Genomic DNA, 72,089 nt, shown 5'->3' on the forward strand with positions numbered 1-72,089 from the left:
CTTTTTTGGTTCAAATCGCGGACTAGCAGTTTTTTTCATAGGCTTCAGCTATGCCTACTATAACAGGACAAACTAACTCAACTAAGTTAGTGATCACGTGTAAGAATTTCGTATTAAGCTCAAGTGGCTTCCAATACTAATTCGACGGAACGCTCTCATACTCTCCTTGCTATACAATATTCTACTTCACTTTACGTTGTTTGGTTGTGATACACATTCAAGGTCATTCAAGATCACTCAGGTCATCAGAAAACATAAAACTTAAGATGAAATTGCATTCTAAGTACGTCGTTTTATGACAGATTGTTTACTGATTAATCCATTTGTCTAGAATACGCGCATAGTCACTCGTAGTTTTAAAAAATGGTGCAGGATTAGCTCATTGATTAGGATTACTGTCGTTGTACTGTAATTGTTTATATATTTTTTTAGTTTGTTGTTTATTTATTTATATCTTTAGTATTTATACGTATACATATCACTTATATTATAATCTAGATGTGTGTAGGTACATTATAAACTGCCTATCATCAATATCTTGTACAGGTAAACTCCATCCAAAGGTCTGAAAGAAATTGCTTTTTAGCGATAAGACCACCAATTGCACTTTTCTTTGTTTGGGATTTCCAGTGTTGTTAATAATTATGGTGTACAACGAAGAATAGGTAATCTATCCATCTTATTACCATAAGTAATTACATAACTACGTATTTCTACGAACACTCCACCATTATCAACTCATTTTTTTAGAATTTTGCATTAAAAATAATGCGCAAAACAACATATCTAACTCACAAACAAATCCCAGCTACCCTGTACTGAATAATCAAACTCATTATCACTAACGTCATGTACTCGTAACAATTTATTGTGTATCTAGCTTGATCACCCGGTACACGCACTATCTGTTACAACAATATGTATTATTAAATTATATTTAAGTCATTTAAAATAATAATACAATAATAATAGTGTATTTATTGTTTTAATTGCTATTTTTAATAGTAAAAGTGAGAATGTGTTATAAGTCGCTGTTGCGTGGATTTAGTGCCGCGAAAGTTATTGGCTTTCAGAGGAGATGCTTTTCTGTTCATGGAGTTACTTTGAGTGTGAGTACCTATTTTAAAATACTTAAGTTTTTCTACCTGTCTACTATATTTTTTGGATATTATTGTTTTTCCCGTTTATTTATTTATAGACACATTTTTCAAGGTAGGTATTTATTAAAACGCTGAAAAGTCTGTATGTTCGTTTGCTTGAACACGCTAACCTCAGGAACTACTGTAACGGTTTGAAAAATTAAGTGTTAGATAGCCCATTTATCGAGGAAGTCTTACTTCGTACGTCGTACTTTTTATGCGGGTATATTCAGAAGTTAGTGTTATATAAAATACATTAAAAATATATATTGACGACCATGTGCAAGCTCTTTATTTCTTAGTAAAATCTCCACATTTTCTCGTACATCAAACTCAATCAAACACGTGCTTTAGGTATTATCAACAAGACATTTGACCTATCTCTCTCTGACCCTAAGTCTTATACCAACCTATGTTGCTATATGAAAACCGATTAGGTATATTTAGACTTTTTGCACACTTTTCTTTTAGACCCTAAATAAGTATCTACCTCTTACACTTATTTAAACTTTTTTATTTTACTTTCCTAGAAGAGTCAACCCAAAGAAAAATATTAAAAAGATACAATTTATTTTTCGTCAAATAAAACCACGTTCTTAAAATATAATTTTCAAAGAAATAAATGCTCTATTTTATTCACGTGCCAATTCCATTCTCATAAATTAAATTCTGAATCAACCGAACGCAACGCAGAATTGAAAAAAATAAAGCGTTCTAATTTCAAACAGCAAAGCAAACATGGCCGCTACCATTTAATATTTAAGCGCAATAAACACTGTTGCTGCGGCTTGGAGCACCTTGCATTGACATCAACTTTAACAATACAAGTTTGCATCGGGGACCGTTTTGCAAACTGAATTACATTTTGTCTACCGCAGAAGTCCGTTTGCGGGGAATTTATTTAAATGTTTTAATTTGTTAAAAGTTAGTGCAGGTTGTTTTTGCAAAGTAAATAAACTCTTTTGTTCTAATTAGAGACTATGCTGAATAGTTAATGCTGCCTTTACCTAAGTATACATTTGAGGTAAAGCGTGTTGCATTACATGTTACAACTATGAATTTTACGTGCAATTTTCAAAGTAAACCGTTTTTTTTTTAAGAAAAACGGATGTTTATGTAGTCAGTGAACTTGGACTTATGGGGCAGTTGCATCATCTTACATTGAACTGATTGTAGCTAATTAAACTCCGTGGCTTGTATGTAAACGTTCAATGAGACCAAAATATATTATACTACGCATAAAACAATAACAAGGTATTAACGAATAACAGTTTTTTTTCGAGTTCTTCTCGAATTGTTGGCTATTTCTTCCAAGGTTTCAGTCGGCAAACGCCCATCTAGATTTGACTCTGACGTCTACTTCAAACATTTTCGTATTAATTTTATTCTGAGGATTAAACTAAGATTAAGTTTAAAGTCCTTAAAGATATGTGTACGTAATTTATTAATAAACAATGTTTACCTACCTTTAGACCGTATTGATAATATGGCATTGACTTTTGTAGTGATGCGTCTTATCTCCGGTTATAAGTTTTATTGCAGAGGAGAATCGGCTATAAATGTTCGGGTACAAAGGTAGGAAAGACAATTTTCAATGATTTTTAGTCAAATTCTTCTACAATTTTAAAGATGCTTTCACACTAGCGGATTTTGTCGCGAGAACAGGTCCGGGTTCCACTTTACGGACTGCAAAAAATTGGTCGCGCGATTTCAGGTGTTGTCATTTCTAACTTTGGTCGTCAATTGTTTGTTGTCGCTCGGATACGCATGGCGTGAGAGCGCCGTAACGCTTATCTATATTGCATTCATTCTGACTTTTGAAGAAAAATAATATAAATAAATACATAAATAATATACTACATACTACTATATTACATTAAACGCCTTCCTCTCTTCTAACTATTTTTCTGTGCCCATCAGGGTCCATAATTGTGACTACCTCTATTATTTTATATTTTCCACCAAATGTACATTATGGAATGCAATAAATGATATGATATGGTATGATAGTATAATAGGTTCATAAACATCCATGTGAAATTCTTATTAAAGTCACGTGTTAGGCTTGATTAGACGCACTTCACGACATAAAAACATAACAGGATTTACTCAAATATTTCTAGCTAAACTCAATATTAACAAAAATTATCTTCAGAACTTGATAATACGTTGTCTATAAAAATACTAGTATTAATTGCAACACAAATATAATGTAAACATTGGAACCAATTTCACAATGAGATCAGAGTACGTGCGCTTATCTTGTACCTAATCGTTATTAATTTGGGTAGACAGGGGGTCATAAAAAGGTTAGGTAAGAAGGATTTAACTTTTTAACAAAAAGAGGTTTATCTTTTGTTTTACGTAAAGCTGACAGACTTTTTGGATTTTGGACTTGATTCTGTCCTACGCATTTTTTTTTCATGTAAATCCTTTTTTCTTTGCTTTGGGTTCCATGTTGTTATTTTTTATCATCTGCCAATCTGATGTTCTCACATAGAATGCAACAAAAGGATGAAGAAATAGTATTGGTACTGCCAATCTATGTAGTTACTGAAAACAGTGATTTCAGGACTGTTTATCAAAATAACGTACACTTTTTAGAACGTTGTTAGTGGTAGGTTTTATTTTTGACTACAATAAATCAAAGAAGGTTTCCCTTTACATCAAACAATACCTACATGGTTACTTTGGATTCTTAGGTACATACACATATTTGATAGGTGGGTAATAAATAGGGAAAATTGCAATTTTCTGCCTTACCGTTTACTACGATTAAATTCAAAAAAATCTTAGGTACCTCTAAAAAGGTTCAAGCAATTCAAACAAATGATTTTTATTTAAGCCCTTGAAATATTTAATGGGTCCGAGGCTTTGCGGTAACCCAGTGGCTTGCCAAGCTGACAACGGCTTATTCCTTAGCCGTGAAATCCCGGTGAATTAGTTAATTAATAAAGGAAAGATTTGGGAGAGATAGAAAACGATGGCCGCAATAATTTCTGAGCCAACATTTTAAAATGTACCTAAGTATTTGAAGACCATTTCATTTCAAGGGTTATATTTCAAATACACTGCAAGAGAACCAATAAAGTACCTATGTACTTTTAAAAGAAAAATGATTTAGTCACCGAAACGAAGAAATTGGTATACTTACGAGGAAAAGTAAAAGACAGAAATGGAATTCGTCACAATAAAATTAGTCAAATGGTCAATGACAAAAAAGGTCATTATGAGGAGTATTGGTCTTAATTGTTCAGGTAAACTAACGCTATTGTTATTGTTTTCCTTAAGTTACAGTAATTAATAGTACACGCACATACACACAAATATTATTAGTGTGATAAGTCATTAGTATATCTATTTTAATATTTGGATTCATTCTTGGAACTTATCAATATTGTTAAAGGGCTCATTATCAAAATAGATTTGGTGCATTGGAAAAGATGCATCACCGATTAGCACTTGATAAATCTTTGATATGATGTAATTTTGTTCCCAAAATTTGGCCTGACTAAGTATGAGAATAACCTGGAATTTGTTAGTTGATGCACCAAATCTTCCTCATTTCGATCACGATGACGCCGAGTGACAGGATATTCGTCACACAAACCTAAGTAAATAAAGATGATATAAACCATACATAGAGGTATTATTACGCAAACTGTACCTACATTAATTACCACCAAGACCACAGTGCAACCTCATTTATCAATCACAAACAAAACGACATCGACGCTTCAATAATTCCAATAAAAAAAATCGATACATTTTTAATCGATAAAGTTCAAAAAGATATCGATACTCAAATACCGAGTTACAAGTCATTATCTTAATCTGTTGTTTGATCAACAATTAAGTGTATATTATTGACAAACATTAAGATGTTCTAGTTTATCAGCATTACGTTTTGAAGTGCAGAGCGGGATGGTATTGTGTTTTTAAAGTAATATTGTTTTTTATATTGAATATTAAATAAAGTGTGTCGATAAAATGTTGCAACTATGTAACAGTGTGATAAGGAAAGTGAATGGTAGGAGGTTTTATACGGTTATCGGTTGGGATAGGTCAACGGCCTTACGGGCTAAAGTTTTGGAGGTAAGCACACATATTTTTTTATTGCAAGATTAATTCTTGAAACATTGAGAAATGTTGGTAAACACAGATTAATTTTGATAGAACAGATTAATAATTAGGTAGAGATACCTACTAAGGCTATCTATAATATTTTAACAGTTAACAAACCTCTGTACATGTAGTTATAACTTTTAATAATGTGTCATGCTTCCACTCCATGACATTAATTAAACAAGGAAATTAAATTAAACAAGTAGGTGTATTATCTATTTGTATATTACATAATTGAGTTTTCCTTATCACCAGTTGTCCCGGATGAAAATAAGACCTACTTATGAATATGTTTGTGTAACGTTAATTTATTTTATCTATGACAGACTTTGTTTAGTTTTAGAATCAAGGACTTGTACTTGAAATACTGAGATTGGATAAGTACCTACGTCATTTATTTACACTTGAACAGCAGGAAATTCAGGTCACACCGTCGAACACAAGCTTCTATTTTTTTATGTAATAAGGTTTAATTTTAATAAATAACTTCGTTTTTGAAGTAATTACCTAACAGTTCAAAAACAATAATTTTGACTTACCTCTTTTCATACATCTTTAAATCGTTTTGGTTGTCCCATATTAATTGTCATCGAGTGTACATAGACCTGCATACTGTTAAACAAGACACAGTACTTCATTATACAAGACACGTTTTATTTACTTATCTGCTTATTTACGAGTCCTATGCTAACTGCTTACATTACAAAGGTAAGCTTGTAATCCTTGAAGGATGAATAACGTCATTCATTAAGTTGTTGAATGTTCTTATGTATTGTAGAAAGGTCTGTTAACCTTTCTACATTATCAAGTGTATCGAGTACCAACTCGCTCCCGCGGTTTTCAGGAGATCCCGGGAACTTCTGTCCATACAAAATAATTCCCAAAGTACCTACGGTCATTCGAGTATGTACTCTTACTGTAGCTTTCTAACAGTGAAATATTTTTTCAAATCGTTAATCGTATATGTAGATATTTGTATCTCGCTGTATAAAAAAGTAATGAATCTCTGCTCGGCGCTACATAGCAACAGAACAAAGATTTACAAAACTGTAAATTAAATAAAGAATGTAGGCATACACTATTATTTGTTCTGCTTAATAATGTGGAGGCCTTCTCTAACAAACATCTTTCTTATCTCTATTTGTTCAAGTATAATTGTACCAAATTATAACAAAATTATGTAAGGCCACACAGATATTTTGAGAGGCCATAAACTACTTGAGATAAATGACTTACAGATAAATAATTTACAAAGCACATTAACAATTCGAAATACAGATTAATTAAGACAAATGACTTCCATATAAATGATTAACATGTAAAACAATAAATATTATTCGGTTACCTTTTCCGTGGAAAGTAGTGTAATGAAGCTGACTATGAAAATATGACTTAAAATTACAGATATTTAATTAAAAAATAATAATAATGTGGGCAGGCCGACTGAATAAAACACAGTGATGAACCAATCACGTGTTAAATGTTTTGTAATTAAATAAGAACTTCAGAACTTAGTCCTCTGCAGACTAAACAGTCGGCCATAGTTGACCCGATCGAAGTCAACTTTTTTTAAATATCTGTCATACCTATTCATCTTCTGATTTGAGAGCCCAAACAAACTATCGGCCGACTAAAAGTTTGCAGTGTGCTCTATAGGAATTGACGATCTGCTTATTTGCTGGCAAGTTTATTGCCCAGCTTTTTCATTAAAACCGAAACTAGAACAAATAATACTTATTATTGATAAATAGTAGCGGACAATGTAGCGTGTGCATCACAATTGTTTCAATTGCCTATCAAGGTACATTCAAGGAAAATCATATGTTTGTAATTGCCTATTTGTTGCCAATGAAGACAATTTGTTTATATAAATAGAAGTATGACGTAGTGTCTGGCTGATTATAGTTATTAAGTTTAATGCATTAATAAAAAAATAAGCAAAAATCGTGGACTCCTTTTTGTGGCCACTTGTGTATTAGAGTGGGTTACATTATTAAGAACTAATTGAATTATTGCTGTTATTTCGCTTACGTGAAATGTTTTTTTTTTATAAAAAAAGGGCGTGGCTTGGTTAGGGATTTGCATTTTTGTTAAAATAAAAAAATAAAAAAAGAGCGTGGCTTGCTTAGGAATAGGTAGGTAATCAATCATGTTAAAATGTAATGTAATTAAACTATTTGGACGCAAGTTTAGTTCCAAGTGTCCAAAACTAAGTTGAAACTTGTCTGAATGTCTGAGATTTACTTGCATTCAACTCGTCGTTTCAGTTTGTAGGATTTGCACGATTAACAAGTCAAAAGTTATGGATAAACGGCATTTGCAGCTTGAGTTTAGCTGCATAGCCTGCATAACAGCTAAATCAATTGTCAAATATTGTTAGCTGGCCTATTGGGGGAAGTTGTCGTAACTATGCTTAGTTAGTGATGTTATTGCAGTTCTAGATTTTATGGACTTGTAAATAATCGTTTGCCAAATATGAAAGTAACAAGCTTGCGCCATCATTTTTAACCAAATCGCGTGGGAACTACTTAGTGTATCCGTAAAAATAATTTCTTAAAGTTTTCCTCAATAAATGGATATTTAACACTGAAAGATTTTTCAAATCAAACCATTAGTTCCTAAGTTGAGTTACAAACAACTTATCTTATCCTTAATTTCCTTGGATTATTTTTCCGACCCAAATATCGACCAATAGAATTGCACCATTCGACGTCACGTGGTACAACCTACATGGTATTATACTGAAAATTTTTTGAATATTTTCTCTGGTCGTTGCTACGTCAAACTGACAGGTTGTGGCCGACATTTGGGACGGAAAAATAATCTCCCGAATACCACACGAGCTTCATAATTATCTGGCATTTCCCTCAAGGTTCCCTGCAAACAAATAAAGTCGTCAAGTTTTTCAGGAAAAATCACTCGCGCTTCGCGCTCGTTATTTTTTAACCTGAAAAACTTGACTCCTTCATTTGTTTGCAACGAACCTATCGGAAAATACCCGATAATTTTGAAGCTCTTGTGGTATTATAAGTGATAGGTACTTTTTTATGCACCTAGATGTTGGATTTAATCAGAATTCTGAAGACCATAATATCAACGCGTCTTTCAGATAGAAGAATTTCATAAACGTGCTTTTATTGCAACTATCTGATAAATTAATACTGGCATACGAGGTATACATGTGTATACTCTGTGGTCGCGATACAAGGTCCATGTTGTATCAATTACAAATAGGTAGGTACTCGTTCTAGTGCAGATGACAGTAAGTAGGTACCTACTAGGTATTTAAATACTGGTCCAAGGAGTATTGAACATGAAGTGATGGAAATAATGGGCGGTGGAAAATTGCTTCTAAATGTCTTTGTTTTCCTTGAACAGTAACTAGGTATTATGTAAAGTAGGTATAGGTTGAAGGATGATTAAGAAATTCCATTTGTCATGTGGTAGAAAAGTTATATTTAAATCTTAATGTTGTTAAATGTTAGTATCATAGACAATATTGGGCCATGTAAAAGTACATACATGGCATTGTCAGTCTATCAGCGTTTTCACACCAGTGGATGTTCACTATGGTTTTTTTACTCGCGACACATCCCGACCGACAAAAAAACGAGGTTTTTTGAACCAGTGGTTGACTTTTTTTGCAGAAATACAAATTAATGTATTAGGTATATGATGCTTATTAAATGCAAATCCTATTTTCGAAATAACGAAGAAATGTTGAGTCAGATAAAAATATTCTATTTGAATAAAAACAAAACATTTTACAACTTGTTTGTTGGTAAACTTGTGGGATAGTGGAACAATCTGCAAACCTGACCTTTCAAATTGTATTCAAATATGAATATCGTTAGTAAACCCATTCTGTAATCTGCGGTACAGCTGACATGGGCAAAATTTCGTGTAAGTACTTATTGGGCTTTACTTATCGTTTGAAAACATCGACATAACGCATTTTTTTAATAAAATTATTTGTAGTTGCAAAGGGTAAAAATCATGGTTTCTATTTTTCTATCAATATACATAAGTATACTTAATTAAGTTTTTTAACAATATTTACGTCGTAAAAGATCCCTTTCAACAGGTACATAATCTCTTTTGTTTTTCGTTTAGAAACTTTTTAACGGTGCTCCAAAAGTTTGTAAACAACTTTATATTACAAAGGGTCCTAAAGCTATAAATAATACTTTTCAAAGAAATACGGAAGAAAAGTTAATTGCTATTTAAATACATCGTTAAAGATTTTGAATTTAAATGAAATACATTTTTCCTGCTATTTTTAGAAAAAGTAATTTTTCGATTCTGATATCTTTTGTGTAATATAAAATCGTTAAAACCTTTTTGTAACAAAGTCCAAACTAATTCGTGTTTAGTCCATTGATTCCAAAGAATCTACTTTGTTCTCAAAAATAATTCATAATTTCTCACTAATACCTAAGCTATTTTTTCAGCGTTCATTATAACCATGTTCCTTCCAATTAAAATTACCAACTTTCCATCCTAAAATGTGTATGCACTTTCATAGAAAAGCTATTTTCGCTGATTCTCGACATAAAATCCCTCCCTCATTGGTTGTTCCTGCTTACTCAGTGGTCATTTTCATTGGAGTTTTAATTATATCCCTAAAAGGGTTTTATAAGTACGGAAATCATTTTCGGAGAAATAATTTAACATAAAACGTTTTTAATTGTTTATATTAATGACTTATGTTATGCATGTTTAGGGGTTTTTGGAGTAATAGGGTGTTTAATACGGCTATAATACAAAAAAATGTGTGCAGGAGTCCACAGAATGTTTGCGCACAAAGGTTGCAGTTTCGCGGACATTTTAGAAATGTTCATAAGGGTTCGTACATCATTTGTTATTGTTTGCTAAACGAGGATAAACAATGCCACATACTGGTATGGAATGCTGGATTAGTAAATATGTCTACCGATTAAGTCACTCTTGAGCATCTACAACTTGCTTTTTTCCTTGGTCTAAGACTTACTTGAAAAAAAATTTTTCGATTTGATACTACGAAATCAAAAGTTAAAGATTTGCTGAACATTTTTATTTTTTTTAAGGCAATAAAAAAATGTGAACTGCTGTGCAACCACATAATTTTATGACTGCAAAAAAGTACACTAAAAAAGTTTAGGTTCTTGAACGTTATGTCTGCTTTGGGAGCAATAAATACCCACTGCAATCGTAAATATTATGATATCTAAAGTTTTTAGAAAAATTATACTAAAAAAAACACACTTAAATTCTTTATATAGTTCTTAGAATTTGTAAATTTGTCCCAGGGAAACTAAGCTTTGGAAGTCGTAAAACAATTTTATATCGTCGGTGAGTTTGTTAGAAAAAACTGTCTTGTTGCCTTTTTGACGTGAAAATGAGATCAGTGATATAATGTTTCCAGTACATAATAATATAATGTCATTTTCCCCTTGAAATAGAAGTTGATTATGTATTTTTAGTACATAACTCAATATTCTCTCTGAAATACTAACTGGTTTAGTTTCTTTTGGGATTCATTAGTTTATTTCATGGAAATCAGGACTCTGATTAAATATTACTTTATTTAAGCTTTCAGAGGGTGAAGGTGCAGTTTTTATATTTTAAGGACAATGTTTGTATCAATAACTTTTTTTCTGTTCATCTACCTACTGCCTAAAATCCCAGGGCCGCCAGATATGAAATAATAAGTCTTCTATAAACCAAAATTAGCGATTGAGCAAACATTTATTTTACAGCATAAGTTTCATTAGTGAGAAAATACTAGCTTTCCGATATTTTAAGCATTTTCTCATGTTCCTAGCAATATTAACGTGAAACTTGTAACAAGTTTGAACCGACTTGAACCAGTACAAATATTGGATAAATAAGTACCAAGTATTCTCAGTAGAGATGCTGTTTTCTTTATCTTTTTGGAACTTTGGTGAAGAAATTATAAGGGATCATAATTTTGTGAAAGGTGTTTCAAAGAAGTTATAATATTCGAGAATATACTTCACGAAATTGAATTTTGTTTGGCGTATCTAATGTATCAGACCTAAAGGGGGTTGGTGGAATATTTTAGCTGAGAGCATTTGAACTACTGGAGCCGTCATGATCACAAAACCGTGCGATAAAGTGTGCCTTTTCACACAGGGGGACGGAAGCAACCAATACTTAGTGATGGCCCATGCACTTTCCATTACATCGATATGTCCTCAAAACACAAAACTGATAAACAAAAGCATTAATTGTTATATGATAAACAAAAGCAAATAAAATTATGAGTGACACTCTCGTACCTTTGAGCCCCGGTAGAGGAAAAGGTATAGCGCGAATAGCAACAGCTAGGTAATATTTACGTAGTTTTTTGAAAAACTAATGGGAGTGTTCAGGTTTAGCAGAAATGATTGTGTTTTGTTGTATTCTCACAATTACCTGCAATTACCTTTCTTCCCAGGGTTTGAACGTCGACAAGAGAACATTGGCAAGTGCTGAACGAAAACAAAGGACGTTCACAGACAGATCTCAGCTGAAGTATGCGAGGCGACTGGTGGTCAAGCTCGGCAGTGCTGTCATCACTAGAGAAGATGGCAACGGACTAGCTTTGGGAAGACTTGCGTCTATTGTTGAACAGGTAATTCATAATTCAATATTATAAATGCTATAGTAATTGAGTCTACTGAACCGATTTCGGCCGTTCCTAATATTCCTATCTGTTGATTTGCTTATCAGAGACAGAAGTTTGCCATTAGCCCTATACAAGTTATGTCAAATTTCTATCTCTAGTAAGCAATTTTGCGGATAGATAGAATATTGGAAATAGCCGTTAGATAATTGAAGAAGGGACATGAAAAAGAGGTAGGCTACTTTTAATCTGGGCTACGAGAGGGTTTTTAGCTAGTTATTGGCATAAATGATCAATGATTGAGAATTACTTGACAAAAGCATATTTTTCTTCCGATTCGTATATTATTTAACGCTCTTCAATGTAAATGGTTTTAATTATTACCACAAAATAAGAGCGGTAATCAGAATAAAAACCACATACATGATTGCATAAAGCATGTTTTGCTTCGAGCTACCAAGTTCGGTAACGTTCACTGATTTAAATAAAACCAAATACCTATTTTGCAGGCAAATTAATTTTCAGAATTTCCGCCATTTTATGGCAGTATTTCAATAAAATTCTTTGAATTTTTTCGTCATGTTTGTTCACGTTCCAATTTTAAAGTTTTTGCTCATTGTAATGCTAATTTTCGGCCAGAACTATTCTCATAAATCAAAGACTTACTAATAATGTTTTGCGGACTTTTAGAATAATGCCAAAAGACCATAAGCACTGACTTCATAAACAGTTAGTGCTTTTGTAATTAAATCTCTTGAAACCTCTTTAGAGTTTTGGCGGCCATATTGGCTATTCTTCTATTTCAAATAACTTTTTGTTGGGTCTCTTTCAAAGCCACTTATTGAATTTTGAATTTGGAACCGTAATATTTTTTTTTGTATTTAATATTTTCACACAATCTTTTTATGAATATTACTTGACGAAGTCCTCTATGTCCCACGAATCATAAATTCAACCTTGCGTGTTTGAAAATAAGGTGTATTTTTGCTCGCAGGTAGCAGAATGCCACCACGAAGGTCGAGAATGCATCATGGTGACGAGCGGAGCCGTGGCGTTTGGAAGACAGAAGCTAACACAGGAACTCCTTATGTCCCTCTCTATGAGAGAAACGTTATCCCCCAGTGATCATACCAGAGAGGTCAGTGAACTCTATATCAACTACATACTTACTTACATTTAAAGATATTGCAACTGTGCGCAGTTTCACCGGTTACTGATAAAGAGTCTGATAGCCTATCAGGAACTTATCTGACAGATCAATTATAAATTTTGCTTTAACACGTCTCGGATAGAATTATCTGGCGGGCTAAAATCTTTATCGGTAACCAGTGTAAACATATTTTTTAACGAGGAAGCTTGTATTTCAGATTGAATGTATGTATTAATTGTAGGCACTTAAGTAAAATAATCATTAATTCGCTAGATTAGTAATAGTTAATGTCCTTGTATGCATCTTTTTCAACTTATTATTACCGGTGTTTTACGAGATAAGTTCATGATTGCAATTTAAAATTATTGGAAAATTCAATTAAAATTCCTAAAAAATATATGGCGCAGAACACATGATTCAATTTGTACGCATAGGAACACAATGGAATCAGGTTAACACCTGCTCCATCAAATGAATTAAAACGATTGCCATATGGATTTTTAAGTGGCTTTAGTTTTTCTAGTTTTCAGTGCAATCCATTAAATATACAGAGTGCTCTAATTCACACAATCGATCGATCGGCTGAATTATCTATCTATACTAATACTTCTTATTAAATAGCTATAAGAATCGATGTAATATTGGGACATATTTCAATTTTGGAATAATTCACTCTATTTTCAAATAATGTATTCATAGCCTTATAATATCAACATTATGGGGACACAATTTCATTACGAATAATAAAGGGAATTATATTGTAATATTACAAATAGGGAAATTTAGTCCATGTTACACAAACATTTCATGTTGTGTTGTAATTATGCTTTATTATGTTACATAGACTAGGTACCTTCATAATAGCGTACTGTAAATACATACAGATGCCTTAGGCACCCTGTACTAAGGCCTATTTGACACTATACATTGTAAAATATGAGGTAAATAGACTAAACTATATAACAAGACAGACATAGGTAAAATCCGTTGGATCTACACTAATAACCTAATTCAAATGCAGAGCATAAGACCATCTCTTTTAATCATAAAATACTCACAACTTACCTATGTAAAGGTCAAAGACGTGGCTTTTCAATAGGTACATATATAGGTATAGATATAATATGTGTTTTGCGATATTATATAGAAAATAAGAAATGCATTTCCAAGGTTTTTACTCTAATTTTCCTTCCTTCCTTCAGGATGCCGGCAGTATCCTGGACCCCAGAGCTGCCGCTGCCGTGGGCCAGTCGGAGCTGATGTCCATGTATGACGCCATGTTCTCACAGTACAACGTCAAGATTGCTCAGGTAAGTACAATAGAAAGATACTAGGAACGTATGTAAAACAGCTGATGCAAAAGTCAGTAACGGTCCGCAGCTAAATTCTGTGCATAAGTGTGTTCATGACTGTGGCCCATAGCTCGATTGATACCTACCTAAAATTAGTCTGTCAATGAAGTTTCGGGTTGTCAGATGACCCCTCCTGTTGTGAGAGCGGTGAGAAGGAGTATCAGACTTTTGCTGGCTTAAATCTACCTTTGTTCTTTTTGGAGCCCTTTGTGTACCAGGGCCGCGATAACTTTTTGGACCCAACATGCTTCTGCATTTTGACCACACCGAGATTGCTATTCAAGATGCAGTGTTTATTAATCGTGTACTCCTTCATTAGAGTCAAGCATTTATACTAAACTATATTTCAAGCAGCACGTTCCGCAATATGGACGGAACGTTTCAATTTTAGTTACCCTTGCCCTTTCAAAGGTTATCATCTGCTTCATATTTACGATGAAATCACAATGCTACACTACAGTTACATTGCTGTAAAGGTCATTCCCTACTTTGTACCTAAGTTACACTCATGTGCCTTTGAGCGAAAGGATTGGTACTATATTTGAACATTTGATGCCCACGCTTCATATTTCAAACAAAGGACAGATGGTCCCACGCGAAATTGTACGTATGGGTACCACGAATGATGCTTTACGGTTGAATGCCTGATTTATATTTTGCATTGTATGTTATGTTAGTATTACTATAATGTGTAAAATATATCAAAAATAGAAGTAACCCTTCGAGAAAAGGTTAGTAGTGCTCTTGCGCTTCGGTTTGCTGGCAGATAAAGCATCGTGGACTTATAAGTGAATTTCTGAAGATCATAAGGCGGAATTATTTAAGCTGAGATTTATAGTAAGACAAGCATACTCACATGAGCTATTTGTTATTTCGAAGGTACAATATATGAAAAAAAAACGTTATTTATTTTTCTATTGTTTCACACAATTCGTTCTCAAACAGACGCACACAAATTACGTTTTCAAAAAAAGAACTTGTCAACTGTGTTACCAAAAAGTTTCGATTGTGTATTCGAAATTCAAAACTTACACATTCTATTTGATGTCAAAAAAAAAGCATTATTAAAATCCTTTGTTGAAATAATAAGTTCTTTGTAGTCAAGGTTTGTTTAAAAACAAAATCAATCGTACGAACTTTATCAAAGTTATCAACTTCTAATATTCAGCTTGCATGTAACAAACAACAATGTAACTTTATATTATTGTGTTATTAAAATGGCGTCTAGACAGACCATGTTAATTAACTTTTAAAGTAAATATAAATAGATGTAAAATGCATTTTTTTTAATGGAATAATAATAAACAAGAATTAACAAATATTGTTCATGTAATTAAAAATAATCGAGCCCTTAGTCCAAAATTATTAATTATGATCCATTACAAATATTTAGTTTCAAAATAATGTCTGTAATTAAAGAATTTATTAATTTTACCTCGTGAAACTATCAATCATCTTGAAATTGAAATAATTATTTTATTGCATAGAAAATAGTGGCTTTTATGCTTTTAATTAATCTTATTATTTAAACTATTTAATAAATTACATTTTAAAAATATCGTCTATCTGTCGGGAACGTAGGAATTTTAGATTATAAATATCTTGCTGTCAAATATAGATCAAGTACAAAATTAAATATTTATTTATTGTAGTCTTAACAGGCTTGCAAAATTTTCTCAAGGCCCAATAAATGTACATATTATGAGCTAATTATTTTTATACATTACTGTTTTATAAGCTCCGTCTTATGTAGATAAAATTAATAAGCTAAAAAGATAGAAATTTTCCCAACATGTCTCATTTTAACGGTCATGTCAAAGAACTAGACAATGTAAAGCCAGCATAATGCAAAATTATGCAAAACATTTGAGGTTTTTATAAAAAAAATGCATATTGTATGAAACACGAGCGTCCCGTCTGCGTAGCAAGGGACGAATAAAAATAATTTATTAATTAATTCTGATACGCAAATGTGCACCATTCATTACCATACAACTGGTGTTACGAATACATATTTTTTTTTGTAAGTAAAAGGCATTTAATTTAAATTTTTTGACAGTTATGATTTTTTTGGTAATTAATTCCCTCCATGGAGTTTTAAATGCTTACTTTCCTTAAAGGATCTTCGGGATTAATTTATGGCAGTCGCTTTGGGGTGTTTTACCATTTGGTGGCTATGTTTTGAATCTTTCTTCTTCTTATATTGTCTCTAGAGGAGGCAGTGGACATCCATAATGCTCTGCCATTGAGTCCAGTCTATTAGTCCGATAGCCCAAATAAAGCAGTGAGTACCTGTGGGACTCGGGGTTTTATATTCATTATAAATCATTTTTACTATTAAGACACTATTCAGTGTAATCACTTTAAAGTTTATCGAAATATGTAGAACTCACTTCCCTTTTAAAATCTCTTAATTAAGCGTCCCATTTTATTCACAAGTACCAGGGCAACAGAAACACTAGAAGTTTTGACATACATTTCAAAACCTACGTCAAACTAAAATTATACGGACGTTTGCAAACTCGAACTGGCATAAATGTCCCGAATTAGAAAACTAACTAGGTCTGAGAGAAGTTAGACAAAGCCTTACATAGTTGCGGTTATAATTGTTGCTATGAGCACAGAGGATGGGAATTATAATATGGTTTGTGTGTATGTGTGCGAGTGTAATGTAAGTTGTACTAGTGGTGAGAGAGTTATACAAGTACGTTAATTCAAAGTTGAACCTACGAATATGTGTCTATGTATGAAAATCAGAATTGAGGAGTACTCATACGGAATGTTTTTTTTTCCAAATCAGACTAGTAGTTCCCGAGATTGCGTGGTCAACCAAACACTTCAGCTTCATAAGTATATATTCCATCAATGTACTCTTGCCATTACGTTGCTTTCTAAGTTGTAATCTACATATGTGAACAACTTTCAACACGCACTAATTATCATCTCCTTAAAACCGGTACAAAATCCCATTAAAAACCGCAACATCAGGACCTATGTATAGATCAGAACACCCGGTTTGCCAATAGAATTGCTTACAAGTCCGTATCTGAACTGGATCTAAATCCAATCCCACACGTCACTTTTGAAATATTACGGTCGTAAAACGATAAGGACTAGGCCACCGCCATAATTAACTTTTGTTCAATGATTTCAGAAATTTTAGAGTCCGAAAGGGTCTATAGGAAGATTTTAATGCTTCATTGGTCTAGTGAAAGGGTCATTGCTTACTAAGGTTTAAATCAAGATCGGGGTCAAGCAATTTACTGAAATTTTTTAAAGAGAATTAAAATTAAAAACAAAATACAATTAATGAATCAATGCGTTTCTACCAAACTACACCTCTCTAGCATTAAGTTAACTCTTGACGAAGCGAGAAACCGATTTTGAACAATAATAACATTAATTTATTTATGTGGTGGAAGAAGATAAGTTTAAGTGCACTGTGTACGACCTTTATATGAGGGGCATAGTGAAAATACTACCCGTAAGCAGACGTTTCTTGTTTGGAACCTTGTTTAAGAGCTTCAATCTGTCGGTTATAGGTGATCTTGCAAGGTAATCACAAGGTCAAAAACCGTCTGGTTTTGTATAAACCTTGCAATTCACGTAGTTTGATTGGAATTCGCACATTGCATTATCCAAAGACGAAACACTATCCCGTTTGGTGTGAAACTGAACGTGGATTTAAAAGGATTCAATACGTCCTTTACTGGTATTGCCCTGAGCGGTTTTCTCTTCAGAGAAAAGCTGTAACGACTCACATTCTTGAAATGACAAAGAAAATCCTATTCTTTTTAGGTTCCCCAATATATTTTCTTCAGTTATTCTCCTTATATAGATTCAAACCTAATATAATAATCATGAATTTCTTTCAATTTATGAGACCTCCGAACATAAATTGGCAGTCGAAAATTCTGGCATGTTTCCTCCTTGTTATCTACGAGGTAATATTGTGAGAGAAAAAAATGTCTATTGAGTAACAACGAATATTTATTTACTGATGTTTTTCACAGGTTCTCGTGACGAAACCGGATTTCTATAACGAGGAGACGAGAAAGAACTTATTCTGCACATTATCGGAATTGATATCGCTGAATATAGTGCCCATTGTCAACACTAACGACGCTGTCAGCCCACCCATGTATATCCATGATGACACGGTGGTACCAGGAACTGGGAAAAAGGTAAGCGATTTTGGATCTTAGGACAAGGAGATAGAGTTGAATTTCACATATGATGACATATGATATATAGTTAAGGATTAGTATCGTATAGGTAGGAATAGGTTGTTATTTTCATTTGGAAGAAAATGATAGCCATTTCTTAGAAAATTGCTTATAGGCTGTATTTCCTTGGTGTGAAAGTTCATCAAAGGATGATTACCTCGTTGCAATCAACATATCTGTTCCATAAATCATACCTATTTTATGACCTTGCTGCATTTGCAAAATTTTACTACATCGTAAATGTCTTAATATCCAGGGTATAGGTATTAAAGATAACGACAGCCTGTCAGCACTGTTAGCCGCTGAGATCCAATCAGACTTGCTGATCATGATGTCAGATGTCGATGGCATCTACAACAAGCCTCCTTGGGAAGATGGCGCGAGGATGATGCATACCTACACATCCAAGGAAAGAGATCAAGTGCAGTTTGGCCAGAAATCTAAGGTAAGATTAATAAAATAAATAGAATAAAACTGGGCCCATGTTAGAAAATCTATGTGTATAAAGTAAAAAGTGACAAGGTGACGATTCAATCAACGCAAAGCTGAAAACACTGACTTTAAAAGAATCACTTTGTACAATGTGTTTATTTAATATTTTTTTAGAGTAAAACTAAGAGAAATAATAGCTAGTATTCAATATAAGTAGGCTTGAGTACATTGAATATTCACACTTCTATGAAAGCTTCTGCCAACATTACGAAATAACGTCTATACCAAGCTTAAAGAAATAGAATAATAAAATTAAACCCACAAAGCTAAAGAGCTTATGTCTAGGGTTCAAAAAAGAAACTAAAATAGAATCTAGCTTTGTGTTCCAATTGTTTTTGTAACATTGTTGTTTTTTGAGAAGGCTTATTATATTCGTAAGTACATCTACATAATGCTATAGATGTTTTATAGATGTGTAAATTAAACCTACGCAAAATAATAAACAAATAAGAATCTTCTGAAAATAACTCTGATTTTATTACAAAGTTCAGTAAATAAATAAACCGGGGGTGGAATACTTATAAATATTTACCAAATATAACTCACAACTTTTAAATGAAGTACTTAAACAAAATATTTTATATATGCATAAAGTTTTACAACGAACGCAATATTACTTTCCATAGTTCAATGATGTTAATTTATTTCAGGTAGGTACTGGCGGTATGGATTCTAAGGTGAATGCTGCAACCTGGGCCATGGCCCGAGGAGTTAGCGTGGTCATCTGTAACGGTATGCAAGAGAAGGCTATCAAGACTATCATCAGTGGAAGGAAAGTCGGCACATTCTTCACCGACTGTGTCACTACTCCCGCTACATCTACTTCTGTGGATGTTTTGGCTGAAAATGGTAAGTAAACCACAAATAATGAAAAAGATTAACAAGCAATTGACTCAAAATATTTACAATGTCTTTATTTTACAGCAAGAACTGGCAGCAGAGTTCTACAAAGATTAACACCATCAGAAAGAGCATCAGCAATTCATTCCTTAGCAGATTTATTAGTTGCCAAACAAGATGAGATATTAGAAGCCAACTCAAAGGATTTAGAAGAAGCAACCAAGAGTGGGCTTGCCAAGCCTTTGTTGAGCAGGTTATCCCTAAGTCCTAGCAAATTGAAAACCTTATCCATTGGCCTCAAGCAGATTGCTGACTCGAGTTACGAGAATGTCGGAAAGGTGTTAAGAAAGACTAGGTTAGCTGAGAATCTAGTTTTACAGCAAGTATCAGTACCTATTGGTGTTCTTTTAGTTATATTTGAGTCCAGACCTGATTCGTTGCCTCAAGTAGCTGCTCTTGCTATGGCGTCTGCTAACGGTCTTCTGTTGAAGGGAGGCAAGGAAGCTGCTCACTCAAACAAAGCTCTCATGGCGTTAGTCAAAGAATCTCTGAAAGGAGTTGGTGCTGACGACGCTATTTCTCTGGTTTCAACAAGGGAAGAAATCAGCGATCTTCTCTCTATGGAGAAGCATATCGACTTGATTATTCCAAGAGGCTCCTCAGACTTAGTAAGAAATATTCAGAAGCAGTCCCAACACATTCCTGTTCTTGGTCACGCTGAAGGCATTTGCCATGTTTACTTAGACAAAGATGCTGACCCAGCTAAGGCATTGAAGATAGTTCGTGATGCGAAGTGTGACTACCCGGCTGCTTGCAACGCTATGGAAACTTTACTGATTCACGAAGATCATCTTACTGGTGAACTGTTTAACGATATCTGTAATATGTTGAAGAAGGAAGGAGTTAAGATACATGCTGGTCCTAAGCTGGCTAGTCAGTTGACGTTTGGCCCACCTCCTGCCAGGAGTATGAAGTTTGAATATGGAGCGCTTGAATGCTGTATTGAAGTTGTTAAAGATATGGATGAAGCTGTCGACCACATTCACAAGTTCGGAAGCTCACATACTGATGTCATTGTGACTGAGAATGGTGAGTTCATTTGTACATATTTTTATAGACATAGGAAAAATCGGTACAGTTTATTTATAGAACGCTAATATTAGATTTTCCTTTTGGCAATAATAAGTAATGAACAGAAATAGCCACTGGAAAAATTTGGCCGAGTACTTTTGTGACAAAATACATAATGTATCCGACATAAGTTCGAATGATAGGCTCATAGCAATAACCCCTGTAATGTTAGTTTCAGTTAGAGTATTAAACAACAAATAGGGAAGTAGCAACTAGAGTGTTATGATAATAATTACTTCAAGGCAAACATTGAAACCACCATGATGTTGACGCGTGATCTCCTATTGTGTTTTTGGAAGCCATTATCAGAAACAACTATATTGCTAGAGATAACTTTATCTGTAGTAATAACTCTTGTTTTACGATCGTCTGTCTGTCTGACATCAGAAGCACAGTTAAATATATTGTCTTGTAAACACTTGTGAAGCTACGTACTAACGTTCGTTTCAATGTCACTGACACACGCATGTGTTCGATGCACGACAATCCGTACTGACAGCACTGGTAGCGCCGTCAAAAGCTCGTCGATACACATGCGTGTGTGAGTGACATTTTTACGAACGTTAGTACCTTTACAACTGTACATCTTTATTCTGTGTCAGAAGTATTTGCACTTGAACTTGTAGATAGGGTAATTAGATTTTTCTTATGGCAAACAAAAGAGATGAATGTCGTTTAGTAAGCTGTATACAAGTGCTTGGCATAAATATGAAGCAGCTTATTGTTTTGCTCCAAATAAAGCCAATTTCTTTGGGGTACTCGTAAAGCGGTTAAGCAATGTGTTAATAAAATTTGTGTATGCGATAGTTGGAATAATAAAGTTTGTGATGCTAAATAATTTGTGCTGGAATATGAAACTTACAAGTACTACAATGAAGTACAAAGTGTTAAAATAAAATGTTATACATAGATACCAACATTGCACTAGTAGCAAGTTACGACTAGGTAGGTCCATTTCCACCAACAAGATAAAAGCATGATAAAGAGTTACTTATGGTGAATTATAACCTTTAAAAGCCGAAGCCGATTTCATTTGGGCTTCCAGAATCGATTCCCACAGAAAGGTCGAAAAAAAAGGGTTTCAAGAAACTTCCCGCTTCATAGTTTGAAACAGTTGTCGTTTTACAGACTGATGACGTAAATGAATAGCGCTGAAATTGGCACTAGTGTCAGGTTCTTGCAGTAGCCAATTAGTTGGCCGAATATTTCCATACTTACCATACAATAACTTTAACAATTCCTACTTCCAGATGCCGCAGCGAAACACTTCGTAAGATCAGTGGACAGCGCGTGCGTGTTCCACAACGTATCGTCGCGTTTCGCCGACGGCTTCCGCTTCGGGCTCGGCGCTGAAGTTGGTATCTCCACCGCGAGGATACACGCTAGAGGTGAGATATAAAGTGTTGTATAGTCTGTGGTAACACTTCGTAAGATCAGTGGACAGCGCGTGCGTGTTCCACAACGTATCGTCGCGTTTCGCCGACGGCTTCCGCTTCGGGCTCGGCGCTGAAGTTGGTATCTCCACCGCGAGGATACACGCTAGAGGTGAGATATAAAGTTTTGTTCAGTCTGTAGTGTTGTTGGTGCTTGTTTACGGTTTTTGTTGACTGTATTTTTATGGGTTTATTGGAGGATGAAATTAAGAAGGTGTAAAAAACCTATTTTAATAGACAAACAATAACTTTAAAAGAGAAAATTGAATGGTTCTATAATAATGCCTTTAATGAATACTTTAGCTAATAACTACGGTTTATGTTAAGTACATGGATGAGAAATTACATAATGAGTTGACGTTTTTAAATAATATAATATGAAATAATTATGCTGATCTGGTTTTGGTGTCATCCATCTAATTCTTCGACTTACAATTATCTGTAGTAAATATTTTTGTTATTGTTTTCAAGTATCTATATTTTTCTATTTTGCATACCGTTAGTCTCACCAGTTACAATTATTAAATCGTTTACATTTTTCAGAGATGAAATGGGCTACAATGCCATCCATTTTACTAAACTAACTTCTTATGTAAATCTATTCCCAGGTCCTGTTGGAGTAGAAGGCTTGCTGACCACCAAATGGATCCTAGAAGGCACAGACCACACAGCCGCTGAATTCAACGAAGGCAAGAGGACCTGGCTCCATGAAACCCTCCCCGTGAATTGACTAAATGACCCTAACATTAACGCACCTTCGAATGAATTCGAAATTCAAAATGAAACGAAGACTCTTTGGTCAAGAATCAAAGAGTTCTTTTATAAAAGGAAAAACATAAATAATAAAAAAAAATAGTTTTAAATAATAGTTTTAAGTAAATAATAAGTTAATGTTTTTTGTATGGATATGTAGAAAAATGGAAATGACAGGAATGAAGTTTTTATGTAAAGTTATTGTTGAAGTCAGTTGTAAAAACGAATCGATTAATAAAATTATTTTTTAATCATTATTTTTATTTACCTCGTGTTGCATTAAATAGATTATAGACAACCAATGTTATACGGATATAGGTTGTCAAGCTTAGATAGGCTGTTGCCCCAAACTCAGCTTGATGCCGTCGCTTATCCATTAAGAAAAAAAGTTAGTTAATTTTATTTATGTATCAAAAACTTCCACTGAAAGTTGGTGTTAGCACATAGAACATCAGGATTGTTCGAAAGAGTTACCGCGGCCCTGGTACATAAAAGGCCTACGACGGAACATGACGGTTTTTAGTCAGCAAGAGTCTGACACTCCCTCACAGCTGCTAACCCATAGCGGGGTGGGTCATTTGACGATTTTTGACGTCGTTAAAAAAAACAAATAGAACATTAGGTAAAAATAAGGCATATCCTACTACAAATTAACTACGTAACCTATCTGTTTCAAAGATTAATCAAGTTCATGTTCATCAATTAACTCGTTAGTAATTTAATTGTCTACTAAAGCCTTCATTCATTAAGGAGTACCTATTTACTTTCAATGGGATAATGAAAGAGGAAGCCTTTTCATTTTGTAATTAGATTAAGGTAATTATGAAGCTTTAATGATTTGCTAAACTAATTAGATTACTCCAATACACCTATGTAGGTATACAATGCATGTTGTTGCCATGGTTTCCGCCGGGTCCTGTTGAAACTATAACTTCAATTAAATAAAAAGTTGCGACGTATGCATTTCTATGGCTGCCAGATTAGTAGTTGGAATAACAAAGATACACACATTCAAACATAATTATTGTAAAAATAAAAATCATAGTTACGTTTCTTAATTAATTAAATAAAACCATTGACACTGCATTGTTTCTGAGTTTTGGTATATATAGGTTTTGCTCGGAGTTCATAAAACATTTATCGCAATGTACTGAATTAGTTCCCTTCGGCAGACGAGGCATTAGTTTCAGAACTAGTTGGTTACAAATAGGTTTAAAAGTTTGCCATTTGATTCTAGATTTTCAGCGTATTTAGAATGATAAAGGATGTTGAGCTTTAGAGTGGTAACAAGTATGAGTACCGAAAAAATAACTTTTTAATTAATTTATGTATTATTGAAGAATTCTCTTCTCATATCCAATAATGCTCGTTTACATAGGCACCTACTTGTAGATGACTTTATCGTACCTTACCACAAGGATTATAATGTCTACAGAATTTGATTTCAAGCATTAATATGCAAATATTACTTACAATATTTAACATGTTTTTTACTCATCTTCAATAACAATGTGGCGAGTTAACCCGAAATTACAATTCACTTTTGTATTCAGTCCTACAGCTCTAAAATCTAAAGGTAAATAGAATTTCTAAACCCAAGTTTTTCAAAGAACTTTCTTGACTTACCTTTTCTCCGTACTAGATAAGCTGTAGATTACGCCTACATCATCTTAAAAAGGTTTTACTAAAGAGCCCGCGCACATTGCAGAAGAAACTACTGCTCGACCGTTTATTTTGAAAGGTAATCGTGAATCCTACCAGATTTTAGTCGGTCTGATACCAGTCGAATACCTGATGGTTGTAATGTTCACTACCATTCACCTCCATCTATACTAAAATTATAAAGAGGAAAAATATAGAAAGGAAGAGTGGCGGCATGTTGGGCTTACAAAGCGTAGTCTCACTAGGTATAAAACATGTCATCGACACGAAAGAAGAAGAAGAGAAAAATTGTTTTTTTTTTTTATAATGGATAAACTCAAAAACTACTGGTCCGAACTTAAAAATTCTTTCACCATGCAAAGCTTTATTATCTGGGACTATATATTTTATCCCGATACGGTCAGTAGTTCCCACTGGATGAGGTTGAAACCACGGGACTACGACTAGTGTTGATACCTAACTATTTATATGAGCCCGATCAAACTATCGGCTAACTTAAAATTCGGTACATACTTTCACACATCACTGCAAAGGCAATAGTTGAGCAAGATTATCTGAGACATCTGAGCGGAATCTGAACTCGAATATTTTAGATACATATTTATTTGCAAATATCTAGACGTAGCCGTTTTGTTTCGTATAAAATTTTATCTGTTACAGAAATCTACGCAATTGAATACAAATCTTGTGTTATACCTAAAGCGAAGCAGAGATCAAGATTTTTTTCATTCGTATATTCTTAGGTACTTGGGAATTGATTGGAAAAACTTTCCGTTACTTCTTATCTTTGGGATAATTTATTGTAACACTTTAAAATTACATCCTTAAATACAGTTTTTGTCTAGAAGCAATATATTTTTTTCTTCAGCTCTGCTTTCTATACGACATTTGCCTTAGGTATCATATTGTCTTGCCAACCAATATGTACCAACATTCAATACAAGTGGAGTGATTTCCCCGGTTATTTTAGGAACACTGCCAATTTCTTTTTTACCCAAAGCGGTCTGTTACGAGCCTAGACTCCTTGGGAGACTGCTATCAATATTTGTTAGCGACAGATAAGAAAGAAATATTATAGCTTGCGTCTGATGTCTGTCGAAGTTAGAGCAGATATTTTTTTATGATTCCTTTCGAGGTGAAAGACGGATTGAGAGAGCGTCATTTGTTTTTAGGAGATATCTAGAGCTGTAGAGAAGGTAAGAGTTGGCTGTAGAGTATGTAGATATATTAATAAAAAAAATGGTCATATTACATTTTATGAATTTATTAGCTTAGAATTAACACCGAATAAAATTATTTTCTTAACGCTTTTTATAGTATTTCCTGGACTACTTATATCACCTCATATAAATCTATGTAAAAAAAGTTACAAACGTGGTAATTCCCATATCTTAGGATCGTAACATGTAGCCAAACTTACACCCCTATTTAAGATATTACACCACCAAAATGATTCCCTAACAAATAAACAGACAAACCCGCAAACCATGGAGTGGCCGTCAACATAATGGGTGATACACAAGACTATTTACTTAGGCCCGTGACCATTACCGAAGTTTCCTATTTCAATCCCGAGGGTTGAAGGAATAATTCTGTTGACGTTAAACAAACTGGTACAATAATATGTATAATGTTCGCAATGAACATTCTTGAAGTACTGGCTGTTTGCTATGGTTTTGCTCGCGTTCCAAGGAGGTTGGTGTTATTTTCCATAGAAAAAAAAACCAGTCAAGTGCGAGTCGGACTCGCGCGCGAAGTGTTCCGTACCATTATTTATAAAACGGACAAAAAATCACGTTTTTTAGTTAATTCTAGTTTTCAGTAAGTAGTTGTTGTTATAACAAAAATACATCATCTGTGAAAATTTCAGCTCTCTAACTATCACGGTTGATGAGATACAGCTTGGTGACAGACGAACGGACAGACGGACAGAGGAGCGAAAAGAATATCCCGAATAATCCCGTTTTACCCTTTGGGTACGGAACCCTAAAAAAAGGTATTATTTGGCCAGGTAGTGCATCTTACATTAGGAAGTAACATTCTTAATTTGCAACTTTAACGACTGTTTCACAATCCATCGATCGATAGTATTTTTGATCGGGTATATTTATTATACATGCATATAATTTATTTCAACGAAAGGTCAGTTGTCTGACTAATAAGTGTATACAAAATTATTTCAGCTGTTCATTTAAAACAGATCTAGACCTAAATTCAACAAATTAGGTGTGCAATGTTACTAAAGTTAACTTCCAGTCTTCATAATTGAATAACGCCACTGTTGTTTAATGCCCGCAAAATGCTATCATCTGTTCTGTTATTACATAAAATAATGAAATCCAGACATATTTTAACCATTTCGAATACAACAGCTAATTCCTGTATTAAATAATGAAGTTAATTAACGTACTGCAGACATGGACATGAAAGTTTAAATGAACCGAAAAGCGGCTGAGTGCTTAAAACAATCATTCATTTTCACTCACTCATTTACAATATGGCCGAAAAATAAAACTTCCAAATTCAAAACCATTGAGAATAAAAAGAACGGATCCTTTAACAAGTTCGTCGACCTTCGTGAGGCAATTCGGACACATACAGGTCTGAACCTTATTTCCATTTACCCTAAAAACAACGAATCTTGTCTAGGAATTTGAAAATGGAAAGATTTTTTTATCCGGACTTTTCCGAGGGAATTGGAATAAGCCAGGCTATATTGGGATTTTGTTTTTCATTTTTAGAACGTGTATTTATCTATTGTTGGGCGCCTAGCCGATCTGTAAACAATGGAGATTGGCTCGTGTAAGGATGAATAGGTACTTTTTATTTTTACCTGTTGCGTGATACCCTGGATATTTATAGATGCCAGTACGTTTATGCTTTAAGAGCCCTGCCCCACTAGGACGCCATGGCGACGTCGCCAGCGGCGCAAGTCTGGCTACCTATGGCATCCAAAGGTCGCCAAGTCGAGTGTCCATGGCGTCTCGACAGTCAATTGTTTACGTCGTCGCTGAAGAAATCGCATGCTGACTGGCGACCACACAGGCGACAGAGTGAGGGAGGTGCACTTTACTGTGTACATTATATTGGCAACCTTGGCAACGTCGCCAAGCTGCCAGAGAAGCCAGTAGCCACGAAGGGAACTGTAGCTCGTGGCCACGCTTCCAATTTGGCGATGTTGCCAAACCGTCGCACATAGGGGTATTTTGCATTTTTAGCCGGGCGAAACTATTAGTACGGGTTTTTTTGCTGTAAAGTAGATAGGACTTACTAATATTTACAGAAAACCATTGAGAAGGCCTTAATTCAAAAGTGAGTATTATGGGCTGATACGATGATAAAATAAAGGAATATTCATGATTTGGAGAAGGTTTTATTGACTAACAAATTAGATAAAAATCATATTGAACAGGTATTCTCTACTTAAATGTTTGTAGTTAGAGCTCCCTGGTATGCCTAAAACAATAAATAAGCGTATTAAAAAGAAAACATTTAATAATTTGCTTGAAAATAATGGTTAATTGCTTTTAGTTTACACCAGCAGTAACATCTAAGTTCTGTCAAAAGTAGCAAAAAGTAGCACCTAATGTGTGTAATATCTATCATCTGACAGTGTTTCTAATACGTTACAACAGAAATCATTAGCCGGAAGCACTCGGAAGATAACTATATTCATCGTGGAAAGTACAATTCATTAAAAAACGGTTCAAACATTTTGAACTTTAAGAATTGATTTTGAACCTTAAAAAATACACGTGAACATTATTAAATCCTAACAAATAAAACTGTTCTTATCTGTATTATGATAATCCATAGTAGTTTTGGTTAAATAGCTCACAATAAAAAAGTTCTGAGGTTTCAAACTCGGTACGTTTTTAATGTAGTCAGAAACTGACGCGAGTGCATGTCACAATGATCAAGTTCCGAGAGGTTTGTGGCTGGATGACGTGGGAGTAGGAGCCTGAAAATGGTCGGATTTTGTTCAGTAGTTACCTGGCTTTCTAACAAGCATAAAATTTTTCTTTTCTATTGAAGTTTGTTTTTCTAGTTTCGCCCGGCTAGAAATGCAAAATACCCCTATGTGCGTCGCCAAGTGAGTTAGGTTCCATACATTTCAATACTAACTACTTGGATACGTAGCCGGCGACATCGCCATTGGCATCCTAATGAGGCAGGGCTCTAAGAGTCTAATCGGCTTAGAGAAGGAACAGTTCCAAGAATTCGCTTGTTTACCTCTTCTTAAATAATTTTAATAAGATCATAGTAACTAATAAGAATTCATGAGGAAAGTTTTACCATTAGCTGTTCGGTATTGCTTTAGGTGGTTTTCTAGGAAAAAATACATTCTGTCAACTGTTATTCTACGGAGAATATAGCACTTTACCTGAAAGCCTGACATACTTACCTACATACTACTACACACACACATACATACATTCACGCACATAGAAACAGTTACAATAATACATTCGACAACACTATACCTACTAAAAGACATTTTCCTGATGAATGAAAATATATCATCTCAGCTAATATTTTCATAAAACATATCCTGAATTGTCTTCAACCACGTACGAGTATCTTTCAATTTACGGAAGACATTGAGTTTTAAATAGAGTTGCTAAAATAATATACGGAATAGAACGGATAGGAGCACCGATGTGGGATGTGGACCATTTAACTCTTGTCGTAATTGAAAAACTCCGGCACAGATACGTAATATGTTCCACTGTGTGATAAACTAACTTTTGTTTTAATAAAGTAAATGGAATTCATGTTTTAACGCGAAAACGATAATCTTATGTAATGTTTATTGTAATTTTCAAATATGAATGTACTTAAATACCTATTCTTCAGATAAGCAGCCGTTCCATGTAAGTAATTGGTACTCAACTGCATCTATTAAGACTGGGAGCTTCCTCTAAGAAGGTTGTGTTAAATGATAATGAAACGCCTCTAAATTCTAAAACATCAATAAAACATCTTTTTGTTTTTTTCAGGTCGTTCACATTTCTCTTCAGCTTTAACTCGACTTTAGAGTGTATACCACATTTGATTACATCTCCCATTCTATTCTAGCTTTCAACTTCCTTGCAGTTTTCATATCACTTCGCTCGTACTAACAGAAGCCTTGTCTAAGTAAACCAACGTAGAACTTACACTGCATACTCCACAGAATAAACTATTCCATGATAATAACATTGCGTGTACTAACTTCGTAATATTTGCTCCACTTAAATTGGTTTCACTACTACAATTCTTTATTTTCATAGTAAATTACAGGCATTATAGTTAGGCTTTTCAAGGTCGTTTAAAAAGTACTGGCAAACTTGCGTGTTCAAATGTAGATTCATATTTGATTACGTTTGTTAGGCAGTTAATGTTAGACTAAAAACAGTACGTATTTATAAGATAGAATTTGTAGATAATAAATGTGATTAGAGTTACAATTTCATTTCAAAGGTCCGACAAATTGTAATGTAACGTGTTATACTGTAATCAGCATCAATCAATGCTGATAATAAACTTAACTTAATTTTCAAAATAAAGCATTAATCATTGCTACAACTTAATAAAACACAAACAACTATAAATTAATGAATAATAAACTAAAATTTGAACAAACTACGGCCGAAAACTTTATCGATATTGAGGGACATAATTTAAAATGTAGACCCAAAAACAGTCTAGGCAAGGCAGGTAAATACGTCCTGTGTGGCGAACTGAAATTAGGTAGCAGGTGCCTAACCGCCGACCTTAAACGGCACTGCCAAATTTACCCCAATTTCCCTCCCCGCTTTGACCAGAAGTAAAACAGTTAGTGAAAAATTCGCCCCTACTGATGCTGTAATTGAGAAAGTTCTACACTGAATGTACTCAAATTGGCACACTTATTCCGCAATTCTGTTCGCAGATAGTACCAGAATTTTCGACAGTTTATTATGTTCGAATTTGCTGTTGTGTCCGTTTTCTGGCTTATCATTGGTCACAACAAGTCTGCGGGTTATTATATGATATGATGATCAGTTTAGGTCCGAAAGTAGGTTTCAAAAACCATTCACTTTGAGTCTAAAGTTTGTGATGATACATCCAAAAGCACGTAAAATGTAAGTCTCTTTTCGGTCTTGTCGGATTGCTATCCCATTAGGCTATGCGCGTTAGGGAATAGAAAGTGCACAAGCGTTTGGGCATTCGCTTGTGCAAAATAAATGCCTCTCAAAATAATACCTCTTTGGAGAACAGCCGTGGCCGTGGCTGATAATCGATCTGGATGTTATCAAACATTTCCTAATATTCTTTTTTTTTACTTAATATCATTTTCATATTTATCATAATCTTCCTCTTTTGCATTCGTTACGTGCGCCATGATGACATCAATTAGAACGTGTCAACTGTCCATTTAATAAAGTTGATTAAGTTCAGTCACTCTTTATTAAGCCCACTTAGCATTAGTTATACTAAAAACTTAATAAAAATTCTAATGAAAAATATTATTAAAATTTCGTGTATTATTAAAATTATCACTGCTTAACAGAGTTTTAATAAACGGCTCAGTTTAAATTAATTTAAAAGTGTCAAGTTAAGAAATATGTAATAAAAGATGACTGAAGTTGTTTATATGAAATATTTGTTCAGAACTTTTAACTAGCTGTCCGACGGCATATTAAGATGGGCCTTTAAATATCTTGGAAAATATATTTAAAGCGATCACAATTATAAAGGCAGAAGTTAATTCAGTATTGGACCTCTATAAGTATTAGGTATTTTAAAGTTATTATACGACATTGGAATAATATGAAAAGTTGGTTATAATAATACTGAATTTACCAATTTTTATGTATGAATAGTAAGTATATTTGGCTGTGGAGGTCAGAATATAGGCTATCGCATCAAGTAACCTGTAAAACACTGGTTCTTATGTCCATCCAGATATATGGAACTCGACTCCTACTAAGTTAGTTTTTCGTTTAATACCTGGCTAACAGACAGGCGATTTCAGACCGCTCGCAATGTCACATTTGCAATTTTATTTTTACTTACATAAGTATATCATAACATTGTAAAATTGTTGTGCATACCTACTCGGTTGAAAATTACGGAAATAATAAATTTTCACACCCGCAAAATAATAAAAATACTCATAGAAAACAACCATTAATTAGTGGATCTTAAATAAAAAAGGTATCAACGTCAAGTTCGTAACAAAAATAAATTGAGCGCAGGCAATTAACAAGAGTGGGATGGCTGAGCCGACGTTACGGAAAAATTCAATTGTTTTTCCCCAATGTATAAATTTTAATTAGCAGACAGTTTAATTTAAAATTCCGCGAAGGATTTAAACGTCCTCAAATTGAAAGGTAAAAGGTAATTTTAATTGTTCGAAATATCGCGTTACATATTGACGACATTGAGGTAAATTGAGCTCCGAATTTAATGAAATTTCACCAAAAGGTAATGACACTCATTGTATTGCTGCCAAACACGGGTACTTTGTAAAGAAATTGTAGCAGATTTACCTACTGTAATGAAAAGCTATAGTTATGGACACTGTATATAACTAGCCGCCAGCTAATTGAAATGTTTTTATATTGTATGTAGGTATATATGAATAATCTACACAAACTTCGCTTGCATATTACCTACAAACTTCGTCAAATACGTGCGAGAGCTCACTTTAGCTGGATTAAAATAGCCACCACGTGTCAAGATACTTAATCTGCATACATAATCATATTAATATAAACATACGTTGGTACGCCCAGTGCATAATAGACGGTCTTTACAAGTATAATATGAAATACTGAATGCCGAAGAAAAATAATTATGAAGATAAATATAATGGCCAATAACATAAAGTCATTTTCGAAGTACTTTTACGTGTGGTTTGGTACTAATAGGCGGATTCAGCTCATCAATGCATGTCAAAAGGCTAAAACTCAATAAAAGTTTTCCAATATGCTTATCGGATCAGGAAGCTCGGCAGACGCTTCTGTAATCTGTAAAAGACCGATTACAACTTTTTAATCGATTTGAAAATTTCATTCGAATACGTAACAGCAAATAGAATTACGGTACTTACTACGGAACGAATTAGCGAGGCTCGTAAGTGAATCTCGATTTTCAACTCGATTTAGAGTCTGATTCGTTTAGAATTTGTCAGCTTTGAATCGAGTTTCTGAACTGAGTGACTGTTCTGGAGTTAGAGTCAATTAATGCAATTGCTGTGAAGCTTGACTTTCATTCTTCGCTGTGACATTTCGGAAAACTGTTTTTCGGACATCAGATATCCTTGTTGTTCATGAAAATAGATAAAGATCTAATGATTATAACCTGCATTAGAGGAATGTGGTTAAATGTTTTTTTAAATAAAAATAAAAAGTAATCACATTAAGTATCTGTCCTCAAATTACGATACTTTTACGATCGCAGGTTTGGTATTCCGTATTCACGCGTAATAATTAAACGTTGCTTAGCAACCAATGAACAAAACATGCTTCTCCGAAATAATGGGTCCATTAAAATAAAGTTATTGAATTTTGTCAGTTCGTGAAAGTCCAAGGGCTTACTAACTTCTCCCTATGCAAATCCGGTAAATAAAGGTATACAATTTATTGCTTCGTTTGTGTAACAAACAATTTCATTTTAATTAATAATTAAGTTCATATTGGAAATGTCATTGTACATTTGAATTTAAAAATTTACATAGCACGAAATAATTTCAATGGAATTGGGAAAATTTCCCGTATTTATGCAGATTCATGTTTATAAGATAATATTTTTTTTTAGAGTTTAGTTCTTGAAAAAAATAAACCATTTAAAGCCAACGATTTTCAAAAGAGACCTCCCGAACAGGACAACGTAAAATCGTATCATAAAAATGAGTGCAATTCTTTTCCCGGTTCCCAAAGCGGTGCAATTGGAAGTGTCACTCACTATTGGAGCACAACCGCCTGTGTGCAGTATATGGTCACTACTGTAGCCAGAGAAAAAATACATGGAATTACAGCCATCAAACGAAGCCTTCATGTGTTGGAAACGAATGAAAAATGTCTAAATGGATACAGAATTTAGTCGGTAAAGAAGTTTATTATGAACTGTGCTTCTAAAAAACACAATTGTTAAAAATTAATCTTTGAATCCCTAGAAGTTGGTGTCTCTTGATTCCGACTTCCATTCATCAAATCACACCTGTTGACTATTTTTATTGTTTATATTATAAAGAAGGTAAATACCTACATAAATTATAAAACCACAAAAAGGTTGTAATGATTTGGCTATGGGGTCAATGAGTTATGTTGCAATCCTTGAAGTACACCTTTTCGTTTAAAAAAGCTCCCAATCAATCAGTCTTCGATAAGTTGTGTGGGTTGTGCCATATAAATACAGACGAATTTAGAACTTCCTTCTCAAGAAGTCCTTTAAAAAGACACACGAATAAAACCTTATCGGCCGTATCTATCGAAATACCATTAATACAGTCTTCTGTCTTCGTCTGCGCACCTAGAAACGTTCAAATATCCCGAAAGGCACGCAGAATGAATACTAATCGGTTCACTTGAAGTAATGGCGTTCTAGACAATGTAGCATGATGGAGAGCCAACGTTTGAAGAAAAATGAGACATAAGTAAGTAATGTTTTAATGTAATGGAGTTATTTTTTGTGTTTTTTTGGGATTTTGCAGTCAGTTTGTCAGTTATATTTGAGGAGGTGAACTGTCAAATGATATAGAAGAAGATTAGTAATAAATTCAATTTGAAGCAATGTATGAGGTAAACGAAAACTTTTTTTTACTATAGAGGGATTTAATAAGCTTAGTCATCAGTCAGTTTCTTAGGAGACTTCATTTATTAGTGGTCATCAACGCAGACAACACAAAACAAGAAATTAAACCATTAACTTTTCTTATACTTCACACTACTAAAACCAATTATTTTCTTCCTCAAAACATTTTGCACTGTAAGTTCCAACTAAAAATAACTTGACATAAGTACTCTATTTCTTGAAGTACTCGTTCGTAGAACAACGAATGCATTGCCGTGCAGAATAAATGCCAAGTCTTAGTATTTTTCAGTCTGGTTCAGTTTGGGCCATTACATTTCCCGGCTTAACTTGAGCGGATTTTCTCACGTTTTCGAGTTAACAGCTCTCACGTTAACATCCTGGCTTACACGCTAGTTTTGTTGCCCTAGGGAGACATTTTAAATTTAATGCCTCACGTATTCGATAATGATTGGATTTTTCTTTCAAAATATTCGCTTTTATTTCTCTTGTTTCACAGTAATAGACTTTTTTACAAAGGACACTTTCCAGTTTAAGTGTAATTAAGAAAAGATTTTGTAGGTCTCAAAACAATAAAAAAGTTTGAAGCATTCGGTCCCTTGTTACTTCAGAAACAGAGAAAAAATATACAAACTCCATCTTAGCGCCTCATTACTAGTCTCGATTCTTATTTTGAATTTATTTGTACTGGCTGAAAAGAACAGACAGCTCATTGAGAAAGTTTATCTTTGGATTTGAGTTACGAATTTCGTTTTTCTTCAACTTTAATAGCGTGAAATTATTATTTATTTCTTTCTTTATGATTTTAGTTTGTTCCTACTTTATGGCTCTATCTCCACACTTAAATTATGTCTGGGATTATTAAAAAAAGATTTGATCCTAAGTAGGCTTCCTATTTTGACATTTTTATATTTCATCACATAACTTATTTTCCAGTTACATTTAACAGGTTATTTCTTAACATATTTTCATTATCACATTACCTTTATTATAGTTTCATGGATAAATACTCGTTGTTTTCTTGCAATACACTAATTTACTTTTTTCACACAACAAAACGCTATTTGAATAAAGAACGCCAAGTAATAGAGGAAAATGTTTTCTATTTTTATTTTTCTGATGTTCGCTCTTCAATTGTTCTAAATACAAAGAAATGTAGCATCTTGTGATAACAAGAACGGTTTTGCAGTAACAGTTAAAAATGTAAACTGTATTTATATTTAAAATGCTTTTTTCAAACTAAATAACATTTATAAACGTAGGGAAACTGAGAATTTTATAGCAAGCTTTTTATTTACTGGTATATTATAATAATATTTCATTGTAGTGCGGTTTGAGTTTTTCTTTGCGAAAGAATGAAATATGTGAAGTTACGTATCGTCGTACAAATGGAATAAATCTTCTGTTTGTGGTCTCTTGTTTTTTGAGTATAAATATAAAAACGATGCAAATGACATGGGGTGATAAATTTTAAATTCGTAACTAACTTGGTGTCAAAAAAATATGCCAAAAATAAAAATGTAAACTTTTTTGTAACAGTGTAGGTACGTAATAATTAATCCATTTTGAATCAAAAGCTTGATTTATTTCACAAAAAAGATAGCTATAAAATAATTTATCATTTGCGCTATCAAAACATTACATTTTATTATTTTTTAATCCAATAAAAATATCCACCTAAGCGGTGCATATAAAATCCTGCTTTCCAATGCAAGTTTATCGGTCTATCTTAAGTCCACGCTAGCTACCTGTATCGATATGTTAATGTAATTACCAAATGGAATGGCTGGTCAGCTAATACGAACGTAGATGTATGAATTAAGTTAAGCAAGGCATTAGTTAAGACTAGCTAATGTTCGTGATTTCGTCTGTATCGAGTTTGGAATTGGTATCATTTATTGGTACGAATTAGGCCAGGATGGTTTGAGCTAATTGGGAAAGCGTACTTTCAGAAGTGGACGATAATAGTCCGATATGATAATGATGATAGGTACGAATGGATTTAGTTAAAATTAAAATTAGTGTGAGGCTTGGTGGCAATTTGGACTCTGAATAAAATAAGATAAATACGTATAAATCGATCCATACATTAAAATAGGCAGATTAGAATAGAAATAGACGACTGAATACAATTGTTACTTTTTTTTTAAGAGTGTCTATGGAGTTTTTGCCGATTCTATTCCACAAGACCCACTTTGTGGAACCGTACAACTAGCTTGATATTTAGAAAAAGTTGTAATAGGTCCATTTTAAATTTTGAAAGAAAGAACAAGTTGTAGTTACTATATTGTGTCTTTTGACACTCATTTGTTTAGTACATTAGTTTAGGTACATAACAATTTCAGTCTACCTTACTAAAAATCATTTTTCCCTTTTGCATTCCATTGCGTATTTAATTCGTTACCCATGCAGCGTCAACCGTTATCAGTAGGTCTCGTAAGATAAAATTACCATAACATAGCGGTGTTTAGCGAGCCTTTGGGATACAAATACAAATATTCAATTTCCCCTTTTCCTTATATGTATGTAGTTACTTTTATGGTATTGTTTACCATGTAACGTCGTAACATTAGCTGTGGTTTTTTGGGGTTTATTTTGTATGTGATTTTTGGTATGCGTCCCCATGAAATTCATGGCTTCTGTAGGCATGCATTTTATAAAGCTTGGTCGCGGGATGACGCGATTGTACTTACATATGTCAATAGAAATGTTAATAACTATTCTCTGAAGATATAACTATTTTCAGAGATAACTTTTTCACAGAAAACATCAAGAATATATGTATAATGGGATTATAATAAGACTCAGCCAGATTGCGTCATGTTACTGCTCCATAAATGGGAAAATGTAATGTGAAAATTACTTTAATTTTTTAGAACTCGTTCCTAACAATGTTATGAAATCTAAAATTTTGAATGTTAATAGACGAATGTGTAGCTCCGATAAAGGCTTTAATAACTTTTAATATTAAGTTATATGATACTAATATCTGTCTGTACAGCGAACAGTTTTATTAAAATAATAATTTACAGATGTTGTTGAATTTTATTAAACCTTTTACTGATACAATTTGTACAATGTTAATGTTATTATCAAAAATAATTGTACATTTATAACAATTGTTACGCTAAGCCAAGCTATAAGACTAATTCAGAGATCAGAACTCACCAACGTTTGTTCAAATTAGACTGCTAAATCAGCACTTTCCGAACGTCAAAAACAAAGACGGTCCCCAAAACCCAACCTTGCTTCCTATATTTTTTCTCTGAGAAAATATGGCGCAACAAACTTTCCAGCAACCAGCTATTTAAAGTCCTACTGCAAGGCATTCTCAGTTGCATAAGTATCCACAACATCATCTCAGAGCTCCCAAATCCTTATATTAACACACAGCTATTTCAATTAACACCACTATTATTTCAACACATAGAAATCCGATGTCATCGCTATTGAAAACCTCAAACTTTGTCATCAATTTAGCTTTACTATTATCATACAAATTAGTGTTAATCCTAGGAGACCTTAAGCCCTAACCCTTATCTTGGCTCTGTAGGTACGGTAGACATCAGTGGTAACCGTCATGCACCTTAACTCAGTAGTAATAAGTACGATTTTCCTATAAAACTGTTACCACTGACCTGTAGTTGACTGTACCAAGCTGTGAAACTTGAATGACATGTAAATTGATATTATATCTTGGGTTTTCTCTTAATGAAGTCTTTGAACTGAATCCTTATGTATTTAGGGTTTGTTAACAGTCTTAGGTAAATTGTGATAAATTAAAGTTGGTACCTATTTCGTTACATGAACAGATTTATTTTATTTTAGTGAAATTAGTTTTTGGTTAAGTAGATTAAGTATGTTACTACACATATGTAGTAGTGCACACACACAAACATGTGTAATGTATTCCAGTATTGACAGCGAAAATAAAAAAGGCACATTCATAATTGTAAAAATAAAGTTGTATTATATTAAATAGAAAATCTGATTCAATAATAAAAATATTTGAAACCCCGTTACAGTTAACTAGAAAATAACTTTCAAACTATTTCATAATACCTTTTTAGATGACTCCGAGACGAGACTTTTTATACAAAACGGACCTTTAGTTACACGTGAACCATTAAACTTCGTAAATAGCTTTTGGAATTATGTCTTAAATTGGTAAAATACGGGTTGATATGTTAGATTCATTATGCCTATAAAATTATAATGTGCTGTCTACAGAATAATTTCCAAAGTAATGGCGTGTAATTGAATTTTGAAATAGACTGCGATTTTTGAACGAGTATTCTTGATGGCAAATACTGAAACATGACAGTATAAAATACTCGTATCTAAATCGACTTATATCGGAACAAGTACTCGCATGATCGATTGACAGTGATCCGATATCTGTCTGTAGTTTCTCAGAAAAATACGTCACTGATAAATTGGTAACCTTTCAGTTGTTATGGATTCGTAAAATCGATAATGGGTAACGTATGTATTCGTTCTATTCGGTTTCAGCAAGGTAAAGCAAGGATCAAAACATCGTAAACACGCCTACTCGTACTTAACGTCAGAATTTCCGATAAAAACATTTCAGTACAAAAACACGAAGAAAGAAAATTGCTCCTAAATACACGCAACACATCAAAACATCGTTCAAATCTCAATATCTCGTACCGAAGCAATCTTTTACACGTATTCTTTAAAAACACCTACAAAAGGGGCCTACAGTAATTTGTGCGCGTGGATTATGGCTTGCTTACGAATATTCTCGCAAAAGGTCTCATTATGCCTCCCTGGGGGAGCCCTGGAATGTTTTGGGACATCATAAAAGGCTACGTGATACAATAATGGTGGAATACGGCCACAGTTTAAACAGGGTAGCCTGGTTTGTGGTGTTGATAGCATTGAATGGGAAAACTGTATCATCTTTGATTATGGGGGATAAGGAAGTAGTGTGAAGGTGTGGAATGAATTCGTTAATACTTATACGGATATCGATCCGTCCCTTTTGTTGACTTCTTCTTTTAGTATGAAAATGTTGGTGTATTAGCTTTTATGAAAGTTACACATACTTGAAAGATTACATTTAATAAGAGATTTAGTTAGTTTCTTCGTTTCTTAAAACTGCGTGAATTTCTGAGTATTTCATTTGCATCCATATCCTTAATTTACAAAGTTTGTTGACAAAGCTAAAGGAATTTGATATCGCTATTAACGTAACTCAAAACATTTAGTCGTTTCTTAACTCGTTTTAGTAACTAAGTGAAGGTAAACAAACCTTTGAAATCCAAATTCCACTCTAACAACCTTACCAGACGGTTTTCATAGAAGTGAAGTCTGAAAGGGATTTATTTGATTAAAGTTTATCTTCAAACGAGTTTTCACGACGTGGACTTAATGAAGTAATTATTCTAAAACGTAAAAGTGTCATCATCCACGTATTGATCTTTATACCTTGGCGATTTCGTAATAACTTTTTGATTAAAAACAAACGTTTTCTTAGAAAGTCTCGAAACCAATCTTGATATTTTATGAATTATTGCGAGTTCAGATTCTATCGAACAAATGTGACCACTGTGCATTGTGGCCCAAATAATATCGAACTTTTCAAATATAAAGGTTCCACTTAAAAAATCGTTCATCAAGTAAACTTATTCGCTTCAGAAGCTGTTCGGAGAGAAAGTTAAATATATTGTGACGCTGTACCTATGAGTAACATAGTCAATTGATATATTTCGAGAGGGTCAAGATTCTTTTTGATTACTTTATATTGTTTTCGATTTATGACAAGAGTTATTTTGTTCGAAGGAATGTTGGAATATTGTTACGAAGGCATTTTTCATAAGTTTTGCTAAACAAAAATGTAATAAGTGACCCGCTTGCTGTTATTGTTTTAGTTGAAAATATTTGTAATAGCATTGAAATTGCGATTTAGTGCTATATGCAACTGGCAGATTGTATATGAAGAATGTAAAATTGACAGTTCTGAATAATGGAAACCAATTAATTAGTTTCAAGAACAACAAAAACATTCGATGAACCCAAATGAGCAAAAACCCGTTTCTAGGAATGACGTAAAAGAAAAATGTCAACATGAAAATATATTTTTCGAGCGTACAAATCCCGGCGTAAATGTATGAGCATTTTAAAGTTCCATATGATACCTCGTTAAAAATGTACACCTGATGGAATAATGTTGGTCGAGGTTGGCGTCAAAGTTATATGAAGTCCTTGTTGGACCAACTTGTTTAATTAATGGCCTCCTGGCGTTAACTGGAACAGCTTCCATTTTGTTTACAGCATAAGCTGTATTGTGGATAGTTTTAAATATTAGGAGAATATGAGTGAAATCCGGGAAGTATTTAGGGATTCGCTTACTGTGGTAGTGTTTTGTTATGCATTGCAGGTCAAGCTTTAAATCCGAATGACCAGTATTGTCCACTTATTCTGGGTAAGTGTGTAAGTAGATATTATTACTTTATGGCTGGTTTTTATGGATGGACGGTCCCTTAAATTCTTATACCTTCTAGGGCAATTGACTGTTCTTCTAAAACGGTACCAAAGTGTAAATAGGAAATACACCAAAAAAAAAATGCCAATCAACTCAACAAAACAATTGCAATACGTTCCAAATTCAAACAAGAACTACAGTTACTATGTTTATAATCTGTATCTGATGTTATTCTCGAATACAAGAACATATTCTTGAATACATTTTAACTCCACAAGAGCAACGTATCGAATATTCTATCCACATTGTTCTTTCATCTGCATTCTCAGACGTTTTATGTTTCTGTTTCTTGGTTAAGCAAAATTCCTTTGTACAGTTACAATGATGGATGTTTTCCTTTTCAACTATAAAGCGAGCAATTTTAAAAGGAACTTGTATGTAACGCTCTTTGGTACCGGTGAATAATATTCATTGTAGATTTGTGTTCTTTGTATAGGGGAAAACTGTGCTATCAGGTTTGTGTTTTGTTTTTCTGTTTTATCGTGTGTATGGGTTTGTGGGTGACATTCTATCGTGGTGTCAAGAGCGTAGCTTTACTTTCATTTTTGTTACTCACCAGTGACATTAGCTTAAATGTGGCTTAAAGTAATGACGACCTTTTGGTTGAATCACAGGGTGCAGCTGTGCTTTTTTAATTTAAGCCGTTTGAAAACGAGGACTAGTCGCTCATACAAAAAGGTTTACATGTCGACGTAGTCCATAAGTCCATAATTATGTAAACAACTGTTACATTTTTTTTATTACCTTTAATGATTTTAGGGGCAGAATTTAATCATGCCAGTACCGTACTGTATAGATAGATATCTCCATAAAAACACTGGCAACCAACACATTTCTGGGAAAAGCGACATATTGTGCGAGTCACTATCTCTGAGATTAAATGGCAGGACCTTTTGGCTGAACGAGTGACGCCCCGCCGTTATCCTAATGTCTTTGAGATTGCCATAGTTTGTATTTTTTCGTACAATATACTTTTGGGTAGTTTATTAACATTTTTAGGTCGGTGCTTATATGTTTACTAGCTTCCGCCAGCGGCTTCGCCCGCGTGGTGTGTTAATAAAAAGTAGCCTATGTGTTAATCCAGGGTATCATCTATCTACATACCAAATTTCAATCAAATCGGTCCAGCCGTTTTTGCGTGATTGAATAACAAACATACATCCATACATTCTCACAAACTTTCACATTTATAATATAAGTAGGACAAGTAGCGTGTAGTGTAGTATTAAGTAGTACTTAAGTGTACCTATGTAAGATGTAAGCGAGGGCACTTAGGATTCTGTATTCGGACAATAAACACGTATCATGTAACGCGATTTGTTTCATTCTAAAAATCCCTACATGGCGACCCTGCCAGTAGTGGATCAGTGCGCGAGTGGACACTTTTGTTATGAATTCCATGGACTTATAGGGCATGGCGATCAAACTAAGACAATGTCTCCAACGAAAAAAATAGCCGTGCAGAGTGCTACGATACGGACGTTTTTATCAAAAGATATATAGCCAAGTGTAATTATTCGGATAAAAATGGGATCAGGCGCTTCCAAACAAGAGGAAATTGTGATCGCTCAGACAGCGTCAGGGGGCACTAATCAAGCGATGCCGAAGATAAGTGATATCAGTCGAAATATATCGACCACTGACATCATATTGAGTATCTTCCTGATTATGACCTTCATGGTGTTTATTTATGGAGTCTACAAGTTGTACATACGGTGCCATACGAATTTGATACGACGAGAGCTCAACTATCGCGCAACTCTGCGGCGTTCTTTTGGCCTTGGCAGGAGGGGTATAGATTTGGACCAACCCCGAGTAGATCCAGGACGGGAGGTGTAAAGGCGATCTTCGTGGTGGTTTTTGCGTGTGCAGTGGATAAAAGTGCATAATCGTGTAAACAAATCGGTATTGTGCGACACGGTGTACCATGTGATCAGGTATTGTGCGATTTTTTTTCCTAACGTGCGGTTATTTTCTAAACGCGGTGTTTTAGTAATATGTAGTTTATAATAATGTACTCGTAGCTATTATGATTTTATATTCTCATTTATTTCTTGTATTCTAGTATATTAGGAAAGTTTAAGATATATGCTATGTAATGATTGAAGAGTTTGAGCAACTTTTGATAAAATAAAGAACTTGAAGGATAATCTTACTAAACTAGGTAAGAGTAAAAGAACACCTAGCGTTTTAAAGGAAAAGCTCAATAGTGCACATTCTATCTATAAAAGTTACCTGTCTTATTCTGAGTTATTTGATGAAAAGATTTTGAGAGGTGAGATAAAAGGACAGGATATATTAGCTGTAAAGGAAATTTCTATAAGAATAGAGTCTTTATTTAATAAGATAGAAGATTTTTGTAAAAGCAACAGTACTGTTGAAAAGCTAAATACCAAGATGGAAAAATTTAACTTAAAAACGGCAGTATCCCTCTTACCAGTAATGACTGGAGAGGAAGAAGTGACAAAAAATCTTATTGATTCAATTGAACTTTATAACAGCATGATTGATGGTGATAGCAAACCGTTACTAATTCAGTTTATCTTAAAGACACGTTTGTCAGAAAGCGCGAAATTGCGTCTAGCACCGTCATATAATTCTTGCGATAGTCTACTTAAGGATATGAAGGATATTTTACTGACTAAAAAATCAAGCACGGCCGTACACAGTGAGTTAATAAATGCGCGACAATATTCAAAATCTATTGATGAATACGGGAAGTCTTTGGAAAAATTATTTGTAGATCTGACGATCTCGGAGGCCGACGGAGATCAGGAGGCCTATAAGATTTTAAAACCTATCAATGAGAAGCTGGCGGTCAAACGATTTGCCGAAGGGCTTAGGGATCGAAACTTAAGTCTTATTATCTCAGCTAGGAACTACCCCAACCTCAAGGAAGCCATACAGGGTGCCAAAGACGAGGAGATGTCGTCATCACGTGCGGTGGCGGAGCCATCAGTATTTATGAACCAGCGAGGCAGAGCAGGTAGGTATCCTAGATATAATTCTCAAGGTCAAGGGGTGTCACGTCAGTTTCGAGGCAATAGAAGTGGAAGAGGAGGCCGCTATCAAGGTAATCAAACTTTTGCACAGAATAACGGAAGGTATGTACAATTTAATTATCGAGGTAATAACCGAGGTTATCGAAGAGGATATTTTAGAGGCAGAAATAATAACAATATAAACCAGAACAGACGCTCTATTAATGTTTTAGAGGGTGATAACCAAGTCTCGGAAAACAATAACAATCAAAACAACGAGACATTAGAATTTTTCGACCCTAATTTTATTTTAGCTTGTGAGCGTAATAGTACAATAGAATGTTTAGTAGAAGGTACCAAATATGGATTGTTGATAGATTCCGGAGCGTCACTCTCGGCACTAAAATACGAAACCATTCGCAATATGAATCTTCCAATACAGCATGAATACCTTACTATAAATGGTATTGGGGGCGAAGTGCAGGCCGATGGTTATGTTTATGTTTCATTAAACATAAATGGAAAGGTATTCAGACATAAATTCTATGTAATCAAATTCTTGCCTTGTAACCAAGCAGGAATAATTGGACGAGATTTTTTATATGAATACAAAGCTATTCTAAATTTTGAAAATAATACATTGGCTTTAGGTAATTGTGATGATCAGGTGTGTATAAAAATGAATTCGGGATCTTTAGGAAATAACACATTTTGAGCATTCCACCGAGATGCGAAATGACCTTTATATTGATAGCGTAATTAAAGAGGATTGCGTAGTCCTACCAAAAGAGTTATGCGAAGGTGTTTTTGTGGCAGGAAGTATATGTAAGCCTAATCAAGGAAAAATTAGAATTTTAATTTTGAATACGAGGGAAAGTCAAGTAAATCTAAATTATTTCAGACCAGAAGTAGAGAGTTTCTCGGATTATTCAATTTTACATTTTGAAAAACACAATAACATCGACGCGGATAGAGTGAAAAAACTCTTTTCTTTATTACAATTAGAGCATTTAAATAAGGAAGAGCGTACATCTATACGAAACATTTGTGCTAAGTTTTCTGACATTTTTCAACTTCCAGGAGATAAACTCACTACTACCAAAATTTATGACCATAGTATACAATTAAAACCACATGTTGATCCGGTGTACGTAAAACAGTATCGGTTACCATTCTCTCAGAGAGATGAGGTCGAAAAACAAGTGAAAAACATGCTTTCAGATGGTATTATTGAACCGGCAAAGAGTGAGTGGTCTAGTCCCGTTTTATTGGTACCCAAAAAGTCTGATGATTTGTCAAAAAAGTGGCGGTTAGTGATAGATTTTCGAAAATTGAATGATAGAATTTTAAACGATAAATTCCCATTGCCAAATATCACTGATATACTGGATTCACTTTCCGGAGCCATTTACTTTACCCAATTAGATTTATCACAAGCATACTTTCAGGCCAATTTGGAGGCAAACAGTAGAAAATACACAGCGTTTACGACACCATCCGGACAGTATCAAATGACACGTATGCCGATGGGTCTTAAAACTAGTCCCAGTTCTTTCTCTCGGTTAATGACAGTTGCAATGTCAGGTCTTAACTATGACAAATGTTTTGTATATTTGGACAACATAATTTGTTTTGGCAGAAACTTGAGTTCCCACAACAAAAACCTAATGGATATTTTAACTAGACTTCGCAAAGTTAATCTAAAATTGAACCCATTAAAATGTGACTTTTTACGTAAAGAAATATTATTTTTAGGTCACATCGTATCCGCAGATGGTATTAAACCAGATCCAAAAGATTGAATCCGTGAAAAATTACCCAACACCAACAAATACCGATGAGGTAAAAGATTTGTCGCATTCGCAAACTATTATCGGAAATTCATTCCCAATTTCGCTGAAAAGCTCTAGAATTAAATAAACTTTGTCGTAAATATGCTAGATTTGAATGGAATGAAAAGTGTGAAAAGCTTTTCTTCATTAAAATGGGCGTTGACAACACCACCAATACTACAATATCCAAATTTCGATCCGTCTAATACATTTATACTACAAACAGATGCCTCAAGTTATGCAATCGGTTCCGTATTATGCAATGGTGATAATAAACCAGTAGCTTATGCCAGTCGTAATCTTAATCAGGCGGAAATCCGATACCCTACGATCGAAAAGAATTACTAGCGATCGTATGGTCAGTTAAATATTTTCGGCCCTACCTTTATGGTAGACAATTTGTAATTAGAACAGATCACCGACCACTAATATATTTATTTAACATGACAAACCCATCAAGTAGGCTAACTAAATTCAGATTGGCATTAGAAGAGTATATGTTTGAGATTGAATATGTGAAAGGTCGCGATAATGCAGCTGCAGATGCGTTATCACGAATTCGTATGTCAAGTGATGATTTGAAAGCTATGAATGAGAAAATTGTATCAGTTTTAACGCGGGCACAAAAGAAAAAAATGACTGAAAGTGACTCTAAAAATTTTGATAATACTTTGGTGGAAGACGCACAGACTGACGATCGGACTGATCACCCGAGAGTTGTCGAAGTACTAAAACCACCAAAGAATTATACAGAATTAATATTTGTTGATGAAAATGAATGGAGACGAATTAAGAAAGATATGACTGAGGAAACGGAGTTATTCGCGTATTCTTCAAATAAAAATATTGTTTATATAAAGTCAGTTTCTCAATCGTATTGTACACGAGATGTCTTTATGAGAGAACTGACATATTTTTGTAATAAAGTAAAAGTCGACTGTTTGTATGTATTAAAAAATGAAAATAATGTTGAATTGATAAAAGAGCTAGCTCAAAGTATAAACAATCAAACGAAATGGACCGGTCCACGATTATGTGTTCTAAGAAATGTCATTAAGGTAGATAATAAAGACACTCAGCGAGTCATATTAAACGATTACCACATGTTACCCACTAGCGGTCATGTAGGTATCCGAAGGATGTTAAATAATATCCGCCAACGTTATTTTTGGCCAGGATTAGAAAATGACGTCACAGACTTTGTTAAAAGATGTGACCAATGTCAACGACTCAAACATTTTAAGCACACTAAAGAGCCAATGATTATAACAAATCACGGCAACTGTGCATTCGATAGGATATATTTAGATTTAGTGGGCCCATTACCTAAGGATAGTTTTAATAATATTTACATTTTAAGTTTACAGTGCGACCTAACAAAATATGTAGAAGCATATCCACTTACATCTAAGCATACTGAGGTGGTTGCTGCATCTTTAGTTAATAATTTTATATTAAGGTACGGTATACCAAGAGAAATTATATCAGACAGAGGAACTGAATTCGTGTCGAGTACAATGCAACAAGTTTGTAAACTATTGAAAATTACACATCTTACGTCAACCGCTTATCATCATCAAACAATAGGTTCTCTAGAAAATACCCATAAAAATTTAATTACATATTTAAGAATTCAAACCGAAAATCAGTCTGACTGGAGTACATGGCTCCAATATTGGTGTTTTGCTTTCAACACTACAGTACATACTGAAACAAGATATTCACCTTATGAATTAGTGTTTGGCAAATATTGTAATATACCAAGTAATCTTTGTAATTCCCTAGAACCATTGTACAATTTTTCTGATTATGCTAAAGAACTAAAATACAGATTACAGAAATCTCAGTATGATGCTAAACTAAATTTGTCTAAAAGTAAAATTAATAGGAAAACCCGTTATGATTCTTATCTCAACTCTGTAAGTTATAAAGCAGGTGACCGTATATTAATAAGAAATGATGCACGAAAGAATAAATTAGAACCAGTGTACAACGGTCCTTATGATGTTATTAGAGACGACGGTTCGAATGTAATAATATCGCATAATGGCAAAGATAAGGTCGTACATAAAAATAGGACTAAGCTATATCATAATTTGTAATAATTGTAAGACATGTTTATTGTTTAATTTTAAGTTTAATTTTTCTGTTTTTTATATATATAAAAAAAAATTACATACTGTATTTTTTTTTTAATTTTTGCCGATGGGGCGTGTAGTGTAGTATTAAGTAGTACTTAAGTGTACCTATGTAAGATGTAAGCGAGGGCACTTAGGATTCTGTATTCGGACAATAAACACGTATCATGTAACGCGATTTGTTTCATTCTAAAAATCCCTACAGGATTATTTCCGAATATAGAAGAACCAATATTGTTATTACAGCAATAATCTATAGGATCCAAAAGTTTTGTTGTTCATCTTTTTATCTTATGAGTTTTGATCTTTTTTTTTAAGTTTGGACTTTATGCATTCTCTTCATTCCATACTTAAATCCTTTTTACTTAACATAATCTTGTTATGTTTACTTATATAAATAACAAATGTGTCACCAAAACATTTGTAGTTATTTACAATTCTTCTAATCCTTTAAGCAAATTCAACATGGCTGCCACACAGCTATTTTTCAGCTAGCCAGTCAGCTGTTGCAGATTATACAGAGTTCGGATTTAAAACGTATTTTTAATCTGAACCGTGTTTAAGTCCCTCGCCATTCATCGCCGCCAATCCTAACTATCCTTGGTGCAATGGTCAGATTAACTGCAGAAGCTAAAAACTTATTTCTATGAATTTACAATGTTGACTGTATGTACTACCTAGTGTTATTTTTCTTATTTGTGAAGATGGGGAAACATTTGCATAAAGTGTGCAATAATGTTTGAAACTGAGACTTGAGGTTAACATGTCCCTTAATCAATCATGCATGTAGTAAGAAGTTTATCCTAATTGTGCTATATAATTAGTATTATTTGTTTTGACAATGCTTTTTTGAACTTTCTTCCTTTTCTTTCATCTTTTGTTGTTGCTTATCGCAAAACCAATGACATAGCAAAACTGAACTTCTGTTTTATTTACGCAAACAGCTTTAAAAATGGTACTCATTTATACTTATTTTTATCTGGACGGCTCCTAATGGATTGGCTACATATATTCACAAGGGAATTTGTGGTACATTTCTCACCTAAGTTTTTCAAGTACTGAGTATTTATCTTTCTGTTACCGCTTTTTACCACTGGCATGGACTTGATTTAAAATATTGACTGCTGACAGCAAAAAGGTGGAGTTCCAAGCTAATAGGACTTTTTAAAACAACTCCAAAGTTGCTAATGTCAGCAAGAAACTTGGAGTTTGTTAAATGAATTATCCTAATTATACTGTTACGTTAACTTTAAGACAACTGTGAAAGTAGAGTTTTGTCTAAAAGTTTGTGTTTTCCTTTGTTAAATAATTTATTCGCATCTGTCATCACATTTTAAATGGTCTACCAATTAAGATCTTTATAACATTTTTGAAAAAACTTGAAAGAAAAACAAAACTATTTTGTTCAGGTAGATTGTACAGGTAGTATTTTTAATTTCAAAATACACACTAGGGCGTGATATACCGTACGATATGATTTGCTTAGAAATAATTAGTTAAGTTTTCACCTTTGATAATATGAAACTCGAAAGACACAAAGCTAAACTCAGCACTTGATATCTTAAGCGGTAAAATCCGAGTTATCCTAAGATTAGGTTGAAGATTTGTGTTTACGATGATAATGTTCATCATAACTCGACTGAATAAAATAGGATAATGTTGAAATAATACTAAAACATTATGCAGAATGTTTGTGTATAAACTTAGTAATTTTACTTTATTGATTTGACTTGTTTTTGTAAGTAATCAGTTGGTAATAAAAAGTCTAGACATTATATTATCGTATCGAATTTATGAATGTAACTTTACAAAAGTTGTACGTGATTGTGCTTTTATTGGTCTTTTGCAATTTACTGTTTGAAAAACTTTTCAAAATAATTGCAAGTTTCTTTTCGTAATTTCAAATATATAATTTTTACTACGTTGCTTGTTTGTAATGTGGTAAGTTTTGCGTTACTATACATAGTTTTCTAAGTTTATTCTCTATCGGCTTATAAATATTGAAAAGGTTTTTTTTCCTAGGATTTATTGGTATGTTGGTGAGAATAATAGGTAGTTTATTGTTACACGTGAATATGTATGTGCTTTTTATTGCTGAGAGACAGAAATATACTAAAAATAGAGTTGTAGCTTGTTTTGACTTGAGGAAGACAATATGGCGAGGTGTTGATTTTTATTTCTGTTCGTGAATCAATTTGAATCACTCGTGAATTTCTACCTTTCTTCCTAAAAGCCAATGACAACAGAAAAAAAGACAACAAAACATATAGATAAATAAATACAAAATTCTTTCACACTACAATTATCACATGATTAATTAACAACATCAGCATTAAGCATTAAAATCAAACAATTAATGTTTCGTAAACGCTCTGACAAATGGCGGCCCACAACATAAGCCATTTCCACATATTATGATTGATAACTAACCGTTTTCACATTGTCAGTATACACGCGAACGAATAATATTAGTTCTGGGAACATTAACGTAGGAATTTAGGTACTATCTATTACCTAGACAGCACTATTAAACTAGGAGGTCAAATGTAATGTGACCTATATGGAATGGAAAAGGGTTAGGCGAGTGTTTCTTAGAATGTCCTGTCTCGATGTCGTGAGGGTCAATTGAGATTTTCGTGTAAACATACTAAAAGATTCCTAGCGGACTTTCTAGGAATATTCTCTGAAAAGTATTTACCTATTAGCTTAATCATCATCAAAAATTATTGTACGGCACTTCACGACTTATTGATACATGCATCAAGTATAAATATGTATATGACCTAGATGTATTTTGTTAATGTTGTTAATGTGCTACAAACAAACAATTGACCGGTACTAAAGATAATATTTTACGATGTTTCTGCAATGTTGTGGCAACTATAAAGGCTGTATGACTGTTTCAGACGCACAAATGTTACACAACTATTTTAGTAGATTAAAGTTATTTAGACAGGATTAACCTCATAAACGTACACACATGCAAACATCTAAAATTGTCACTGTTAATGACACATCCAGAATATTGTATATTCCAAGTAAAGGCCAATAAAGTTTAATTATTTGCGTTATTAAGAGTTTTAGAACTACTTAAACTGTGACCTTGTAATACAATTTTAGCCTTGTAATAACACAGTAAAAATAATATTTATTTTTATAGCTTCTACAAAATTACTTGAAGAATAATAAAGGTGTAATTAGAACGTATTTTACTCCCGTAATTTGGTTGAATTCATATTAATTTATACGTCTCTTAATAGCGTACAACTGTTGGCTGAATTAATTTGTTTCTAAATAAATAAGTACAAATTATAACGTAATATTATAACATTTCGCGATCTTCGTTTGAGTTTACTTTAGTATTAAACCTGAATAGCAATAAGTTAATGACGATAGTAATTTAGCGAACATTCGGGAGTTAATAGGTTATTTCATTTACGCCGAATGAGGTAATAGATCATTACCTAACTACAAATATACTCAGTGAATGACTGACTTATACTATGTCACATATGTAGTTATGTAGGTAGGTATATGATTTTTATGAGATGTGTTTTATGACTTGGATTGTCGTCGAACACATATGTAGCTACACGCAGGAGACTAACAAAGTCACGTAGTATTTGACTACGATACTACTCAAGTAGTTAGTACACCGTAGTATGATAAAAGCTTCGCGCGATTCGCCTACGGTGCTACGCGCATTGTAACTCCATAGTTGCATGCGGTCCGCCTACGATGCTACAAGAGTGTTGCCTACGATACTACGAGCAGTCGTAAAGCGGCGATCAATGATAAAAAATGGTGGACTATCAACCAAATCAACAACTATTAATTCTAGATGTTTTAAATTGCAAACGAATAAATAACAGGATCATCAATAAACAAGCTCCCACACAATACAGTACTTTACGAATCAACTTGAAAAATTACTATTGGAAAGTAAAAAACTCGAAAGCACTTTAGTATATATCAAACTTCGAACGATAAACTAAGTCTGTCAGGACGGATAAAAGTTTCTTCGTGGAGGTCATACCCTTAGAATCGACCTTTTCTATATTTAGCTAAGAAGCTAAGATGGATAGCATCCCGTTTAGACGGTGTTAGACGGCACTGAATTATTGTGGTGAGAATTCTATAATGTGGTTACAATTTAACTTCTGTCTTTTATGGCTCTTTTGCTACTTTATAGTCATGTTTTATAGAACATTTATGTAGCTACTAGCACCGTTAAATGTTCATACGATTCGGTTGCTACATGGTTATGTATGGTATTACTATAAAGACGTTATGACAATGATTGTAACTCTTTTGAAGTTTTGCCTTTTTTCGATCCTTTTCTCAAAAAGTCATTGATCATTGCCACGTGTAGCGGTAAATATGTATTTTTTTTAAATGTTGTGTTACCTTCTAGTTAAGTATCTACTACGTATAGATGCCAAATGTTATAAACTAACTAATTTTCATTACACTGAAGCCTACCCATATTATTTTAAGCCAATTTCCCAGTCTCCAAACATTAGTATTTCATATTCCTACATCACATACCTCACGGCTTTATGAAACAAACAGTCTAGTACAATCTAGAACGTTCGGTACAATACAGCACTAATTTCTCAACCGGGAGACGTTTACACTGAATTCAATTAGCGGTATGTGTAGACGTGGTGCTATGATCAACACATTGTCTAATTGTGTGCGATAGTGTAAGTGTGTACATGGCTTTATGTATGGTGGTATTAAATAGTGGTTGATAAAAAATACGTAGTTGGTATTGTGTTTTGCTTAAATTATGACTTCTGTGTTACACTCCTACTGAAATTATTATGGATGCCAAAGTTTATATGAGTGAATGGTTATTCCTCTTTCACGTAAAAATTGCCATATGGATTTTAATGAAACTTGGCAGTAATAGATATAGGCTAGTACCTAGTAGATCCACGGATGAAACCACGAGTGGAAGATAATAGCTATAATTTAGTACCTAACTTAAATAACGATTGCATGTAGTTTTTTTTCTCACATCATATGTAGTTCCATTAAATTCTGAAATTCCATGTTCGTAATTTTATTATCTACTATTGATTACGAATTCACACTATAGGTAGTTAATTAAACTAACTAATTACGTGTGCAAATAAGCACGTTGCATTTTATTTTATACATGCAATTACAACACGAATTTTCAAATAATGCAAAATATTGCGAAATCCTATTAATCAAACGAAGTAATTTTCTGGCCGATGCATATCCTACTAATTAGCACGCGTATTCCCCTGTAATTGTTTAACTGTGCAATTATAATAATTGACTTGTACAATTCTAGCCTGTTTAGATTACTGTATAACTCGTCATGTTTATTGAAAGATGATTTTCTGGTGACATTAGGATTAGATAAACTCTCGGTTCCCAAGGCGTTCTCGCACTACAAGAAACTATTGACGATTGCCGGTACACAACAACTTTTGCATTTATAATACAAGCGTGATGCTTAATTCGTTTTGATATTTTTAGTACTTGGTAACGAAAACGAATATTTGATTTAAGACATAGGACATAGGGTCTGCTCTACGTTATCAAAAGGTATTAACAGTCGATTCCGGGTTTTGGCTTGAAGGCGTGACAGACAGAAAGAGTAGTATCATTGGCATTTATAATTTTAAAATAAGAAGATTTTCCACGAAGGCTAGGCTATCTGTGTTGCACTAAAAATATGTATAAAAACTTTTGGCTAACCCTAGGATCCATTTTTTAAATCCACGATTCCACGGTTTCTAAATATTCTTGTAGCCTCTATATTTGTTGCCAAAATAACATGTGTGGTACAGTTTTTTAAGTTTTTTTACGTTTTAACATAAAAGTTTTTTTTACGTTTTACAAGGCCGAATTCCCTTCGGTTCCAGAACTTGCATATATTCATGAGTTCATCGTGCAGGATGCATCAATATTCTGATAGCTGCATATGCTGGCATGGAACTCGAAGCGTCATTCGTTTTAGACTAAATTCTGCTTTGTACACAGTTTGTTTTCTATTGCATCATTGTAAATTCTTGTTGCAATGCTTTTGGGTATTGGAGAAGAGTAGGGAAGAACATGCGTTTGTTTTAGCTTTTTCTTGCACTACAGGTTTTCCTCCTCCTCCTTGCGTCGTAATTCCTCAATGCTGAGGGTCGTGACCTCCCTGTGTCATCACCTTCGAAAGTATGATGTTCTTCCATTTCTACAGGTTTTACCTGGTTTGAAATGTTATTTGCCGTGATATTTTGATTTAATTTTTGGCAGGCAAAAAAAGGTTGGTGGCAAAAAAACAACTGGTTGTAAAATCTTTTCTAATGCTTTCTATAGCTTTTCTTTACATACATAGGTTCTTTAACTTCTGTTATGACACAATTGAAGCAAATTCTAATATTTTGTAACAATATCTTTGAGGTAAGTACAGCAGGTTATTTATAATTCACTCATAAGTATGAAGCCAGCAGCAGTTTAATAGCTCAATAAACTAAACATTAAACGCCATTATAAACTGCAATCCTCTAAATAAAACAACTTAGCCGATCCAAACGCAAATACACTCGAAGCCACAAAACTTGGGGCCCTCATTAAACTTAAACTACACATTAACTTCAATCGCACTGCATGCTGCAACGTTCAACTCCTGCAGGTCATCTACAAACTTTATTTTAATTCAAACTTTTGACCACTTTCGAACTCAGATCGTTCGCACAGGAATTTTCGAACTATTACATTCAACTTTAGCATAATTAAGTAGTTTAGCGTTTGCGGGAACAGCTTGAACTAGTAAGTCACTCGAGATATGTTACTTTTAAAGGTAATCGTAGAAATTGCAATGGCTATTGGATTTATGCGAAATTATTTTTGCTGTTTTGTGGCTAAATAATATATTTGTTTGCTACGTTTTGCGGCTAAGCTACAGCTGCACTCGTCGATCAAAAATAAGGATAAGCAACCTTGGGCACTGCCAGTCCGTAGATTGGTCTAACTTGTGATTAAAAAAATATCAGAAGACTCAAGTTCTTAAGTTAGTGATGTTACTAAGAAATATGATAAGGTCAGAAGCTGTCCTTTAAATAAAAATACTGCTCTTTCTCCTTTTGTACCTACTTCCACAGAAGTGACCTTTGCACGGCTTAGAAAACATTAATACATTGATTCGTAGAAGGACATTAACTTAGAAATAGTTACGACATCCTCTTATAACATACCTAAATATAAGGGATAACTCTGCGGCTTTCCAGCACCCATTTTTAATAACATTTGGACGGCGTCCGGTACGGTTAATGGAATTTCGTGGACCGTAAAATTTCCCTATTATTCACATACGCGGAAAAATGTACTCGATGGAAAAATGCCGGTAGTGTGTATCGGACGGAATCTCTTAGTCGCTTCCGAAATATTAATCGGTGCGGAAATTGTTCGTTACTTACGTGGTTTTCTTTTGTAGTATTTTTAGATAAAGGCGTCACAATAATATATATTGGTATGTAGGAGGAGGGAAAGTAGTGGAATAATGTTGATGTTTTAATAATCATAAATAAGTCATCATCATCTTCCTGCCCTGTTCCCAAGTCATTTGGGGTCGGCGGAACATGTCTTTTTCTTCCATTCCTCTCATTAATAGTCATAAATAAGTAATATACTTTTTTAAAAACAGTGTTAATTTATTTACATAGACATGTATTTTATTATTTATCAAAATGTCAATCTTGATTAATAATCTGCTGTATAATTTGAAAAATGTTATGTAGATGACGTATTTTGCAATAAAAATATTTATTATACTCCTACAATCATTCTATGCGTCTTTATTTGTGAAATGTAATCCTCTTATTCATGTTATTGTGTGAGCTACAGGTTTAATCACACCATAAGTCCTATTGTCAGGGTCTTCTTAAATCCGCTTGACTGCCTTTGACGTGGAAACATAATTTACCAAACATATGGAGCAAAGTAATTTTCCAAGCCTACACAAACATCGTTAATAGGAAAATGTCTCGATTTACCGACTGTTGCTTTACCGATTTAGTAAATGGTCTATTCAATCGATACATAGCCGAAATAAACATTGAATACATTCAAAGCCTTCCGATCCAAGATTAATTGAACGTCATCAATTCTGTTTGTCACACTGACCTAGAAATAACGAAGAGGAAATATTGTAATATACTAGCTATTTTCTACGGTTTCACCTGGGTCTCATGAAAACTACTACATAGGTTATATAGGTAACCTATGTAGTAGTTTACTACATAGGTTATTACCTATGTAGTAGTTTAGCTGAAGTACGTTACCGCGCATAGTGTAGTTTAATTCCCAAGAGTGTAAAAAAATCAAATGGATTCAGTAGTTCAGAGCCTTCACAAATAAACAGTAAAAATCTCTTTCTAATATTCGTAGGTATTTAGTATAGCTATCCGTACCTATAGATTTTTCAACCATGAGTAACTTCCAAAACCACGAATCAGTAATTCAAGGCGAAGCCGTTGATTATAGTCTATGAAAATAGATCTTATTTTCAAGTTGCTACTTACATTTTTTATTGAGAGGGGACTTTGACATTCTTTATTGGGACGTACATAATTTTGTGTTGTGACAGTTTTAAAACAGAAATTTAATAAATGGCCTTTTTACTATAAATACCTCCAATTTTACAAAACTTCACAAAACTTATATTTTTCTGTATACATAGTATTTTTCCGATAAATCAAATTGAATAACCCAAAATCCTTTGAGACGTAAACAAAAAGTACCACCAAACTGGGTTACGCATGGTTTCCCACAAGGACACACAACAAAAGGATAGTAAAAGAACTGTAAGTGACAGATGACGGACTTACATATACTAATAGCAGGAAAATGATGCGAGTAGTAACACATTAACGTTATTTGTTGTCTCAACAATACGTGGCAGTGTTGAGGAAATAGTTCGGAAGGAATATGTGTCACTCAAGTTGTGGAAGACATGTTTGTTTGTCTTGTAGAATGTTTTTTTCTGCCATCTTACGTTCGTTGATATTGATTAATGTAAGATAATGGATTATATAGTACTTTTAAATACTCTTAATGCGTCGATATTCAAACTTTTTATAATTACAAGCGGCCCGACCCGGCTATCCACGAGGTCTTTATATACCTACTCGTATCTATTTATTACGTAATCTTTCTTCATATATCTGTCTATGTTGAACATCGCAAGAAAGTATGACCACATGAATTTGACTGTTCGACTGTGACGTAATAATTAAGATAGATGACGACGTCCAATGTATTCGATAAATTATGTCGATAATCGGTCCTCCTAGATGGATGAAGTACGTCTTCAAAAACCAAAAATATTTCTAACATATAACGTGATCTTAAATTAATATTTTGTGCGCTATTCTCAGTACAATAAAAATGTCTTAGTAGTAACTCAAATAATTAATTACTTCGATACAAATCAGAATAATAATCAACCAACAGGCGGAAAATTCGCGGCCCAATTTCAACATCAGTGCCAAGTTACCCATTGAACAACTCCACCTGCCGATTTCAAACAAGGCATCTTATTTGCGAATTCTCAAGTCGGAATAATTAGCTTTCGAGCAATTTCATTAAACAATTTAATTCTACCTGCGATGATAGAGAGTTATAACTGTGTAGAACTTAGCTCCAGAATAGAGAATGTTTCTGAAATTCTATTAAGTCGTGACTTTGTTTGTCATGTTAATAGTCTTTTGGGAAATGGTTTGGTTGGCTGCTGCTTCGCTTGTTATGTGGAGTAAATGAGTTTGTGCTCTTATGTAAATGGTAAATTGATTTGATAGATTAAAATTGTATATTTTATTTGACTTCAAGAGAACAAGAAGATTTTAATTCTGGTATGTAATTTTACTCCAAAAAGCAAAATGACAACCTTTCCTGAAATTGATTAAAAGCTGTATTTAACCCAATTAGCATAGAACTAGAATAAATCAAAGCTTGTCCATGATTAAAACGTCATTTATAAGATCTTTCATCTCAATAAGTCTTGATGAAAATTTTCTATTACGACCATTTTTTCCTTCGCCTTTTAGACAGTTTTCAATTCCACGCCCCAATGGCCTCTTTTACTGTATTTAATTGAAACTAAGTCAACTGAAGTTTAAAAGGCTATCAGATGAAAAATGATACCTTGATCACTGAACATAATTACGTTTTTAGAAGTTTCGTTTGACGAAATAAAATTAAATATTTTCAAGAAGTGAAGTACGGGAAGGAAGGGCTTAATGAATAAAGCTGTAAATAGAATTGTAGAGGAAAGTGGGGAGTTAAATAAATAACGATACAACTTATATTTTTCTAGGAAACAGTGATGAATTGTTTTTTTAATGCCTTTGATGTTTTCTATGAATTCTTATGAAGGAATCACTTATGTAGGTACTATTGTTATTTAAAGTTTTGTTTTGCTTCCTTTCTTATTTATTTTTACCTTATTGTGTTTGTGTTTTTCGTACTATTGTTAGATAGAACTCAAAAATGTAGTTGCCTAGTCGAATTTACGTCACGACGCGACAAAAGTTTCATTTTAGAAGTTTAAAACTTGTAACCATTTAAAGCCTGCTCAAAATCTGTTCGTTTATTTAGTGATAGTTAAATAACTACTTTATTTCGCTCTCGCTGTGGCGGAATATTGGGCTGACATAGTGTAGTCTCATATGACATGTCATCGACTCGAAAGAAGAAGAAGACTTCTTTATTAATAAAGGATTATCTTCGCTGACCATTTAACTTTTTCCTCTCTAATGTCAGCCGGTCAAAACCCACGCTTTTACAGAGGCATTTTTATTAAAATCTATTATATCCCTCAGTTATTCACAAGTATGTGGAACCGACCTTTAAATGCTAGAAGATAATTTTATTATATGAGCATAAGTACGGCCCACGCTTTTAGCATTTAGCTTTGATTATAAAAGTATTAACTGTCAGATGGGTTATTAATAAAAGAATTATTATTAAAAAAACAAAATACCCGACTGCACACTAAAAAAAGAGTAAAACAAGCCCCACAATAATATTGATCAATCAAATGCTAAAAACTAATTATGTAATACCGTTTAAACAATACCTATATTAAAATACACTACAATATGTGTTCGTAATCGATAGTTAAATAAACAGAAACTTATTTTGAATACAAATTTACTGAATATAATTTATAAATATTGATGGAAAGCATCGCAGGCGGGGACCAACAGAGGCTTATTTATAGTCATTTCGGTTGTGCACCATTTAGCAGAATTTTCGTTGGTGGCGGTCAAGGTGGTCCCCGCCTGCGATGCTTTCCATCAATATTTATAAATTATATTCAGTAAATTTGTATTCAAAATAAGTTTCTGTTATTTAACTATCGATTACACATATTGTAGTGTATTTTAATATAGGTATTGTTTAAACGGTATTATAATTAGTTTTAGCATTTGATTGATCAATATTATTGGGGCTTGTTACTCTTTTAGTGTGCAGTCGGGTATTTTGTTTTTTTAATAATAATTCTTTTATTTATAACTTTTTTTAATATGAAGAATTTAAGAAAGAACCAAAAAAAAGAACGGAAGAACGAGTTAATTAATTAGAAAGAACGAATAAATTTAAAGAGAGAAACACGAAAGAAAAAGAACGAGTTATTTATACTTTATAAGTTTCGCGTCAGACGACGAAGTATCGAAAAAATCGCTATTTAGAGACGACCGTCAACGACGTGTGCCCCTATGCGTGTGCCCGCATTCGGGCTGTATACTCGAGCATATCCCCCTCCGCACCGCGCCGCGCGCCGCATGCCAGGCCACGCCCTATCTTTTTGCTTGCTAACGCATGAGTTGCTTTGCGTTGACGCAGAATTAACATGTTCCCGTGGGAATTTTGAGAAAAAACGTATCCTATATTAATTACTCCCGTGATTGAAATGAATCTAATGATACCGCATACATATTTTTTTAAAGGGAAATTTAGAAAAAATATCCCGTGGGACTTTTAGGATAAAATGTATCCTATGACACTCCCGTAATCAAGACAAATCTAACGATACCTCATACATCAAAATCCATCAAGCCGTTTAGGCTACAGGAGGTCACAAAGGAACAGACATACATACATACTTACATACACTCGAAAAACATTACCCTCCTTCTTTGGCAGTCGGGTAAAAAGTAGGAATAGAGAGATAAAACATTATGTTTAGGAGATGCTTAAAACATTATGTCTTCTGACCTATAAAAACTAATGTATGTTCAATTAAATATGATTGCTGTTTGATCTGTTTTTCAAAACTCGATTATCGATATTTTGATTTAAAAATGATTGTAGACGACTAGGGAAAGCCTAAAATCCACAAGGCAGTACGAACCTTTCTGGAAGTGGATCAGCTACATTCACAATAAAATACATGGTAATAAGTTATTATATAAACGAAAGGCGAAATAAGACAAAAAAATATTTAAGTTGTAAACCAGTTTGATATCGTTGGTTCTAAATATAAACAAGAAACAATGAGAAAATTGAATAACAAAAATAAAGGTAGATAATCTGACGCGATCCATTTGCTGCTAAAACAATATTGTTAGCCATCATTCGATTTGCCCTGACAACGAGATGGGTCAGGAAATGACACACACATTGTTCCAAAAATGTTCAGCAAATATTAGGGTTCCGTGGAAATATGAAAACTCTCTCAAACATAAAACCTTTTTGGTTTTTCTTTTGCTGAAAATATTATGTAGAACTATGGCAACAATTAAGGCCCAATTTTTAGCGGAAAACATAAATGTAATTTTTTCTGGAAACGACTCTCCGTTTTGAAAGTTAAATGTAAAAATTCAGACAGCATATAAATCTACCTCAATATGTCAAATTTCTTCAATAGATTTTCTACCTTATCACAATAGCGTAAGATTAATATTCGATTGTCATTTGACAGATTTGGATAGGTTGACCTGCCGGCGTCTGTACCTAAATTAAAAAATACTGGTCTCTGTTTGCAATTTTACCTATCTACGGAACACAACGCTTGGAAAGGTCCGTCAAACACTTGACAGGTTTTATCTAAACTCGTTATGTATTCGATCCTTTGTTTGTACAACCATCCTTTTAATCGAGATCTCTTTAATTCATATGTGTATGTAATTTGTGTGTCCAAGTAATGGAGCCTTTGTTTTCTTATTTATTATGCATGCGATCGTGTGATTACATCCATTCGTTAAAAGGATGAGGTATTAATTGAAGCGTTTTTTTTGGTTCAATTTTGGAGGGTTAAGTAATGATATTACAGTCTATTGTTTTTACGAATGATGTGTTCTACTACATCTCATGCCATCATTGTCAATACGAAAATGAGAATATTTCAAAAATATATGGGTGAGGCATATGTTTTGATGGTGATGGCCAAAATACCAATGAATAGTTACTTAGTGGGCAATTTTTATTTGTAAAACGAAAATTAGTTCGATACGAAAAAAAAAACATGTGATATATTGGTAAATAGTACTGCAACGAATAAATAATGTATTTATCTGATAGATTTAATGAGTGCAACACTCCAGGTGCCTCTTATTTAATATTAATGACGCTTAATTTATACGAAAGAGTTTAATTACGTTTATCGAGTTACTGTATAAGTTTAAGTGTCGTTGTGTGCTCGGCAGGGGAGGATTCAGAAGCCAATAAGGGTTATGGCCATTCACAAGTTTAACTTTTACCGCATAGAGGGAGTATATAAGGAACTTAATAGAAGCCGTCCTATGCCTATTTGAAAAAAAAACATGATTTGATTTGATTACATAATGGAGAGCATAGGGGTACAAAAGTACGCACATACGGGAGTAGATAGGAGTAGTACATAAGGAAACATATATGGGGTGTACAAAAGACCTTCATTATTTTCTTGTTTTCCCTGACAAACTCTAAATTTCTTCACCTTTTCAGCTTTTCTCATCAGGAAACCTTTTTCCATGGGTTAGACCCTAAAAATGGGTCGAATTTTGAGCATTATTTTACGTAGGGCAACTACACATCTTACCTTCATAATCCAGTTACATAGAGACACAATATCGCTGTGATATACAAGGTTCATACAAGTTATGTCAAAACCCTTCTTTCTGTGAACAAATTCTAGGGCAATGCTAAAGTTGAAATTGTTCCCCATTGGATATATAGCCGCGTGCCCAGAGAGTTATTTTTCGCACCCGGATGAAAAGTAGCCTAAATGTATATTATTCTGATGTATAAGCCATATTACTACTAAGTGTCTTAAAACGTTCAGTAGTTTTTGCCATTCAGAAGTTGGTGGCCTAGTGATTAAAACAACGTCTTCTCAAGTTTAAGTGTTCGGGTTCGATTCAACGTCACGCAAGTACAAATGTAATTTAGTATTTAAGGAGAACATCAGAGGAAACCTGACTTTTAAAACCTTAAGTTGCCATTCCCCATCATTCCTTCTCTATATATGAAGATGCCAGGAAGATGCCTGTATGTGGTAGAATTAAAAAGGCTGAGTATGATGTAGTAAGTTCCCCTTTTACTGTATGTTTTCTAGGAAATGAACTCGTTCCCGTTCAATATTTCAGCTCGCATTAAAACGGTTTCCTGGAAATCGAGCATCCTGCCCACATATGTTGTCAAAGACTGGCTCGGGTATAAAATTTTTGTAGTAAGTATTTTTTTCAATGTTAGCGACTTTGGTTTTTGCGGGTGCTTTCCTTTTGTAATTTTTGAGGTGAAAATGTGTTGATTTAATAATATTCAATAAAAGATTTAGATTTTTTTTTATTTAAGACGTTAAATTATGTCAACAATTAATGGAGGAGGAGTTCAATATAAAAAGTTCCGTACCTATAGAATTGGATTATTTCCTTAAAGACATCGCTGTTCAAATTCTAAATCCCGCGTTTGAGTTATATCTTAGTATCTATATTTTATTGCATACAATTGTTTCATGTTCGCTTTCAATTGAATATTTCTGAAGAAGGTCGGGTCTTGCGTTCAAGTCTGTTTCAACAGTTTTAAATTGCATTGTTCAGTTTATTTATTCAACTTGCTTGAGCCCGTTTTGTACCTGGTGAAATGAACTTAGACAGTTCCACTCTCTCAGGTTTTGTTAGATTTTTAACATTTACATTATTATTTTTTATATTTATGTTAGATTTATAATTATTTTTTAACATGATTACATTTCAGTTATAAAGTGCATCTAGACTATCATTATTAGGTATATGGAGCTATGTAACGAATAAACTCAAAAATACGGAACTGGTTTCAAAAATTATCATAAGTGCGTATCTTTGTGTAACTCGCATTACGAATAAGCACTAAAATCACGGTGCAATTTTTATACCTTAAAAACCCAAAATTGCTCCTTTAGCAGCAAAGCTTTTTCATAGCTTTTAACTTCTTACAAAACGCAAACTGTAGGAATTGTACAAACTCAATAACGAGGTTTTAACAGCTCAGTTATTGTCGCGTAAACACCGGCAGATTGCTGGAAGCGTACCTTGTAATTATTCGTTAGCTAAGGACTGGGATTTTATTTTCTGTTTTGTTAAATTCGTGTTTTTTAGCTTGTAGCTAAGTGATAGCCGCACGAGTCGATCGTACGGTTAAGCGCGGGTCGACGCAACCGTCAGTCCATGGATGGGGACTATCTTGTCATGATGAGTTTTTAGTGACAAAATGGGTGAACCGTATCAAATGTTTTTTTTTTTTTTGTATAAATTAATAGTCTCTATGTGAGAGGAGGCCTATGCCCAACAGTGGGTCGATAAAAAGGCTGATGGTGATAAAGAAAGCAGCCTGGTGCCAAATGAGACGGTTCACCCAAAGAAAACATATACATATGCTGTTAAAGGATAGAATAGTATCTACCTAAGTAGGTACCAAAATACTTAGTAGGAAAATATAGTCTGTAAATATCTCAATAAATAACAGTTCTATATATAATGGAGTGTTTCCTATGCAAATAAAATTGTTCTCACCCTTGAAACGTGGGGAACCAATAAAAATGTTACTTAAGTCGCTGCGCCGAGGTCCGGGCTTTTAGAGGTGGAACGATTTACCTGAGTGGTCCAAGTAATGAAAGACATACAAAACTGAAGTTCTGTTCTACAGGTTTTTCCAAAGATATATTGATTTGGTTTCCATAGTTTGGTGCTCTGAAGTTGCAGTCAAAATATATAAAGATAATTAAAATAGCTGACCGCTGATGCGTTTCGTTGAACATTTTGGACTGGAATAAATATGGTGGAACTGGGAGCTGACAAGGGACAACTCGTTCGACCAATTTAAAATATCAACAGGCTTCGGCTCTTTGAGGAGCGAGTCAAGTAATAACGCAGACCCCCGTTTACGGCAGATGTGACTTAACATAGGCCAACGTCCATCAGTTAACAATCATACTGTTGAGAACATCACTACGCCCGGGCGACCGCTGGCGGAGCCGCGGGCGCAGGGGGGCGCTCGATCAGCTGGCGCGCGCGCCGGCGCGGCCGTCACAAGAAGCACTGCGTCATCGTCCACCGTACCGAGCGCGCACTTACTTCATTTCTCTTATAATTGTTAATTCGGTCATCCTAAGTGTTGTAATTTATGCAGTTTTGTTCTACCAACACCCGTAGGATATACCACAATTTCCGTTTAATACCATCACAAAAAAATATTCCTCATAAAATCGCTACCTGTAATAACTCAAACCAACGCCAGCCGTCACGGTAAGCAACAATGAAATCCAACATATGCGTCCCCTATGCCAATTTCCGTTGAGCAGTGAATCCATAGCGCCACATCTCACTATAACACGCCACGTTGCTATTATAATGCACTTTTGTCGCCAATATTTTCAATTTTTCGCGTCACTTGCTTGCCGCGGACTCGGTTTAATTTATTTTTTAAAATGAAGGGCTGTTGGGTATGACTGGAGCTTTTAAGCCTACGACTTTCAGTTTGTTGATATTGTATCTTAGTAAAACTGCCTCGTTGGTCTAGCTGTCGCAAGTGCGGCTGCTGAGCACGAGGTCTCGGGTTCGATTCCCGAGTCGGGCCGAAATCGCTTTGTGGGTTTTAGAAGACTTTCACAAAGCAGCCCGGAGCCTGGAAGTTGGTGATTGATACACCCGTGCATCGGAGAGCACGTAAATGTCGGTCCTGCGCCTGATCTCTCTCCGGTCGTGTCGGATTACCGTCCCATCGGGCTATGAGAGTGAAGGAATAGTGAGTGCACCTGTGTCTGCGCAAATGCTTGTGCACTATAATATGTCCTGCGTAGTTGGCTAATCTCCTTACATGAGAACAGCCGCCGTAGCCGATAATCGGCTAGGAGGACATCATCATCATCATCTTAGTAAGAAATTCTTTGCCACTGAACTCAGAGAAGATAATTTGAATTGCTGATATTTCAATGCCGCTAGCGAAGATAGAAAAACACAATGATTAAGTTTAGTCGCAACCATTATATAAAAAAAAAACGATTTCTTTTAAAAAATTACTACACGGTCCCCACACAGAAATAGTGCACTTTTTTCATTTTACTTTTATTAATTGGCCACGTACCAGTATATTTTCCGCAAAGAGAAAAAGGCTATTAGAAACGTGAATAAGTGAATTAAGAATTATGGGGGCCATTACGGCCCTTATGGGAATTGGGGCCATTATGGCACTTAAAGTCCACTCAAAGGGCTAAGATTTATGAACTATGGGGAAGAACCTTAATCTGGATAAAGTGGAGGCTTCTAACAGATTTTTGTATCGTAAGAAAATAATACCTATTGCACTCTTTAAATACTGACAGTATTCTTTATAGTTTATACAGACAAACTTCTTGGCTTATAGCAGTTACAGCATTAGTAGTTATGTTAAATAAAGCCTCTTTAACAACATCATGTATAAGACAGTGTATTAATCAAGAATTTTCAAAATTTCTGTTGACTTGACCAAAAAATTTTCAACTAATTTTAGCAAGAAAATTCACGGTAAAAATGCAGTTTTAGCATCAAATATTTCCTCTGTGACGGCGATAAACTTAGTTCTAGTGTAGGTAATAACGTCTCAAGGAATGCAAAGTGGGCAATTTGTTACTTTATGGAAAATTACTTGGCACCCTCCAGCTACCGTGAAGGTGCGAGCAGCTCAATTTAAACCGTAATGATATTACTCCCGTTGTCAATTTTTCAAATGTTGTTTGTTTGTTAGAGGAAAAACTTCTTTATTATTTTTATTACTAAATAACTCTACTTGTGTCTCATGGGAACTACTCCAGGCACCCGAAGTCTATAGATACATATGCTTCCTCTTATATACTAATCCTCTTTCTTTTCTTATCTTTTGCACTTATTTACTTCCTCGACATATAGGCTAATTAAATATTTTTTTTGGATCATAACATTATTTACTTTAGTGCCCTTTTAATAAAGTAAATTTATTTTTTTTGGAGTTGTTTATTTTATTTGGTGCCTCAGCTTAGAGTCTTATAAATATTTTTGGTGACCGCCTAAATTATACCCATAGGCGGCTAACACTGAAATTACTTTGCTATTGCAATTTTCACTTTTTCAATTCTCGCATTCTTCCTTTTTTAAGATTTTGGAGAAGTTGTTTGGACCAGATAAGGCACGAATTGAGAAGGATGTGTATAATTAGCCTTACGAACCCTTGTAACGCTAATTGGTCTGCATGCTTTACTAAATTGCCTCTAATAGTGATTAGGTAGGCTAGAATAAATTGTGCGCCTAATATTGGTATAGGTTTGGATTTTCCTAGATACGCAGTATTGTTAGGGGTTTAATTTGAACAACATTATTCCTTCCATCCTTTAGTTCAGCAAAGCTTTTTGTGGACAGAGTTACTGCAAATCATATTTTGTAATCATGTTTCCTATAAAATATACAATTTAGATTGCTTTTAGTATGTTTACATTAGTAGTGTATTAAATACTTCCGTAACGTACTTCACGAAGACTTTCACGGAGCAGCCCGGAGCCTGGAAGCTGGTGATTGATACACCCGTGCATCGGAGAGCACGTAAATGTCGGTCCTGCGCCTGATCTCTCTCCGGTCGTGTCGGATTACCGTCCCATCGGGCTATGAGAGTTAAGGAATAGTGGGTGCACTTGTGTCTGCGCAAATGCTTGTGCACTATAATATGTCCTGCGTAGTTGGCTAATCTCCTTACATGAGAACAGCCGCCGTAGCCGATAATCGGCTAGGAGGACATCATCATCATCAACGTACATTAAAACTTCAAATATTTCTTCAACAGTCTTGTAAGAAATTTTACTAGGTACGCAACATAAGTTGTCGCAACAAGTAATTTGTGGGGAGCCGTGTCGTTCACGTGCCGTTTCTGTAAACTATGTAATTATCACTCGCACTATGTGCCGCGAACTTTGAAATTGTAGATGTGGTATTTAGAATAAAATGTAATGTAGGTATAAGATGATTACTACTTTCTGCTAGTTATTTTGCTGTGTAAGTACAGTGTAATTGTATTGTGAGTTGTATTTTATCAAGGCCCGTGAAAGAGTCTTTGACCTTTTAAATATCAAGTAGGTAAATATTTGACATGATGATACAAAATTAGTACGTCAGTCTAGTCATTCACAAATGCATGCTACTAAATATTTGTTTTACGTCACTCACTCCTAATCAAGAAAGATAGAATAATTTTATAACCAGCCTGACTGAAGTTTTTTTTGTGACATCAGAGAATTTACTAGAATGTACATAAATAATGTCCAAGTTATACTTATAGTTACACTTAATAGTAAGTAGTATGTAGGTAATACACAACATTGCTGAATTAGTTCATGACCAATTTTGACGAATTACCTATAGGGTAAAATAAACCACAAAATCAATGACATCTCATACTGATTCATGATACCCATTAATGAAATGAACAACATACCTTAGTACTAAAAAACCCAAACTTCTTTTGTTTCAATGAATTGTATTGACACGCGTGAATGTAGTGATAGTCACGTCATTGAGTAAGTCTTATGAAAGTGGCGTGATTATTTCATGTTAGTCATGTTTTAGGTAAATACCTATAGGTAGAGATTTCATTTATGTAAATATTTGTAGAAAAACAAATTGGATATTTTTAACTTTAAGGAGATGGTTGAAAATATTTTAGGAACTCAGTAATTGGACTTATGTAAAGAATTACTTAATTCAGCAACGCCATATTTAATTTGATTCGATTACTTTATATTTTTCTTTCTAGCGAAATATGGGTTATCATTGCAGTATGGGTATTTATAGGCATTGTTTTTTTATGCCAATTTTTTTTAATCAAAGCTGAAATAATTTATCCATGCAAGGAAAACCTCAATAAAATATAATAAGACAGTCATGACTTATCTCAGACAACTTTCCCAAAGCCACAATATTACATTAGTACCTATTTATGAAAACAATACACTCGGGTTATTTTACAACGTATTTTGCAAATAAAGAGCACGTGTTTAGACTTAGACAATATCGTGATTTCTGTGAAGTGGTTACTGGAAATACAAAATTACAAAACACTGTTCTAGGGAAAATGGATTATACGAACTGTTGAGTGGTAAAACAATAAAACTAGGGCTGGAAAACAAGAAAATTAGGAGTTCTCCGAACTGTAGTATTACAGAGTTAAATATCAAGGATACATTTCAAATAGATTTTCTTTTCGTCATAAATCTATGACATAAAATTGGGTCACCAACTAAGTCTTCTATCTTGTTTTAAATACTATTTAAGTTTTAATAGGAACTTAAAGGTGAAATTCCAAAAGGGCCTTTTTTCACTTTCTCGGCTAAACGGAGGAACTGATTTCGACAAAACTTGACAGGGAAATCGATGAAGACGCAGATGAGGTACTTTTTATCCAAGAGTCATAGTTCCTTCAGGATGCGAGCGAAGTCGCAGCTGAAATCTAGTAAAGGAATATAGAAAGCCGCATCCTTTAATTCTTAGGTCTCACAGTTAGGTCTATAAAGTCTGAAAACTGTGAGCTTTGAAACGGCCTTGAATTAAACCGATTACGTGGCTCGTGACTCCCTCTGCCGGCTAATTAGGTGTGTGAAATATTTCGTAAGCTTCGCGTTTTGTATGATGTAACATCTTTTGAGATCAAATTCAAAGAAGTGGGATGTTTTGCTGAATTTCTGCTTTCATATTCACGTCTTGTAAATAAAGTGGTTTATATTTTGGTGGTATATGAATGGGACAAGTAAAATACAACATAGAAAATGTACCTCTAGTATGTTATGACGCAAATTTGGCTAGAATGTAAGGAAGTAGCTAGACTAGTCGTTTGAAAAATATACTTAAGTACTTTTCCTAACTGCAGTTATTAGTTTATGGAAAGTCGTTAATTTATTCATATGTTTGTGATGAATTCCAGTTAAATACATTGTAGATATTATGTATCTAAATTTATTTAATATGATGATCTACTGATTATCTGCATCCAAAATTAATAATGCCTCCAATGTTTCAGTCAAAAAAAAGATAGTACAACAAAAAATCGTGTCGTACAAAATACATAGTTTTCTACCTTTGACATACAACAAAGCTACAGGTTGTGCTAACCGACAGTTGGGTAAAGATCGGCCGCGCTATTTGCCGGTTTGCGGTTTTCCACTCAATTGGATTAAATACTCGGGATTATAGTGACTGCAAATACTCTACCGCAGTTGAGTAATTAGCTGTAGTAAGACAATAGATATGAAATTTAATAAAAGGTAAAATCTGTTATACTGCGGGTTGGCCAAAATTGTGGTTTCCAAATATCCCTAAGTTTTGGTTTCGAATTATTCTCGGAAAACAGGTATTTTAGAAATTGTCTTATATTGCAATGATTGACCTGGTAACGTTACCCTAACTTAATTTTGTGTGCAACGTTTCAGGGAAGAGCAGAAGTGATGAAATGCTGCCTCTGAGAACTGAGAGAGCTGCGAGGTTATTTGAAAGCTTTAGTGTGACCCTAGAAAATATAGGATCAATGAAATAACGTGGCGTGTACTTATTCATCACATACAAAATGAACAACCCCTTTGGAAAGCAATCTATACTAATAAAAACAATTCCAAGCGGGAACAAATCATAAAAAAAAACAGTTTGTTTTGTTCTTCATCAATTTTTTATTAATGTACTCGTATCACATGATTTCATAGGTCACCGACTGAAGTTTACAGTTGATCGAACTTTGTTTAGCAATATTGTATCCGGACTTGTGTGAGGTCATTTTAATTGTAAATATTTGAGCATGATAAGTATTGTAGTTATTTTTCCTTGTTTGTTTGATAATGGCAAAACAAACTGATGTTGTTACTTTGGCCATTTTGAAATATCTGTGGTGGTCATCATTGGCTGTCACAAAACCAGTTATAATACCTAATACATAATGCTAATATAATTAGACAAGTTAATAGATTAGTTTTTACCAAATAGGGGAACCTTTAGATAAAAATTAAATGTGTTCTCATAAAAGACTGTGTACCTAAACAGATATTGGACAGTGCAATCACGCATCAAAACAATGATAGATATCTAATTTGTATTCGGAAAATTATCTGCGAACTTTAAACGATAATCTATAGTTAATTTTACATTTACAGTATATTACGGATTACGGTATTATCAATTTAGTAGCACCATAAATAATAATTGTTATCTTTATTTGCAGTGTATCTTCCGGGACATCGACATCGCTTCTTAATTCTTAAAGGGATCATGTTAAGTAGAGTATAAAAGTCCACAAATAATAATTGCACTAGTTTTGACTTGCGGTTTCACCCGCGCTAATAGATAATGAACTACATACTCCCGTGTAGGAAATTCCTGGCTTTAAACGTCTTATTTATTTTGTACCGTAATAGGTAAATATTGTATAAATAACGACACAACAAAAAGGAATAAGTAAAATCTTAATACTATCATCGCAAATTAGATATGTATATTCTTATAGCCAAAATAACATATTCGGAAAAAGTTTCCACCCTATTCTCCTATTCCCTACACTTACTCGGTACTTCGATAAACCTATTTAATAACTAACACAAATACATGTTATATAAATCATTGGCTGTTTGCCGTTTAATCTCGACAATGTCAAGAGCGGTCGGTGCCACAGAGTAAAGCATTTCTAGGTCAAGTGAGCTATATAACGTGAACAACGATATCCGTTCTTTGAGTTAACTCACAAAGGGTTTTGGTATACTGAAGAGGCGGTGGCGGTATATTTGGCTACTCTGTGTAGATATGAAGACACAATTTAGTGCCTCTTGCTGTACTTGAACCTACTTGGTTCGTAAGATCATGAAAGGCCAACATTCTATTGGTTTAAAAACTTTTCCGCTCCTCTAAGCTTTGGTGGAATCTTCTATCATCCTACAAATCTCAGCCTACTTATAGGTCAATTTGGAAAATATTTGAAGCAAGCAATCGTAAGCTTCTTTTGTTCAATAAAAGCCAAACTTGCAGAGAATAGGTACTCTTGATGCATTTGCACTGAGGGTGAAAATTTTTAGATAACTTTTCTAACCAATCTTACTATGAGATATTCTATCTTCTAGTTATAGCTTAAAGTTTGATTGAGTGGCTTGAGAGATGGTTATGAAGTGAAATACTGATAGGTAACAATGATAGGGCTCGTCATGCCGCCATTTTTGGATTTCGATTTGACAGTTCAATCATTGTTTTAACTGTCAAACTGATTGAAAATGATACCGTAATAACCCAGTTGATTACCTACTTCTTTTAGAACTCATCGAACATAAAATACTTCTCAAAAGAATTAAATTAGTATGTAGTATAGTTGAGGTTGCTAATTAAGAGTTCATTTGAACTTAGTTTTTGATGCAAAGCCTTTTTGTTTTGAGTTTATTTCGCTTATTTGTTTTTCGATGAAAATCAGAAAACGTAGAATATGAGTACC

General features: G+C 34.0%; 1 protein-coding gene across 2 annotated transcripts; it reads left to right on the top strand.

The window, feature by feature from the left end:
- Nucleotides 1-873: 873 nt before the first annotated feature.
- Nucleotides 874-23,500, top strand: LOC110378413 (delta-1-pyrroline-5-carboxylate synthase). Of its 2 annotated transcripts, XM_049847574.2 has the most exons (10): nt 4,898-5,234; nt 11,704-11,880; nt 12,866-13,009; nt 14,224-14,331; nt 18,387-18,557; nt 18,856-19,044; nt 19,742-19,940; nt 20,016-21,020; nt 22,313-22,450; nt 23,104-23,500. In XM_049847574.2, the coding sequence occupies exons 1-10, from the start codon at nt 5,130-5,132 to the stop codon at nt 23,223-23,225; spliced, it is 2,358 nt and encodes a 785-aa protein (XP_049703531.2). In that variant the 5' UTR covers nt 4,898-5,129; the 3' UTR covers nt 23,226-23,500. The 2 variants fall into 2 exon arrangements, with proteins under 2 accessions (XP_063891547.1, XP_049703531.2); XM_064035477.1 differs by lacking the exons at nt 4,898-5,234; nt 23,104-23,500 and adding an exon at nt 874-1,109 and having other exon boundaries at nt 22,313-22,607.
- Nucleotides 23,501-72,089: the final 48,589 nt, after the last annotated feature.

This window comes from Helicoverpa armigera, chromosome 7 (assembly GCF_030705265.1).
Source record: "Helicoverpa armigera isolate CAAS_96S chromosome 7, ASM3070526v1, whole genome shotgun sequence".
NCBI classification, from domain to species: domain Eukaryota; kingdom Metazoa; phylum Arthropoda; class Insecta; order Lepidoptera; family Noctuidae; genus Helicoverpa; species Helicoverpa armigera.

Coding starts and splice junctions, on each gene's coding strand:
- LOC110378413 (XM_049847574.2), top strand. CDS start 5,130: ATGTTGCAACTATGTAACAGTGTGATAAGGAAAGTGAATGGTAGGAGG. Junction 19,045..19,741: donor AGTTTGGCCAGAAATCTAAG/GTAAGATTAATA, acceptor AATTTATTTCAG/GTAGGTACTGGCGGTATGGA. Junction 21,021..22,312: donor TGTCATTGTGACTGAGAATG/GTGAGTTCATTT, acceptor TCCTACTTCCAG/ATGCCGCAGCGAAACACTTC.